Genomic DNA, 70,960 nt, shown 5'->3' with positions numbered 1-70,960 from the left:
TGACTTTGGTCTCCAGTTTCTTTGCTGAAAATGATCCCGACGCCGACTGCCGCTCCTTTTCTCAGCTTCTCTCCGGTGCGGTGACATCTCCTGCCGCGGTTCCTGATGTCAGGCAGAGCTTTACTGCGCATCCGCAGCAGGCTTCGAGAGAGGCCAGAGGTGGGAGTGGTGAATTCAGGTTTCAGCAGAGTAGGCCGGCGGGTTTGGCGGTGTCTCCGATGGCGGAATTCTTTACGATACCTCCAGGTTTGAGCCCCGCGAGCTTGCTTGATTCTCCGGGTTTCTCGTCGTATGCACAGGTACTTCTTTAGGCCTTTGATTTTGGTACAACATTCTTTTATTTAAAAACGATATACGTTTGCTGTGCTTGGCATGAATTTGATTTCAGTTTCGATTTAATAAAGGCTTTTAATTAGTTATTTTATTGGTAAGGGTGGATAGGAGATGAAAAAATCAGAGATAATTTTAGCAAATGATTGAATCTGAAAGGAAAAAACTGAAATAATATACATGGAATGAAGATCTGGAGATTGGTAAATCTTCTTGATGGTTATCTTGTCGCTAAAGACTTGTTTTGACTTTTCTTATGAGCTACAGAAAAATACTGTAAACGCGGGAGCATATTGAATTCATGGAAATTTTTTGTGCCGATGGGTGGAACCAAGTATTTATTTGACAAAATATCGGGAAAGATTTAGTGGAAAAAGTTTCAAGATCAATAGATCTTTTATTGGGTTGTAAGCAATCATTCTTATTATTGAATTACATAAGTTGTGTGGTATATGTCAGAACATGCTTCATTTTCGAAGATGTAACCTTATTGCAATCGTGGCATTGGTGTGCCGTTTGGCACTAGGATATTTGGGAGTTAAGGATTATAAGTGGAGGGATGCAGGAATTTGGTTGCAATTTGTTGAGGGTGCCTGTTATGATCCTGTCCAAAGACTTTTTCTATCTCATTAGATTCTTATGAATTATCTATCAGTCAATGAATCTTTTATCTCCATCGACGCATAGATTGAACGTTTCTTGATGATTCTACTGCCTAGGAGTGATTTATACTTGGGTGTAGATATTGGAATTTGGGGGATGAGGGCGAAATGGGACAAGGGGGTGACTTGGGATTGACTGAATTGAGCCCGAAACTCGTGGTTCAACCCCTCCGGCCTCCTTATAGGTATTTGTTAATAGGACAGTATAATTTGAGTTGTTCTAGGACGATTTTTGATTAGTTTGTCTCTAGTAGGTAGAGCTGGTATTTATGTTGATTTTTTGAGGATGTTATTAAATTGTCTTGCATGGTGATATTTGTTTGTGATTTACTCGAATGCGTCAGGGCCTATTTGGATCATCGCATCAACAAATCATGGCTCAGATTTCGGCTCAATCGCAGATGCACATCCAACCCCCATACCCATCTTTGTCCTCGGCTCCGGCTTCGTCACTTCTGCATTTGCAGCCACCAATTTTGCAGCAACCAATACCTCATATTTCCGATTCTAACCATATAAAGGAGTTGTCTGATGTTTCTCAGTCTGATCAGAAACCTCAGCCTTCAAACATCACCGTCGATAAACCTTCAGATGATGGATACAACTGGCGGAAATATGGACAGAAACAAGTTAAGGGGAGTGAATATCCTCGGAGCTATTATAAATGTACACATACAAATTGTCCGGTCAAGAAGAAAGTCGAACGATCCTTGGATGGCCAAATAACTGAAATCATATACAAAGGCCAACACAACCACGCCCCGCCTAGTAAGCGTGCAAGAGATACTGGAAACCCAAGTTCTGAAACAGGATTCGAGGTTCAAACCGGAAATAACAGGCCTAGGCATGAAGATGAAGTTATTCCAGATCATACATCTGCATCAAGTGACAGTGATGAAACAGGCGAACCTGAAAATAGGTTAGATGGAAGAGATGAAGATGAACCCGAATTCAAAAGAAGGTACACTGTTTTCCAGTGGATTATGATCTTAGACTCGATTGTTCTGCATTTCCCCTGATAAGGATTGTCTGACTACACTCGTGCAGGAACACTGAGGTCCAGACATCGGAGCAATCATCAAACCATCGCACGGTTACAGAGCCTAGAATCGTAGTGCAAACAACTAGCGAAGTTGATCTTTTAGATGATGGTTATAGGTGGCGAAAATATGGCCAGAAGGTTGTTAAAGGGAACCCTTATCCAAGGTGAAATCTTTTTTCGTTCTTTACTTTTAATTTCAAAAACTCTAAATTCTTGTAAGGGGTCGAGCTCAAGAAGCTCACGAGCCCAACATGAAGAAACTCGTGCTTGGGTCCACAAATTAATCTTAAATCCATTAACTGGCTCACAAGCTCGTGAACAACTCAAATCGAGTTCGAGCTTGTCCAATAAACTCTAGCTTAAAGAATCTTAAGCTCGATTGAGCAATGGTGGAACCTGTTCGACTCACCTAACTTGCTTTACGACCAATTGAACCATTTTTTAAATGTGTAGACAATTGACCACCTTTTGCTATGCTTCATCCACTTATACCGTGTTTGCGGCAACTTGATATAGTTTGCTCATATTTGCAGAAGTTACTACAAATGCACTAGTCCCGGATGCAATGTCCGCAAGCATGTTGAAAGAGCTGCAAACGATCCAAAAGCTGTCATAACGGCTTATGAAGGAAAACACACCCACGATGTACCAGCTGCTAAAACAAGCAGCCATAGTACCGCCACCATGGCCTCTCAGTTAAGATCACAGAATGCTCTAATCAATAGAGCAACATCAAACAACAGTATTGAATTCGGGAGCAACGAACAACAACCTGTGGCATGTCTCCAATTTAAAGAAGAACAGATAACGTAGCTTTCTTAAAAAATGATACAAAAAAGGATTGGGGAACATGAAAAAGGTGATGATGCACCAGTGGTTGACTAGAATACTTTCGTGGAGGTCTGTTGTGCAATATTTGAGCTGTGTTTTTTATTCGGTATCGAGCATACAGAAGATACAGAAACTAGGTAATACAAATGGATTACACCACAAGATACAAAAAGCATGAGTTGGATAGGGTTGCTTGTATATTTAATGAATAGGAAACATTGGTGTTTGTGCTCTTGTATGTGCATTCTTTGTGTAAATTACAGATATTTTGTTGTGATATTGTTGCATTTGAAAATTAGTTGTGGGTTTTTTATTACTCTTTGGTTGTAAAGCCATTTACTCTTTTTTTTAGTCTTGGAGAATGTCAATTTTTCTCCTGTGTTTTTGGCATTACTTTTATGTGTTAATCTGAATGAAGTTGAATTACATCTAAAATAACATCTTGTGCGTGCATTTTGTCAGAAATTTGTTCGGTTTAATAAAAAATTGTCGGGACTGTTGCATTTTAATTGGATGGACCAGATTAGTCGAGATCGAAGTAAAATATCACAAGGATGTGTATCTTCACGATCGAATGGACCGATCGTGTCCCTCCGAGTGGAGTACCACATCATGAGGTTGTGATCCCTCACTAACAGATGCAATATGAACCTCCAGATCACGATCAAATGGACTAGGTTCAATAGATTTCAAAAAGTATTTTCGCCAATTACACACTCCAGCCAATCAAAAAACCCATCATTCTACCCGAGCATACAAGTACTTGCTTATGTGTTTACCTGCATATTTCTCCTTTTTTTCCTTTTATAAAGTGTGTTCGAAATTGTTGTATTCTAGTAGACAATTATCAAATCCCAATGTGCCATAAAATTTGCTTGAGATTGAGATTCTGGCGTACAACTTGTCGAAATGCTTTAAGAAACAGTGACTCGAAAGATAACAAATTAAAGAATCTTGAGTCCCTTGGGTATCAAGAAGTCAAGATTTCCTGAAATTCAACTCCTTGCTTTGGCCCAACATATTCCAGATGATTAATCTGTTTACAATTAGCAAACAACCTCTAGTTTCCCTTTCAGCTTTATTCATTACAGAGAGCAGTTGCAAGTGTTGGCATCAGTCCAAGATTTACAAGATCGATCTTGTTTAGTCGAACACAACACATAACTGTCTCAGGCAGTTCCTCGGTCTTTTGTGCCTGCAAGCCATCAATCTTGTTGATGATAACAGATATGCAACTCAAATTTTTTATATCATGCTGCAACAAAAGTATCATGTTTTGATTATTGTGTCACATAGGCAACCAAACAAGATATCTGACAGTCATTACTAGTTACTACCCTACAATTTTCTTCCAATAATTGCCCCAACCTGCATTTGATGTGAATCAAATGCATGACAATATCGGGGTGGACACTTTATGAAGTATAATACAAAGTTATGCAGAATTTAGAGGTTAACAGATCCTTGGAAGATTTATACTCAAAGAATCACCTGAATTGTTAGTCCAAGATCAAATATCCCGTTTTTTAATCTTTCTCTAAATGCTTGAAGTCCTTTCCTACATATATAGCTGAACCGATGTACGTCAAGGTCCATCTCAAAGTAATTAGGTCCCTGCAAAAACAAGAGTCAACCTGATGTTGGACTCGAAGCCAAAAACAAGAACCATTATGATGTTACAATTCAAGCTAAAAATTTAACAATATAATTGCTAGAATCTTTCTTTGACCGTATTCTCTTAAGTTTGAAACGAGGATCTATACCGTTTTAAAAAAAATACCTTGTAGAAAGAATGCTGGGGACGTGAAAGCACCGGTTTATCCTTGTATGCTTGCACAAGCTTCCTTTCTGCAGAACTCAAGCCAAGTTCTTCAGGATTTATGGGATTGACCATTATCTTTATCCTTTCTCTGTAAGGGACTACAGACTCCTTTGGAAATCCCTTCACCACTTCCATTTCATTTTTAACAAGTTTCTGTATTAATTTACCAAGTTAACACAGTCAACAAAATTTTGAAAATGTGCCAAAGATCATTCTCGCGCTAGCATTTCTTAAAAACATTTTAATGAAGGCATAAAACTTGGACAAACCTAAGTGATTAGAGCGATTATCAAAAGAACATAAGGCGAATCATAAATTTTTGTGTAGGAGTTGATCTTTAGTACCTTTATACTTTCCACAAATAAAGGAGAAGTTTCTTTCTCAAAATTTTCCAACAATTTGAAATATATCACAAGGTTTATCCCTTCCCCATCACTATCTCCATACATGGTAGCAGGATATGCAGGAAGCTGGCACAAAAAACATCAGAAGTTGACATGCATTTTCTTTGACTACATGCAAAACTTTCAAAGTCGAAGATATAAATAACTCTTTGCCTGTATGTTAACGATGAGGATTGAAGGTATTTCACATTCTGATCCGAGAAAGGGTAGCTCAATGAGCTGCGCAATGTGATGTATCTTCCGAGGGGAGGCAAATAAATCCATGCCAATAGGAACGTATGGGCTGTGATTGGGAGCAGGATACTTCTTCTTATCTCTGGAGTCAAGAAAGCATGCTCGAATTACTAAGCCATGGAAAGAAAGCTAAAAATCATGATGTTTTCAAAGTTAATTGAAAACACACCTGAAATAATTCTCCCCGCGTAGCTTAAAGGCAGAAGGTGGAACAGGGCACCAGCAGCATTGATTTGGCTTCTCCTCCAATGAGACTGGAATTAGGAAACCTGCTCTAGGATGATCTAAACACCTCTTGGAGGAACCTGTAACTATACTCATATTAATTTAATTCGGTCATCGTATTTGTCATTAAGTATACTGAATAACATTCATGATACTAGTTATTTTACTTTTATGGAGATCTATCTGACCATCTTCATCATTATGCTTCCTCTTTACAGCATTCACCATAAATAATGCCTTCTTTCGTATTGATGTTGATCCTGAAAATGCTGGAGCCCGATTTAAGTCCGACACATTCTCTGAAGAACGAAACTGCGTTAATGAATGGTCTGGTTTGCTTTCTTCGTATTTATCTCCGAAATGCTCTAAATCCACTACCATCCTCTTGCTGCAGGTTTCTTCAGCTTTTGCCAGGCATGAATTATGAACAATTTGTTTCTTGTTAATGTCATATTTTACGTATTCTTCACTACTAGAAAAAACTTCGGTTTTACAGCAATTTCTCTTTTGTTGATTGCATCCATTGTCTGTGAAGCATGAGTTGCTTTCATTTTGAGTCACGGGGCTTTTTGATGTTCTCAAGGTTGCACTGTCTAATAACATGAAACCATCTGCCAGCAAAGTCGAAAAGATTACCAAATAAGAACTCGCTTGGTGGCAAATTGTAAGGGATGCATAAATTTATTCAAAAGAACCTCCATCAACGCTAACAAAATCATCTTCAGCATCAGAATCAAGGACGCTTCTAGAATCGAACCATTCTTCCTCTTGCCGCTTTTCTGCTAAAAGAAATCAATAAATATTCTATCAGCTTAACTTTTAACGGGATTTATGAACTCCATTCATCAAGTAGCAAAAGAAACTTATAACCAAAGTTTTCGACATAATCACAATAAAAGTCATGTATTCCTTGTAATCTCTTATCTGTGCCTCACAGTTCATATCTTTACTCTTGTATTAAGACACCCCAAATTATATAGATGGAAACTTCAAGTGAATGCTAAATGCCCATGATATGCTAGTGTTCATTCAGCGTTAAAGTTTTAATCAAGAAAATCTCAGATATAGGATTGAGTTTAGGTACCATTTGGGCCAACTTCTTTATGGTTCCTCTGCAACCGATCAGGCGGATGGAAACTGCAATTTGGCACCTGAGATCTCCTGAAGCTCGTCGTTTCCCGGTTATCAGTGTCATTCATAACAAAATCTCGGAAAGTAAAGTCACCACTGTAAACTTCCCCATCCATATTGTGGCCTATCGAAGTTGATGGGGCGACCTTCCTGCGAAACTTGCATGACTTATACAAGTACTTTGCCTTGGATTTCAGTTTTTTATGCGGCTTTGATGCACAGCCACCCATGATCGTAACTAAATTTCACAAAGCCAAGTAAATGCTTCCCTCATATCAGTTACTGAATTCAAGAGTTCGGTCGAAACCTTGAACTCCAGGCAACCCTGCCCTGTTAGCAGACATGTAATAGGATTTTTCATTGATGTAAGATGCTAATGAGAATCAAATACAATCTCTATAATTTTATTTTTATCACCGCAAGTCAAAAGAACTGCGAAAATACTATTCTAACAGAAACGTTTACATAGCATGAAAACAGGACAAGAACTGACGTTTACAGCAAAAACATTTATCATATGCAAAACAAATTCACAGGCCTGAACTGATCAAGTTCAACAAGAACTGATTATTTCAAACTTGAATTACCTTAAACATCAAAGATGTAACATAATAAAATCAAGAAAACGGATTCTGCTTCAAAAGAAGTACAAAAGTGCTAGCTTCCCGTAGCCTTGATGCATCAAATATAATATCTGCACAGCACTGTGGGTGGGGGATTGGCTTATGTGAAAGCATGAGTAGCTTGAGAATTTTCTCAATAAAAGGAGCAAGTTCATGAAAAAACACTGCCGAATTTTGACCAAACAACCCACCCATAAGAATGACTCCCCAAGGCAAAAAAGTTGGTGTCACATATAATTGAAGTTTACCAAAAAAATAAAATAAAATACTTGACAAGAATTGAACTTGGCCCTTCTCCTCGTGCATAATGTTAACGAACAGTTGGTGTATCATTTTCAAGAATTATACGTAAAAACTATTAATAAATAATAACATATATGTCGAGGAAAGGAACTTCAAAAATACAAAGAAAGAAAGGAAGGTATTCCAATGATTAAGTTATGTACTGTCGTTATACTAATTTAATTAATACTCCACTACATTTTGTTAACAAAGGTGAAATCAAGAAGCAAAGGATTACTATTGTTTTTTTTTTTTTGTTCTATGCTTAAATTTTTTTTTTCCAAAATAATTATTTTTGAAACTAGTCATAATCAAATATAAATTTGTTATTGCCTTTTTATTTTAGAAGTAATTTAAAACCTCTGTTTCATAATTTTTTTAAAAAATAAAATTAAGTGCCTTTACATCTAACTTCATACCACATAATCAAGAAAAAATAGAATTGTTTATACACCTTTTTGGGCGACTCTTTGGACACGTAAAGTTGTTAAAATGAGTCGGGTTCGCTTCGTACCACATTGCGAGTTGGCCCGTCTCGTTGGTTATTTTGACAGTTCTATACACATGATTTGCTCAGTACGATTTACTTGACTAACGTTGTTTGGAGATTATTGTATTAGCATACATCTTTACTCAGTGCACTTCGAAAGATAACGGTGATAGATTTTCATGTCATAAAAATAAATAAAAGTTTTATACCAGACAATTATATTTAGAAAAATTTGATATTATTTTTCAATGAATTAAGTAATTTAAAGTAGGAAGACCTTGCTAACGTACATACAACAATGTCAACCAAATACCTCAATGACATTTCCAATTTCGTTATGTTTATATATTGAAAATTTGACATGTCCCATCCAACAACCGATATTTAAATAAAATATCGAATTTATATACTTACATTTTTTACTTAATAATGAAATTTTAAATCAAGAAATGCATTATTTTTTATTTAAATTGTTTTTTAAAAAATCACTATTCAAGACACATAAATAAATAGAAAATTAATTTAAGGACCTTAGTTGTCAAATCAGTATTAAACACACAGACACATTAATAAATGGACATTAATTTATGGACCTTAGTTGTCAAATCGACTTAATTTTAATGTCTATTAAGTTAACATGACAGAGATATTTCAAATCAATCATTGTTTAATTTAAATTTTTTTTAATAAATTAATCAATTTCAAACATAATCTGATACAAATTTTTTTAGGAAATTGACCTTCAGTCTCTAGTCGGTGATTTTTTTTTTGTGTTCAGTCCCTGGATACTTTTTTAGTACCATATTTTCACATGAAGTATACCACATTTTGTATGACATAGTACCACAATTTTGTGGGTAAGGAATGAACCCAAAGAAATATTTTGATTAAAGATTTTTCACCAACTTCCCATTTTTTTTAATATCACTTTAATTTTTGTGATCATTAAATTGTTTTTATTATGTTATATTATAATAAATGCTAATAAATGGTATCTGATATTAATATTTCACGATTTTCAAAGTTATCATAATTAATAATGTACAAAATGTGGGGGTCTCTACAAATTTATCATGGGTTTCAAATAATAAATCTATGTCCTAAATATCATCATATGTTATTATTTTATATAGGTAATTACGGTATTGATATTATTTATCTATATCATATGTAATATTTAAGCAATAATATAGACGAAATAAATTCTTAGTGTAATTTTTATAATCACCAATATACATCTCTTTCGTTTTTTTAGTCTCTTATTTCTATTCTTTTTTCTTGGATTGTATATTAATTTTATGAAAAAAAATCAAAAAAACTTATTAGAAATCAAAAAATTCTGAATTTATTTTAAAATTTTCAATTTTTTTAAAAACAAAAGTGCTTATTAAAAAATAGATGGATATCACTAATTACGTCTTTGTATTTCTTTTTTATATCAAGAACAAGCTTTTCATTACTCAATGTAACATAGTAACATTGTCCAGTAACCGATCTTCTAGAAATGATGGTGGCTCATGCCAAATAGATGGATTTAAATGTAAACAACATTTTCTAGCTAGCAGATGAGCTAATTCATTTGCTTGTCTTCAAAACAAAGAAATAGAAAATCGACTCTCTTTGCTTATCAGCTCTCGGCATCTTCCAATTATATCTTCAAACTCCGAAAAGTCATTTGCATACATTTTAACTGCATCAGCGACACCTTTACAATCAGTTTCGAATATGACTCTATGTAAACTCATTTCTGTAACCCAGTTAATAGCTTATAAAAGCCCCATAGCTTCTCCTTCTCGGATACTTGGCAAACCTTCTATGACGGTAGTTCTAACGACCACAAACTGCCCTTTATCATCGCGAATAACCATGCCAAAGCCTATTACTCTCTGATCCTTAAAGAAGGCTACATCAACATTGCACTTTACAAATGTTGGTGGTGGTAATTTCCAGTAAACTTCGTCGTACCATTATGTCTTTGTATTGATCTTTTGAAATCGTAAAACTAATAAGAAATTCAAGGTATGGCACCATATCATACAGCTATTAAACAAAAAATATTTTTCTATTATATATATCTTAAATTGTTATAAATAAAAAAAAATTAAAGAATTTTTTTTATTTAGTGTGACAATATAAAAATATTAAATAGCTGACCACTAACTCTTTGTCCTACTAGCATTTTCTACTTACCTACCAATTGAAGAAAAATTGGTTGAAATTAGGCATAAGAATTAGGTTACGGTTCAAAAATCAATTCAATTAACATTTTATGTATTTTAATTGAATTAATAATACAAAGACAAATTACTCTTCAATTTTAAAAGAGTTCAACGCGTGCACGATATAGTTATAGGCTTTTAGATAGGTTAACCTAATCTTGAAGACAACTCACTACTTCATTTTGTTAACATCAATTTAGGTATCAATTAACAAGTATCTTACAAATTAAGAGTAGACTGAGACGGTATCATAGATTGTCGAGCTGGTTTATATTCAGAGTGAAAAATAATAATTTTTTATGGGTAAGGTCGGATATGAGATATGTTTCATAAAATTGACATGTGAGACGAATTCATATGAGTTTTTGTGATAAATATGTAATCCAATATGGAAACAATAATAATTTCAAGTCCTATTAATACCAGTTGTTGATGTACACAAGTTGTGTGTGTCAATTAATTGTCACATATGATGAGCAAATGAGAACTTTTGGTCGATTGAAAATTGGAAGTTATTTCTTAAGAAAAATGGAAGTTCTTTTTTACTTTTTTTAGTTTTATGTTGTTAAAAATAAAAATTTACGGTAAAAAGTAAAAATCTCAAACTCACAAAATATATCAAACTACACAATTTATAAAATTTTCTCCCTATTCAATTGTGATTTTCTTCACAAATTGAGAATCCTATTTATAGAATTTCTTTAGAAATAAGCCAAAAATAAATACATTATCACACACTAATTTTCAATATTTACAAATTTTATTATCAACATTCAAATATTTCAGCTCTTATTTTTCAACATTCAATAATTCTTTATTTTCAACATATGTTAATTAAAATAGCTATATATGTAAATTTAGTTTCATGTAACCAAGTCAGACAAATTCAATTAAAATCAGAGCCTCGAGTTTTATTAGATAGTATAGTATAGATTAAAGGAAGAATATTTATCAGGATCGACGAACACAATTTCTAAATAACCTTGGTGAATACACTTGAATAAGTCATTTTCTTAAAAAATAGTTGACCAAAGTTAAAAGTTGTAAGGTTTATGTTTAAGAATTCACTAATTATGGCGCATTGTCATTATTAGAACTAATGTTTAACTAACATAATATGATAACTCAAATTATTTTATTGTAACAAAAAAATCAGATAAAAACTTTTTCTTTTTATTTTTTTTCATATAAAAAATAATTCGAAGACTCCCATTTAATAAAGTACTTAAGTTAATTTTGTCTTAGTTGGGCCATAATCAATGAGTTTTCTTTTTCTTTTCTCGATAATAAATGAGTTTTATTGTTCTAGTTTATTGGAAAGTAAATACTTATTTCGATTAAAAAAAATTAATGCTTATTTATTTTATTTGAAGCCTCCCTTTGANTAGAGTATGACTCTTATAAAACGGTCTCAATCATTTATATTCATGAGATGAGTATGTCTGGTTCATATTTGGAGCAAAAATAATAATATTTTGGCATAAAAATAATTATTTTTCACTAGTCGGGTCAGATAAGATATCTGTATTATAAAATTGACTTATAAGACAGTCTCATAAGAGTTTTTATGATTTGTGTAAGCTATAAATTTGCCAAAACAGGTTTAAAGCTAGTAATTTTTTATTAAATGAAAAATATTACTATTTTATTTTGATTGGGATATTTTTGTAAAATTCAACCGATGTCACAAATCCAGACAATTAAGAATATCACATTTTATAAATAATAAACATGCTATAAATTATAAACACAATAAATTTAGTTTTGACGACTGAAAATGAAATTGAATTTCGCATCTGCCTATTGTCAATATTATGGTTTGTTTAGTTTAAATTCAACTCATTAGTTAAAAATATTTGACTTTAGTTAAACTTTGATGACTTTTTAAATGGTTGTTACAAATAAGTAAGTCTTACTATATACCAATATGAGCTAGATGGCCTTTAGGGGTTTCCGAATCGTCAATGATCATGAGTTTGATTTTGCCTACTGATATTTTTTTTGAACGAACAGTCATATCTATTAACAAATAGCCCGACAAACTTCGTGGATACCACCAAAAATATTTAAAATTAGTCGTATAAATATGGGAGAATTCCTCGATTTGAGACCAAATCCAATTAAATAAGACAAAAACTTGTGTGAGACGGTCTCACGGGTCGTATTTGTGAGACGCATCTCTTATTTGGGTCATCCATGAAAAAGTATTACTCTTTATGCTAAGAGTACTACTATTTATTGTGAATATGGATAGGGTTGACCCGTCTCACAGATTAAGATCCGTGAGACAGTCTCACATGAGACCCACTCTATAATACGTTGTGCATTTGTTTTTTTGCCTAATCATGTTATAAATGTGGAGTTCGAGGAGGTTGTTGCACGCCCATTTTTGTCTTTGGTATCATGAACAAGAACAGACATTGTTGTCAACAAAAAACAAACCAATAAGTAACTTTTGTCATGTGTCTTAATTGGTGGAGTAAATGAACTTTTAATCGATGATCTTAGACAGTTTGAATTTAATTAGAAGCGGGTAGGAAGTGTATGTTTATTTGTTTGGGGGATCTTTCATATTAAATTTCACATTTAGTGAAGCTTAAAAAATTTGGGGTTCCAGAACTCAGTGGATGAACCTCATTTTAATGATAATACTTGTTAAATGTTGCAAATTTGTTCGGAAATTTTGATGTTGTTGAAGACTGATTCATTTATTGAATAATATTTTGTCTAATTGAAAAAATTCTTGCATAAATTGCAAGTGGTTGAGAAGATGAATTTGAAATACATGAATTTCGATTATAGTTTTATTTTTTTTATAATAAAACAATAAATATAATCTTAAATCCTCACATTACTTATTTACATATTAGTAACAGAAAGTAGAACAAATTTCAAATTATACTATTATTGAGTGAACTTTAAATCCATCATAATTAACATGAAATAATAGATAAACACGTGATGAGTAGATTTGAAGTTTATGGTCTTACGTCTCTAAATAAAAAAATACATTTGAAAATAAATTTAAAATTCATCAATCTAAATTATAGTGCATTCTAAATTATAGTTATTAGCCACTTTATGTTTTGGCACAATCTTGACCATTGGTAAGGAGGTGAATCCAATATAAGCAAGGTTCACTCCCATTATGTATTAAGCCAAAACCTTCTCATTTCAAATTTTCGAAGGAAAGTTAAAGTCCACCCAATGGTGGCCCAAACCTAACCTACAATGATAATTATTCATTTACTTCATTATATTTAATTTATAATGTTTTACATTATAAATTAATTTGTCATACATGACAAATTATATTATAATAAATACTTTTTGTTTCCTAGAAATCTCTTTACTTCTACTAGGTTTGTCGTATAACGTGTGAGTATTTTTTTAGAGTAACTAATGAAGCGTTTATATGTGTAGATGTTATATAAAAATGTAATTTAAAAAGATGTAAATATTATGAGTATAGTAATTTGTTTTTTTTTTTATATCCGTGTTCATATGCTTAGTATTTTCAATTGGCCCTATGCTCAACAAAGGAAAAAATATGTGAAAAAATTGAGTTTACGAAAGTGATAATAGTTAGCAAAAAAATTGAGTTGGTGTTCAAGGTGAAGAAGTTTAGTAACATGTCTCGAATTGAACACAAAGTATTTGATCATCTTAAAATCTAACGAGGGAACAACTTTATAGATAAGTTATTTTAAATTTGAAAACAGAGTATTCATATTTAAATAATAGTTGTGTTTGTAAAAGTGTCATACCTAATGCTATTTTTTACGCTAATGGATTTATGAAATTGAGAACTTTAACGTAAATAATTACATTCAGTAAGAGCACTTAGAATCTTAACGTAATCAAAGAAAATGAAAACTTTTTAATTATAAATGTCGATAAGATTTCAATAGACATAACATTTGTTTTTTAAAATATAAAAAAAAGTAAAATAGCTCGAATATGTGATCCTATAATTTGTATTTCACTTTTCAAATAAAAAATATGGTAAGAAACGGTGAGTACTTTGAGAATTAGGATATTTATTGTGCTGAATTTGGAATCACATGGCAGAGTATAAATGTTTAATATAGAAGTAAAAGAATACAAAAAAGTTAAGTATTTATTTTATTTTTCTGTATATGAATGTGTATAATATGAATTTATGTTTAAGATATGTACATGTTTATGTAAATAAAAAAGCAACGAACTGTAGTTAGCACACCGTATTTCGCAAAATAAAATAACCACTTCATAATGTACATAATATTTACATTACGTTTTCAAAAGGTTTATACCCAGAAAGTACAAAATGCAATGTCGTGCACCCATCATTACAATCCTAGGTCGACCCTTGTCCCTGAAAAGGCAAGCTGACGATTAGAAAATTAAACGCTAATAAATTATATATAAATGTAAGCAATTGTAAAGAGTAGCATTGACGAAATCCAATTATATTACTTCAAAGCATTGCAAAGCAAATAGCCAATATGAAGAAAGCAATTCATAACATTTAACTTGTTTTCACATTCAATAAACGAGAGTCATTGCGTGTAGCAAACCATTAAATTTCCGTTGATGAAAGATTTATTTCACCTAACGAACAACAGAACATTGGTGGTTCTAGATAAATACGCTATGCATCACAAAACGCACAATTTGGAACAGCAGGAAGTAAATCTGGAGTATTTACTATATGTGTCAATGAGTCAGCAAAAACATTTTCTGTATCAGCTGTGTTCGGCATTGTTATCTGGCCATGCATGCCTCGACTAATATTTCTTGCTAACCTACGATCTTGTAAACAAGCATACTTCTTTTTACGAAGGTTTTTAGTCATGCTGGCTTCTGAGATATGTTTGTTTCTTTTTTGTGTCATTATAAACGAATATATTGAATAAACAGCAAGAAATAGTGAAACATAAGGGTCCGTAAGTTTGCGTGTGCTCAAAACAACATAATAAAGCAAATTTATATGCAGAAATAAGTAGAGTTGGTGATTGTTTATTACTGTCGAATAGGGGAACAGGTGGATCTAGATATGGCTAATTTAGTTTTTTGCGAAACTATGAACTACAACACACAGAAAAACAAAAAGGACCTTAATAGTCTAGTGCATATTAAGTTCAGGTAGAAGACAAACAAATTGAAAACGAAGTTACAAAATATCAAGTAATAATAAAGCTATAATCAGTAGGTCGACCTGTATGGTAGGCGAGTCGAAGGGCTCAACATTTTGTTATTGATATATGCTGCGAAGCTGTAACACGCTCAGCTTGATTTATTGGTACCTAGTTTGCACTAAGGCGAAAGTGGCATAATTAGGCAGGAGATGAAAAATCAGTATCTAGTGCAATGAAGTAAAATTTGAGCCAACATATGTAAAAAAAAATTAGTATGTAGGGATGTTGGATTTGGAATGGTCTTCTTTTCAAATAAGATAAATTTGTGGTCGACGATATGTGCTACACATATGCAAATAAATATGTACATGTGTCGTACTAATAAATTAAAGTGTAAGCACAAACCGTATGGCTTTTGGGCATTCAAAATATATCTCAGGTTTATCCAAAAATAAAGAAACTTTGTTTTGTGCAGTAGGTGTTGGTGGAGTATTTTGTGAGGGTGTTGCAGTTTGTTTTCTTCTTCTGGTGCACTCACTAACAGTTTTCCCTTTTTTGTTTGGTATATAACATATAGTTTTTGCTGATGAACTTTGTTTTTTTATTTCGCACTCTATCGATTGCATAAATAAAAGTGTTGTACCACATTACACAGACTGAAGCAGCGGGAAAAATATTAAATAAATATACGTTTTTGCTGCGTTTAGTGTTTGTGCCGGCTTATGTAATAGATTAATGGCATGCACTATTATCTTATCAAAATATGTTAATTTCTCTATGTTTTATTGTGTATTATTCATCAGTTAATCCAGAACCTAACAGTGAAGAATATTGACTGCACAATAATTTTACATGTGTACCCAAGTGAACGGTTTTGTTCAACTGAGTGCATTGTTTCGTATTGTGGGTCGGGCCATCAGAAGTAGTGTTATGCTGAGAAAATACACCGCCATTGTGCGTTAAACAAAATAGTATTTTGTTAGGTTTTTTCTTTTATTTAATTTATGAGTTTAAATATGTTTTTATATGTAGAGCATAGCATTAGTAGACACCGAAATATGGCTCTTTTTTTTCCCAAAGAAATTTGTGAGCTAATATTTGCAGTTGTCAATATTCGCCTATGTCTTTTTCGATTTAGTGTTGCAAACTGGTTTTTACATGGAGAAAGGTGTAAATTAGTTGCCTATGTAAAATAACAAATTACTAAATATTAGATTATGTGCTTTAATGTAAATTGAAGTTATTCTTTTATCCTCAGTAAGGTGATGCATGAACGTTTTTCTCCCCCTAGTCCAGATAGTTTTTTAGCACTTATGTCAAGGTTTCTGAAATTCCAAAGAAGAACAAGGCAATAAAAGGCGGAAGAAAATCTAAAAGAGCAAGGTAGATGAGGTGGAAACATAACATTCAGGGACAAAAAAAATTTTGAAAAAGGGGGAGACATAGGAAAGCTGTGGGATCTTACCTATGGCGAGAGGGAAGAAAGACAGGAAGTAGAGATAGGAACGCGGAGTGAACAGCTGAAAGAAAAAGAAGACCGCCGCCGACAAACCAGCCAACCCTTTGTCCCTGAAACCTGCGCGCTGCAATGGGGTGAAGACAAAAATCAAGACAAAATAAAAGGAAAAAAGGACAGTGTCAAAGAGATCGAAGCAAATGAACGATAAACAGAACATGGAACTGAGACAACCAAAGGCGGAGTAAATCCATAAAACTGAAAAACAAAACAAGGGAAGAGGAAGAGCAAACCCAAGATTTCAAGAGAAGTTAGTGGGGAAAAAGGGAAAAAAGCAAGCACATTAGAGTCTTACCAGTCTGGACAAGGGGGTAAGCAACGCAGTAAAATCGACGCCGGAAAACTGGAAGGAAAAGGACGGAGAAAACACACTAAGCAAGGATTTTTTTGTTGGGATCTGTCCGCTTCAGTCGGGAGGGAACGAGGGAAAAGCAAAGCAGAACAAAGGAGGACGAAGGAGATTAAGAGACGAGGAAACATCGGTGCAACCGGAAGGTAGGAGTTCGGTGGAGAGAAGAGCACATCACACGTGGTAGTGGCCCTCGGCTGTGTTGTGGCTGCGTGACATGTGTTAAGGGTGTAACCTACAACCGGGAGGAAACTGGTCAATTCTAACTTATTCAAGCTTTAAGTATAGTAGATATTATATTTTATACCATACTAACATTCGTGAAACATGTGATAAGTGTACGAGTTTAATAATATTTCTTGATAGTATGTCTCTTGTCGTCGATCCTGTCTATTTTTACGATAATGAGTAATAATTTTGATATAAAAAGCAACACGTATTTATGGATGACTTATATAGGAGATACGTCTCACAACGGTCAAAAGTGAGTGTGATTTATAAAAAGTGACTATAATATGGGATTTAAATCAATAACCTACAAAAAGGTTCAGAGAGAAAAATAATAACAACTGCTTCTAAAAGAAGCAAAATGCAAAATATGTGAAGCCCATACTCAATTGACACGCAACGAGAAGTTTAACGCTTAAAAATAATTTAATTTTTAAAAAAAATTTCAAAAATAATGTAAAAAAAAAAATTTTCCAAAACTACTGCAATCCGTGCTTATGGAGCACGGACGCCGCTCACGTGAAGCAGCGTCCGCGCTTCGTAAGCACGGACGCTGGTCCACGTAAGCGACGGAATTTTGTATCGACGGTTTTAATAAACCGTCGCTATATTGGAATCAGCGACGGTTAATAAGCCGTCGCTAATTAGCGACGGTTTTTAAACCATCGCTAAATGCTTTTATACACATCACAAATAATCTTGAACTTTCAACGGCTTGCAACTTTGCAGCGTGCAATATACGCTGCGGAAAAAGAATTTGCGCGCTGCGAAAAACCATTTTTGTTATAGTGAAGATAGAGAAAAAAAACAGACAATAAACTCATCAAAAAATAAATTTTTTCATAAACCTCTACTATTCAACCTAGTTTTTTCAGTGATTCAGGGGTGGCTGACTTTGGTTTGTTTGGTCAGCAGGATTTTAAGACTCCGTCTTGGTCGAACATACACAGTTTTACAAATTTGCTTAATGCTGGTCCGCAGCATCTTGTACATGACATTCGACCACAGAATGATGTTGAAGAAAATGAACAACACTCAATTGAGATATCACAGTCTTGATGAATTTCTTGTTTGTTTATTTATCTGTCTTCACTACAACAAAAATGGCTTTTCGTAGCGCATATTGCACGCTGCAAAATTGCAAGCCGTTGAAAGTTCAATATTATCCGCGGCGTACATGTGCACGCTGTTGATACAATGTGGTATTTCCAATTAGCGACGGTTTTTGAACCGTCGCTAATTCCAATACAGCGACAGTTTATAAACCGTCGCTGATTCAATTTTAGCGACGGTTTAATTAGCGACGGTTTTTATATATATTCCGTCGCTTACGTGGACCAGCGTCCGTGCTTACGAAGCGCGGATTGCAGTAATTTTGGAAATGTTTTTTTTTTACATTATTTTTGAATTTTTTTTTAAAATTAAATTATTTTTAAAAAAACCCGTTTAACGCAACATACTCAAAATTTTCAATAAATACTGCCCACATGTCAAAATAAATCAAAACAGATAGACATATATCCAATGTTGTAAATGACAGAAGGCGGTAGTGGGACGGTCACTCGGTCGCTGTACTTAGGCGGTTGAATTTTTTAAGTAAATTTTTTTATATAGATAATCATATATAATCATGCAATATAATCACAAATAGTAATCATTTTTTTATGCAAGATGTGTAATTAAATAATGTTTAAACATAAAGAAGCTTCATGCAATATAATATCATCTAGATAATATGTAAACAAATATATAAACTCCTTATCGGATGTTTTAAGACATGCACCAACTTGTTCTACAATACTCGCAATATGATGTTTAATTCTATAAACTCTTCCTTTATTAAGCCTCTTACACAACTTGCATGTGATCCAATCTTTTTTCTCTTTATTATACAATATCCCATATTCTCAAACAATATCGTTAAACTTTGACTTAAATTTCAACTCTGGTTGTTTATCCTTTTCCGCCATTAATTTTCAACAATAAATCAGTAATAATAAGAAAAAAACAAATTTGATTTTTGAAATCACAAAAAATTAAAGTGGGATGTAATCTAAATAACTAGGATTTTGAGTTTTAAAATTAGTTGACTTTGACTAAGTTTTTAAAATTTGTTGATTACAACTTAAAAATGTTAATTGACTCACTTGGACCGCCTGCTCGTCGTCTAGCCCGCATGCTCGCCGTCGTATAGCTTGAACCGCCTAAAAAAACTGCTTCATGAATAGGCCGGGCGGTCGAGGACCGCCTAGTCTCGACCGTCATTTAAAACATTGCATATATCAAACCAATTATTGTTAAAAGATATACAAAAAAAATTATCTCATTCTTAGTGATCTTACCCTATTAAAAATAGCTGGATCCACAAACCCAGAGAAATCAAAACCCCTTGGCATTTTCTCAACGACTGATGCTAACAAATACATTCTATGAACATGAAATTTTTCTTTCCGACCGCTTACGACATGTAATAGTGGTGCCTTTTATTTTGGTATCAAACCAACACTGTATTATCGTGCGTAGCAAAGTAGACTTGTAAAATTAGACGTGCAAAACGTCACCAATGACACTTGAAGTTGATTCCAATACCACCTCAAGTGAGCATGGCACCACTATTTCTTATTCCTGGGTTAAGCAACTCCATTACTCCATTACAAGTATATTTATACACGAGTATCTACTGCATCACATTCCCAGTTAGATAGAATGAGAATTGGAGCCGAGGATGAGAATGTTCCGCTAGAAATGATCATCCATTCTCATATAGTTGAAGCCAGTTTTTGGATCATCGAAAAGATTAACTGTCGTACTATTGTAAATCATGTTACTTCGTGCCTACCAGAGCTAAATTTAAGTAAAACTGAATCATGAATAACTTGGAACAAATGACATAAAACTCACCCCTATGAATATTAATTTCTTCAAAAGAATAGGGAATCAAGAAATTGTCCATATACTCAATGGAATTGAATCGAACAATGGAGTTCTCAAGAACTCTTTGAAAACTACATTCCAACTAATACTAACCAAAGTTTTCATCTCAATGCTGAAATCAAATGGATGGTACTTCGTCGGGGTTGCAATCTAAAGCAGTGCCATTCATAGTTTGAAAAAGACAAACCCAAGAAAGAATCAAGAGGAATAGATTGTGAATGATCTGAGCCATACGTGAGAACTTTGGTGCTGATAACTTACGATTCTTTAATATGCATTTTCAAAAAAAGATACAACAAATGAACAATACCACATGTAAAATAGAAATAATGAATAAAATATCCACCAAACTCAAATTAAACCCAACAAGAATCAAACTTCCATTAAGAGAAAAAGGCTCAAGGAATTCACATGAAAGGCACAGATTATGGTATGTAATGAATCCCACAACACCAGAAAGATACAGGCAGAAAAAGGAAACCTATTCAAGAATGCAGCCAGAGTCGATCCTGCAGACGCTCTTCTCCGACACCAAACATCTCATCAACTCTTTCACCATCTCTGTAGAAATGAAAGGTGGGCGTGTATCGAATATGTCGAGTAGTTTCCGGACACTCATCTATGTCGGCGTTCACGAACGAAAGCTTTGGAAATTTTCCGCTCAGTTCGCGAAATGTAGGAAGTATCTGACTGCACACTCCACACCTGAAAACACCACACCCCAGTTACCGCAACGAATTAATTATACCATTTCATCGAACACCCGGTACGCATATGTCTCCGTTGCTCTTTAATTCAATTCTAAACACACGAAAACATCGAAATAAAGAAACAAAATGAGTAGTGGTGACAAACCATGATGCACCGTAGTTGATTACTGCCTGCAAAATAGAATTTCCAACACAGAATTCAGCAACAAATTACAGCCAAAATAAAAGAATTGCCTGATTTGTTGCTTACAGGGAATTTTGAAGTTTTGATTTTTCGAAGGATTTCCTTGAGACTATCATCGCTTGTGGCACTAACAAGGTTACGTTGAGAATTTTTGTTCAATTTCAACTCTGAGAAGCTATCTTCTGCGCCTTCCTTTCCCTCTTGTTCTTCGGCAGTTCCACCCAACTCAGCTTCTTTCTTCATATTTGATTGTTTTCTTCTTGACAAGTAATTTTCCGATGAAATTTCGTCAGGAAACTGCATGTTGAGGAGACCACAGAGCAAAATAATTTTAACAAATTGACATTTGCAGATGAATTTGAAAGTCTCACCTTTTTTATTTTTTTTATATTCTGTGGTCTTTTGTTTTTCCAGTATATTTTAAGGTTTGATTGATGGTCGAAATTGGTTGGAATTAGGAACCACATACACCTATTTTCTTTTACTTGTCGTCGACACTACACGAAAAATACAACCTTGTCTGTTCCATACATTTCCACAATCTCCATCATAAATGACCACTCCTTCCTTGCTTGATCCTCCAGTTCTTCCATCGACGGGGCGTAAAACTGAACCTCGTACGACTCCAGTTTCTCCTCCGAAACTTCACCATATGGCAAAACCAAATGATCGAATTTAGTCGATCCGAAAACAAGCTAGTATAAGTACTACCTGGGCAACTGAGGTAGCCAAAGATCGGTAGAGAATTTCCCAAAAGATGTCGTGGACATGGTTAGGACCAACCCTTCCCAACAAAATGAGCCATGGACGAGTTTCCGGAATCTTGACTTGGGAAATGATGAAAATCTTGCTGGAATTGTTCGTGGTACGCTTGTTTTACTTGTGGTGGGCACTTGTCCGATATGTATATGCTCTTTTTGTTTACAGACACACCCTTCTCATCATAAATAGCTGAAGTACCTGCAATTAGTCAAATGCACAAAATGACTTAAAGCTAATTTAATATGTTGCTAGCTAGGGGGAAGTAGCAGACAATGGACATCCAATGCAAACTGTTAGAAGAGTAGATGAAGTGCAAGAAATCATCTGGAAACAATCTGCCATAAAAAAATACAACTAGGTAGGTGTCTTGAGCTCCCGATACCATTCGGGCAAGGCCTGGAAAATGGTGTTGAAATCATTGGTGGGAAGATCATTGAGATGCAGTCTGAATTCGGGTACTTCTCTAGCCGCGGCAGTGGCTGCAGTCCCCACAGCTTCCGATATATCTTTAATGTTTAAGAGAGTGTTATGGCTCGAGGAACATCCGAGATCATCTATACCGAAGCTCTTTCGCCAGCTTGTTGCCACCAGAACTTTCTCTATGGCCTCTACCATCATGTGTTTTAATTTTCTGCATGCACATATGTGTAACATTAGAAAATTGTTGAAACTTATGGTGACAAGATCAGATAATCACAATTGGGAAACCTGCAGTGAAGAATTCTTGGAATAGCTGTTCTCTCCAACCCCTCCATTCATGTGGAAAACTTTCTCTAGATCCATGAGTCTGAGCAAGAAGCAGCTAGTTTTCTTGGATCGGAGTATGTCACTTTTTAAAGACATTAGCATGCATGTTATCAAAGTAAAATATTGAATGATTTGATGCCACAAAGTGGAAGGGTGCGGTTGACTAATTGAAAGTGGGGGGACTTCCCCTATTGTCGGAAGAAAGATGGAAGTGCGGCTTTGCCTTAATCAGGAGCTAAAATGATTCATTTTGTCAACTTCGAGCACTATCGTATACAACCGATTTGAGAATTTTTAACAAATTGATATTTGTTTGATCTTTGTATTTCCTGTTTGTTTGAAGGTTATTTTGGAAATTTTTTTTTAAAGAAAAGTCACAATTAAATTTTTTTTTTATATTTGTCATTTTTCGAACTATTCTTATAAAACTAGGGCGGGCAATCGGGTTGGGTAGTATGGGTCGGGACCCGAACTCGATCGGGTGCATTTTGTTGAGTAGATCGGGTCAATTAATATAATCTGATCGGGTTCGAGTAGAATTGTCATTTTTTGAACTATTCGTATAAAACTAGGATAGGCAACCGGTTCGGGCAATTCGTGTCCCGACCCGAACTCGATCGGGTGCATTTTGTCTTGTAGATCGGGTAATTACTTGGGTTCGGTTCGAATAATTTAATCTGATCCGGTTCAAGTAGAAAAACTCTACCCGAAGAACCTGATCGGGTACCCGATTACCCGATTCATGATTTTTTTTAAAAAAATAAAATATATGGGATTGAGTTGGATTGCACGTTCTATTAGTTATTTAGTTCAATGAACCCTTCTTCCTCAAGAAATCTTAATCAAATATTTTTTCTTAAAAAAAAACCTCCCAAAATGTATTTAAAATATTGAATACATTCAAATTGAAAGTTAATTTCAGCAGAAGGTATACCAAGATTATTCCCCAAAATTTCTTATTTTGGAAAATTTCCCCCTAAATAAGTGATTATCTTCCCAACTTACTTAGGATCCATCAACACACTGCAACTCTCGACCATTTAAATAGTTAACATCTCATCTGGCTTTTCGTCAACTTCATTCCTCTTTAGCTTGTAGGAAGAATGAGGGCCTTTCTATTTCTATTTCTATTTCTATTTCTTTAGTTCAATGCACTGGTCCTTGACAACTGCTGGACAAAGTGCACTATGTTTTTGTACTTAATTTGTCACATGAGCCAATGACAATTTTGGGGAAAAATATATTGGATTTCAACTTGATGAATATTTTGGTGCAGAGATTTTATGGGATGAGTTCATGGAATTAAGGGTAAATCTTGAGCTCGAAAATACCAATGTAAATTGATTGAGCTTTTCTTGTACCGTAAATCTTCGAGTATAATTTTGATCTTTTATGCTTGAATAAATCGCAAGTACACAAGTCAAGTTATAATATAGTTTACAAAGTACGAATATCTTCTTACAAAGAATGCATCACCCAATTATTATTTTCAAAAAATAATATTTAGCAAAGTGTAGACGAAATTTGAATTGTAATTTATCTATTAAATTCAAGACAACAAATAATGCAAGAAGTAAATAAATATAGACAATTTAGGATGAATTTTGTAAAATCAGTTGGAAAAAAATTTGTGGGAATTTCGGTTCACCTACCCTTTACTTCGTTAGATAATCGACTTCGACTTTTGAAAGGATCACGCAGCTTATTAACACTATCTCTCGAGATATGCTAAACTACATCGACACGAAGAAATAATTAAATATCTTTAACTATTTATCAAATGTGAGTTGCATACATGATTCGTGGAATTTCCTAGCTTTCGAAATATTTGACTATAACTATCAACGTGTATTAAGTTTCATATGTCTATGCAAATTGTAAATCCACGGATTGTGTTGCGCTTTTCTATTACGAACTATTTTTTCGACTTCATTCATAATATAAAAATTATTATCAAAATTATTTAGGCTTCAATAATCAAATAAAAACAATAATACAACCAAGCATAATGCAAAAATCGAATATTTAATTATATAAAATAAAGTTTCGGGCTAGGATATCCTTAAATCCCAATAAATAAAAGAGTTTAGCTCCTAAAAATCATTATGAACTGATCAAAATCACAATTGAACAATGTTTCAAAATTAAAGATATAAGAAAAAGAACAAGAACTAGGAGTCGTTGCAAGAAATCTTCACTCCGTGCACGGTTCTTTGACTCCAGATCGTATTCTTCTCTCCTTGTTCTCTTTCGTGGCCGATGAATTCTCCGAAATTCATCCTCTCCCTCAAAAACGTGTGTTAGGGAGTTTTCAAATAGATGACCATGAAGAAAATTGGAAAAAAAATCAAGCAACATATTTTCCTTCCCGATCACGTTGAGCATACAATTTTACCCATCCCAGCACGCTATGCTCGCAAATATGCTCACATATTCTTCATCTGCGCGCTAGGGCGGACAATTTTACTTGCCCTAATGTGCATAGCTTGACTTTTGAATCTATTTTCTTCTTATGTGTGTTGGGTTGGACAAATTCATCCGCCCTAGCACACTTCCTTGACTTTAGCCGCTGCAATCCACCTTTCTTGATCACATTACCTACAATTCAACACAAACACATGAAAAATAAATAATATACATAACATATAATAAAACAACTAAATATAGGCATAACATAAACGAAACATGCAAGAATGAAACTCAAAATGACATAATAAAATACGTAAAGACCACATATAACATAAATCTTGATTCATGTGCACTGTTTTTCGAATGTGTTGATCATCCCAAGATTTTAATGATGTACGGTTTTGAGATTTTATCTGTTCCATATGTGGTCAATTAACAGCATCTATTGTTCAATAAAGTTTACACTTATATTAAGTGTTCAATAAATTTCATAACCCATTAAATTCCGCTAACTTAACATTATTGATGGAAGGGTGTCATAACTCTATAAATGATAGATAGTCTTGGTCTTTATTCCAACAATTTCATTAAGCTCATACACCATCATATAGAAATTGTGAAGGAGTAGAAGTAGAGAAACAATGCGGCAAAAGTAAATGGTGTATATGCTTAATGAAATTGTTGGAATAGAAGTGATGAATATTATGGCAGATACATTGAAGATGGACAAGCACTGGCTCATTTGCTCGGTTTCTTGAAAAAACTATGATTGTTGTCCACACTACAACAAAAATGGCTTTTCGCAGCGCGCAAATTCGCTTTTCGCAGCGCACATTGCACGCTGCAAAGTTGAAAGCTGTTGAAAGTTCAAGATTATCCGCGGCGTGCATAAGCACGCCGTTAATACAAACTATTATTCACGGCGCGCCTATGCACGCTGTTGATAGTTATAGCATAACCGTCGCTAAGTAGCGACGGTTTCAACATTCCGTCGCTAATATTAGCGACGGATTTTATTTAAATTCCGTCGCTACTTAGCGACCGAATATTTAAAACACCGTCGCTATATTGCGACAGTGTTTCAAAATTTCCGTCGCTAATTAGCGACCGAATTAAAATAAAATCCGTCGCTAATCTTGTTCTTACAATAAAAAAAATTACGTTTATAATTTAATAAATCTTAAAAAAACGTACACCATAATAACAATATTCATCTTAACTAACACTTAAAAATTTACAAAAAATTGAAACAAAAATACGTACCTTAAATCGAAATTTAAAAAAAAAAACGTACCTTAAAATGAAATTTAAATTGTTTGAGAGAGAAAAATTTTAAGTGTTATGAAGTGCTGTGGTAGAATGTGGTTTGACTGGTGGTATTTAAAGACAATTTGCGACGGTTTAGGTTTTACCGTCGCTTTTAGCAACGGTTTTGTATTAAACTGTCGCTAATGGCGACGGTTGTGAATTTGTCGCTAATAGCGACGTACTTATTCCGTCGCTATTAGCGACAGTTATAATATAACCGTCGCTAATTTGAATTTTGGGCGACCGCTATATTTAACTGTCGCTAATTTTAGCGACGGCTTTACTAAAACCGTCGCTACTTTAGCGACGAATTTAAAGAAACCGTCGCTAATATAAATATTGCGACGGATTTCAAACAACCGTCGCTAAATATTAACGGCGCACATTTTCATGCACGCTGTCGTTTATATAATTTTTTAACGGCACACATAAACGCACGCTGCGGATATTACTTACCCGCGGCGTGCTTTAAAAGCACGCCGCGGATAAGTAATATCCGCAGCGTGCGTTTTAAGCACGCCGTTAATACTGTCAAGTGCAATAATATCAACAGCGCACATATGAGTGCACGCCGTTAAAAGTAATATTCGCAGCGTGCTTTTAATGCGCGCCGTTGATGACGTGCTGCGGAAAATCATTTTTCTTGTAGTGCCAATACATTATGTCTGGTTCTCTAAACCAAAATAGTGTGGCAGAAAGAAAAAATCGAACATTATTGGACATGGTGCGAAGCATGCTTAGTAGCTTGAAACTTCCTAAGTCGTTGTGGACTGAAGCATTAAAAACAACATCACATATATTAAACCGAGTTCCAATCAAGGATGTCTCAAATATTCCATTTGAGATGTGGAAAGATTGGAGACTGAGTTTTCATCATATACGCGTTTGAGGACGCCCATCTGAAGTAAAGGTATACAATCCATAAGAAAAGAAGTTAGACCTAATGACTATTAGTGGGTATTTCGTTGGATATGCCAAAATGTCTAAGAGATATAGAGTTTATTGTTCATCTCACATCACCAGGTTTGTGGAATCAAGAAATGCAAAATTTATTGAAGATGAATTGATTAGTGAGAATGATAGATCTTGGAATATTATTTCTGAAAAGATCATTCGGACATTTCACATATATCAATTGATAGCTTGACTATTGTACATAACATTCAGCAGTTCAAACAAATGTCGTACAAACTAAAGCTGAAATTCAACAAGTTGTTGAACATGATCAAGTAGATCTTAATGGTCAACATATACTTGAAATTTTTGAACATAAAGATGAGAAACACAATCCTACCTTTGAGGAAAATATCGATTCAACATTAAGAAAATTGACTTGAATAAAGATATCAACAATTCCTACTGAGTATGTTGTATATCTGCAAGAGTCTGACTATAATATTAGAGCTGAAAATGATCCTGAAATGTTTTTACAAGCTATACATTCTAAAGAGTCTAACTTATGGTATAATGATATGAAAGAAGAGACGATATCTATGATATCTAATAGCGTCTGTGATCTTGTTGAGTTCCCTAATGGTGTAAAATTCATTAGACGTAATTGAGTCTTTAATAAAGAAAGATGCATTGGGCAACATTGAAAGATACAAAACAAATTGTTGCTAAAGAATTCACTCAGAAAGAGGGAACTAATTATACAGAAACCTTTTTCTCATGTATCTAAAAAAGATTCTTTTCATGTTATTATAACATTATTCGCTCATTTTAATTTATAATTACACCAAATGAATGTGAAAACAACATTATTAAATGGTGATTTATAGGATATATTTTATATGAAACAACCAGAATGATTCTTCTTTGAGGATGGTGATCATTTGGTTTGCAAGCTAAATAAATCCATATACGAGCTAAAACAAGCCTCTCGTCAGTGGTATTTAAAATTTTAAGATGTTATTGCTTCCTTTGGCTTTGTAAAGAACATTATTGATCAATGTATATACCGGAAGACTAGTGAGAGCAAAAATTGTTTCTTTTTGTTATGTGTGAATGATATTCTACTTGCAACTAATTATATAGGATTGTTACATAAGGTGAAACATTTTCTTTCTACAAACTTTGATATGAAAGATACGAACAGGACATCTTATATTATTAGCATTAAGATCTAAAAGGATAAGGCCAAGGGCATCTTAGGATTGTCTCAAGAAGCTTATATAAACAAAGTTTTGGATATGTTTAACATGTAAAATTGTTCAACAAGTTTAGCACCTATAGTAAAGGGTGATGTATTCAGCATGAACCAGAGCCCGAAAGATAATTTTTGAGTGGGAACAAATGAACAACATATCATATGCTTTAACAATTGGAAGCTTAATTTATGTCCAGGTTTGTACAAAACCTGATATAGCATTTATTGTGAGAATGTTTGGTAGATATCAGAGTAATTCAGGAATTGAGCAGTGGAGATCTACAAAGAAAATGATGAGATATCTTCAAGGCATTAAAAATCGCATACTTATATACAAACGAATTGATAATTTAGATGTCATTGGGTGCTCAGATTCATACTTTGCTGAATGCGTTGATTCCCATAAATCGACATCTGGTTACGTGTTTATGTTGGCTGGTGGGGCTGTATCTTGGAAGAGTGGAAAACAAACCATGGTTGCTAATTCCACTATGAGGTCGGGCTTCTTTTTTTTTTTTAGGCTACTTCGCATGGTGTATGGTTGAAGAGTTTGATTTTCGAGCTTAAAATTGTAGATTCAATTTCTAGGCCAATAAAAATGTTTTGTGACAATTCAGCTGTTGTATTTATGGCTAAAAACAATAAAGCGATAGTAGAAATTAACATATCGACATTAAATATTTATCCACAAGAGAACGAGTTAAAAAAAAGAAGGTGGTCATTGAACACATTAGCATTGAATTTATTATATATGGTCTTTAACTAAAGCGGTGCATCCTAAGGGTTTTAAGGATCATGTAGTTCAAATGGGACTAAGTTGCATAATGTGATTTGATTTGTACTTACAATTATAGTATTAATGAAAATCTTATTCGGCTTCGATTTTTCTCATATTAAGCATATACATTCAGCATTTTTTTATAGAAAAATTCAATTAAGTCGGACTAGGAACAAACACATGGTTTATTCATTAAGTTGAGTTTATTATAAATTGATGTTAAAACATTATAATACACAGAGGATAATATTTGCATAAAGAGGGCATATCACCATGTTTCGTGTCATTGTTCTTAAATAAAGTTTGATATTCTTTGAATGTCATTTGGATTTGATATATTGATCAAGTGGGAGAATGAACGGTTTTGAGGAATCTAACGTAACATTCATGATAGAAGGGTGTCATAACTCTATGAAATGAGAGATAATATCGGTCTATCTCCCAATAATTTCATTAATCATACAAATCATCATATATAAATTGTGAAGGAGTAAAAGACTTAAAACTCATATCTAGAATTTCTAGAACCAAGAAAATGTAAATTCTAGAACCAAGAAAATTTATCGATGGTTGGAGGTAAAATTTTCGATTCTTCCGCTACGCATACTCTGTGATTTCTTACAATTCATACAACAAACTTGATTCATATTTGGTCATTTCCCAGATAACTCATCTCAGTCCCTAGCCCTTGTGTCTAGATTCTTGGTAGATTTTGTTTTTCTTCTTTATAAGGAAAAAATCCACTAATTAATGAATAAAAATATCTCTACAGCTCAATACAAATAGATTATACAATTTTTCATTCAGATTAAACTAAATACAGAGTTTATTTTTGCGTCCTCTATCCTATTGTGTCCAAAGTGCATCGTGCTATACCATATAGGTTTTGGAAGCTGATTTCAAATCATCGGCAGAGTACCACTTCTGAAGACTAAAATGGAAGTGATTTGAATTAGGAAAATTCCGCGATGATGTTGGATCCAGGTGTTCAAACGTCGCTCCCGCAAACCCTAAGATGCATCACGAACAGGGAGTTGGGCACTTCCCCTCGAAAACATTTTGACGCTCAAGTCAATACTACCCAAAACCAGATAAATAAAGCAAGAACTTGAGAGCACAAATGAGAGATCAAACACCTATTTTTATATTTTCTAGGAAGGCAAAATGGGCTTTATTATAATGGGCCCTATCTTGGGCTTACATTAAGGCTTTTGATGATTCTCATATAATAACCCCATTTTAATTTAATGAGTGTTTATTTTGAATTGCTATTACCCATAATCAATGTTATTCGTGTTCACCATGAGGTGACATTCATCTATTGGATTTGATGAATCATATCTAAATTATATTACCAATAGATAAATTTCATCTCGTTACGAGACAAACGGTAATTTTCAGAACTTAGCAAGTTATTTCACAATAATTTCACAAAATGATAAAACAGAATAGTTGACTACGTAACTTTACAATCTGAACAACATATTTCGATTATTGAATTAATGTGGATAATTCTTGTAGTGATAAGAAGTATAATTTAATTACATTTTTGAAAATTATAGGAAAATATAAATACTATTTTTTAAAATTAAAAAAAAAATGTCACATATGATGACGTCATGCCCACGATCAAAACCGAAAAAGCGAGTTGACTGATTGGATGGAGAGAAAAGAATCTCTACTCTACTCTGCAGTGTACGTTGGATGACATCTCCATCACGTACATGGGGCCCGTGATATGACAACCGTTAAATCGGAGGCCCGAGATGGCAACTAACGGACTGGATTGAATACCTCTGCAGTTGATGAGATTAAATAAATGGTGTTTACGGCAAAAGGAACATCTGTTTTCGTGGTTGGATTCTTTTTAACTTTACGAGACCAAGAATCCAACTCTCTCGATTTCAATTGGTGTACAAGATTATAAATTGTTATATGATTTGTATTCGAAATTATCGAACCGATCCAAATTTGAATTCGATTATTTAGTTTGTCTCTTTGTGATTTTTAATTTAATGTGTCATTGATTTTTTTTTTTTATACATAGATATATTTAATTTTATGTGTGTTATCAGACTTAGACATGCTTTGATTTTTTCGAAAGATTATAAGAAATTTTTCATTTTTAATCAGATTCAATAAAATAACCGAATCTCTGTGAACAATGCTTAGTCAGATTTGTCGATTCTTGGATACGAAGATATCAAATGAGTTACATCAAACTCGCATATCCAGTAACTCATGTGTAGTATTTAAACCATCTTCCTAGTTATATTGCGAATCTTTTAGCATAATTTATATGTTTTTCATTTTTTATCTAATAATCGGTCAATTTATATTTTGAATACGCTAATTTATATCTCTGTTGACTTGAAGTTTTTTCATCGAAATGTTGATGTGATACCGAAAAATGATGATATGTCACCGAAAATTATTGAAATGTCTGATGGTCGATAACTAAATAACGATTAAATATCTTGCTAGACGATCTTATATATCTATATATGCGAGACGAGTCAAATAGCTCTATAGTTGAAGTAAAAAAAAATATTTTTCCATGTGTCATGTTGGGATGAAAATCAATATCACAAAATTGACTCACGAGACATTCACATAAGATTTTTGTGACAAATAATTCTTTCATGAATGGAGGATGGTTGAAACACATATTGATAGGGATCACCACACGAAAGATAAGAATGATAAAATAAAAATTTATAAAGACAAATTTATTGGAATCACATAAAAATTGAAAAAAAAAAAATTAAAAATGGTCCTTTTTTCCCGGTGGGGCGAAGCATTGTTCTGCAGATAGAAAAAGGCTGGGAGAAATATTATTGCACGGCAAGCCAACACATGCATGCACAACTCATTTATTATTATTATTATCATCATATTTAAATATAATATAATATAATTTAATAGCCAAAATAAATACACACCAATTAGTTCAAGTTGGCCAATAATAATAATAATNATACCTAAATTTTCAAAAGTTCGAGTCCGCATTTTTGGATTTTTTGTAATTTTAATATTTTTCCTATCGGTTAATACGAAACTATACACGTCAGTCAGCGTTATTTTAAAATTGAAAAAAAAAACAAAAATAACGGATTAAAATTGAAATTTTGACAATATATAATAGTAAAATCCCAAATAGACACTCATAAAAGACCAATAAAATAATTTTCCCAACTTGTTTTAACTTCAACGTAATTTACATAAAGTTTTTTTAAAAAGATAGTTTTNCAACAAGTAAAATAAAAATTATATATAAATATTTTTTTTCGTTTTGAGATTTTAATTTTCTATGTTATTGAATTTCAGTTTTAGTTAAACGTCTTCAGTTTTTTTGTAATTTTAATATTTTTAATCGGAAATACTGATATGATAATCAACATCACGTTAGAAAAAGAAATTAAATTAGCCAAAAAATAGTTGATTAAAACTGAAATTTGATAACATATATGACAAAAACCACAAGACAAAAAAAGTAATTTTCCCAAATATTTTTACCTTAAATATAATTTATAAATAATTTTTTTGAAAAAAAAAAAAGATTCCAGTTTTGTTAGATCAATTCAAATTTGTAGGTGTGGCGGATGTTATGATCATAATATGAAGTGATTTTTATCTTGTGTCTGAAATATAATCGAATTATGTGAGTATCTTATATTTTGCTTGCAATAGCACGAAGAAGGCTTAAATCGGTCCTAAGAAATATAAAACCATATATATCACGTGAGTTGAATTTGAATCTATAGTTAATCATATAAAATGCTAGATTGAGTGATCTTTTACATGGATCTATCTATCTACAGTCTCACGGATCTTTATTCGTAAGACGGATCAATCATACTCATATTTATAGTGTCAAAGATATTACTTTTTCATGTGTGACTCAAATAAAATATCTGTTTCACAAAATTTACGGGAGTTCATGTGAAAAAGAAAATACCAACTTTTGATTGTATCATGGTAAGAGAAATACCCTTTTCTAGAGCATGGAGAAAGGATTAGATTAGTGATGGGAAACCATATAAAACAATGTAGGGGATCATATCTGAGAAGTAAACTCAGAAACACGCTTTTAAGTATTGAGTCAGACGTGTGTTTTGCGATTCCCAATAATGGCCGTAGATTCTGCGCCTCTCTCTGTTCATTCTTAAATTGAGAATGCGACTTTTCGTATTTGTTACAATGACACATTCTCAGGATTCTCTCTCCTTTTTATATGTTACATGACCCTTCATTCTCCCACTGCCAAAGGATGTACTCTTAAATACTTTCCCTCCTTACACAAATCTACACCCCTTATTTCCCTCTTTAATTATCATTAATAATTGGATCGTCAAAACTCGAGATATCATTTCAAACTTAAGAATCTTCGATATCATATAAATACAAGTTCATACGCTTGATTTCTACAGGCATGCTTGCTTTAACTCTATCGACAACATTTTTGGTGTCAAGATCAGTAGTAGCAGCAGTGTCAGTTAAGGCTCCTTCCAAAAGAGATATATATGGAGCGGTTCCAGTCTTAACTTCGAGTTAGTATATACAATTTTTGAACTATATTAAACAAATCATTCTTTGGTTAGATGATGACAAATCAATAATCTTTACACTAAAAATGTCTTTTTATCCTCCATGAAAACCAAAGTCCAAGCTCCATTAATCTCAACTCAATGATGGTAGGTTTGAGTTCCCATCCCAACACTTGATCATCAAGCAGAAAGTGTTGTGTTTCTTCAAGATATGTGTCCAAAACCCCTTTTTTTTCCTACCATATGGGCAACTTAGGATTCAGTACCCAAAGTTTTTAAACTTTGGTTTTACTACCCAATTTCATTATTTTTTCCAAAATACCCCTCAACCTCTTTTTAATTAAATTGATTTTTCTTTTTTAAATTAATGGCACATCATGCTTCCGTAAGATAAATTAAATCTTTTACCTTTTTTACTAGAATGCCACCGGGTTATATCCACCGTATTTTACGGACTGCTCCTCACAATCCAACCACACGATCGCAACCGATGGTTACAGACTCAGATTCCTTCAGCAGCACTTAGCACAACCCTAATTCGTTTCCTACCTTAGGGTGTACAATAAAAGATAAAATTTTAAAAATAATACATGAGAGGGGCTGAGAGCAAAGATCTCTTTATTCAAACACAAACATTTATTATTACATTGAAACCTCCTGTAGAGGAGGAGGAACTTGCTTAGCTACTTATAGTAGCCGAAACTTGAAAACACATAAACTCGAAAGAGAAAATATTACAATTGGTTTTGAAAGAAATGAGGAAAATGTTCGATGATCTTCACTTCTTTCTTTCTGCATTATTTATAGAAGGCTTCTTCGGATTTGAAACTCGGACTTCAAATCTTGATGAGCCTTTACAGCTTGCATATGGACCCTTGAGTGGTTGAGTGGTCCTACTTTTCTTGAAATGTTATTTTCTAGATTATTAATCTAGACATTAACTTTTCGTCGTCTTTTATTTCTCCCAGGTACCAGTCGAGATGGGCTTGGAGGATATCCGCTGAAATCTCGTCTTCTTTTTCTTTATACATCTTTATAATTTTCCTGAGAGCTGCAGCCTCACTCCTCTTATACTTGATTCTTCTTTTTAAAACTTTCAGATATACACGATACGTCTTAAAGTTTTCTTCTGGTGTGTTTAACTGGTTCTTATTTATCCTTTTTTATAGATAAAATTTCGGGACCAGTTTTCTTGTTCTCTTTATTGGATTCCTTTTTTGAATAAAGTATCCAATGTTCTTTTGTCTTTTACCACTCATTATTAGTGGTTCTTATATCATTTTCCACCGATTATTGGTGGTCCTGTTTCTCCACTCACATGGTGGTCCTCTTTTTGTTAGTGGGTTTAGTCACATGTCCCCTTTAATTTTGTCGAGGAATCTTGGGCTTTTTGTATCCTCGAGGAAAATGTGCATGTGGTCCTTCCCCACTTGTCCTTGCTTCGGTAGAATGTTTCCGATCAGATCTCGGTTTGAAACATTTACCGAATTCCGGTTCTTTCTGATTCTGGCATTCAGGACAGATGTTTTCTGACCATTTTCTTATGTGTGCCATGTTACAGAACTTTCGGCTAGTCTCTTTACTTGCCGGCAGCTTGCTATTCCACAAAAGATTTCTTTTCTTCTCGAATAGGTCTTCTGCAAAGCTTGTAGTTTTTCCTATCATAGTGTTTAACAGGAATGATCCATTTAAAGACTTTTGGTAAAACTTAAATGGAAACTTGACTTTGTCCATCTCCGTGAGACAGACCCAGATACCCCATGCTCTCCTGGTCGATATGTCATCTTCATTAAATGAAGAGACTAAGGGGGTTTCATTTGTAGGAGGATCCTTTATAAATTTTTGAGAATTCATGTCTGGCCTCCTTAGCTTGATAAAATGAAAGGCTCCGTGTAAGCCTTTTCCTGCTGGTTCTGGTGCTGTACTGAAAAAATATAGCTCCAAAACATTTCCTCTGGACAAATGATCATTATTTGCCCAAGTCTCATGAACAGCTTCCTGAATCCATTTTGGTAATGCTGATATTTCCGGGAAGCTGGGCGAAGTAGTATAAACTGAGGCAAGAGCCCCAAATTCATACCAGGCTTTGACCTCCTTTGGATATGAATTTTGTTTCATCCATACCCTAGGATATTTTCCTGCAACATCAACTCGAACCATTGCTGGGTTGATGCCAATTCTTGTGTTTAATTTCTCCCAATTCTGTTGGTAAACCTGAAATGGAGAAATTACATTTTCATTAGTACCAACCTTGGTTTTGCCTTTGTCAGTACGAGGCCTAAGGTTGATCTCTCCCTCTTCGATCCCCGAGGTGAAGGGTTGATTTGAGGACTCGAGATAAGGATCTGGAGTCTCAATTTTTGTTTTAGCCGACTCATCTATAGATGATCCCGACTTAACACTTGTGCAAGGGGTATTTGAATCCCCCGCTACAGGTATAGAGTCCTGTACTCGAAAACTCTCCATTTGGGAAACCAATGGTTTCTCAATGCCTTGGAGGATAGGCCTTTGCATTACAGACCATAACTGAGTATATGCCTGTAAACATCCTGTAATTCGATCAGAGACAATTCTCTTATCGGCTTGTTGTAGCCTTCCCGCAACTTCTGCGTTTACGGCCAACTTGTTGAACTCGGTTTGAAGCATTTCAAGGTGTTCCCTCAAATGCCTCTGCATCTTGATAATAGCATCAATGTCAATGCTGTCCATCTCTTGTTAAAAAATCTGCAAGAATGTTTTCATGAGATTTAATTATCATAATATCAAAAATATAATTTTGACATAATGCCTGTCATCTTAATAATCTGGCCTTCTCAGGTTTAGATTCAATTCTATTCCTTAAGAAAGCTTTCACCTGTGTGTTATCAACTTTCAAAGTGAATTTCTTTGCAAGTAAAAATAATGGCCATTTTTCAAAAGCCCTCTTTACTGCATAGAATTCCTTTTCGTTGATATGTCATCTTATGGCTTCTGCATCTGAGAATAACCCACTACAATACCTTCATGGTTGTTCTCCATTTGGTGTGAGCTTTGTTAAAACTGCAGCCCACCAATGATCACTGGCATCAGTATATAATACCAGATCATCTTCATCTTGAGGAATAGCCATTTTTGGAAGATTCTTACAAATCTTCTTTAATTGAACTAATACCTTTGTGTGTTCGTCTGTCCATATAAATCTAGCAGCTTTTTTCAATTATGGACTGAACACTTTTCTATGTCTTGCTAGGTTTTTAATAAACATCCCAGCAAAATCAACAACTCCTAAAAAACTTTGAAGTTGCTTCTTGTCCTTGAGACTTTCTGAAAAATTCTGCACCTTTTCTACTATGTGTTCTTGCAGAATTATTCCTGACTCATCGATTTCAATTCCGAGGAATTTAATCTTCCTTGTTGCAATGACTGCTTTCTTCTCGGATAAGACCAGTCCTTCTTTTTTACAAACATTGGAGAAAATCTCCAAATGCTTAACATGTTCATTCATATCTTTAGATGCTATTAAAACATCATCAATATAAACAAACATAAACTTAAAATAATCTTTAAAAAGATTATCCATTTTTCTTTGAAATATCTGGGGTGAATTAGCCAATCCCATTGGTAATACCTCCCAAATATAATGTCCTTGAGGTGTGGAGAAAGCTGTGAATTTCTTGCTTTCTTCCTGCATCCGAATTTGATAAAATCCGGACTTACAATCAAATTTAGAGAATATCTTGGCATTACGTATGCAACTTATTAGATGTTCTCTACTAGGTATAAAATACCCATCAAACTCCAGAATCTTATTAATTTCCTGATAATTAATAACTAATCTGGGTTTACCTCTTTTTATCTCACCATGATTTCTTACCAGAAAACCTGGACTACTATATGGTGACATTCCTGCTTTGATTAATCCAAGGTCCAAATGTTCCTTGATTATAATCTGCATATCCCTTTGGTCAATGATATTCATTGGGATAGGCTTGCAACGGACAAATTCATACTCTTTGCCTTCCTTGATTTTAAGGCAAGCTTTGAGTTGATTTCTGTCCCACCATGCCAAAGGATCTTCATTGTAATTTTCTTTGATCCTCTTCTTGACATCTTCCAGTAATACCTTAGATTCAAACTCTACTTCATTTTTATGTAGAGCTATCTTAAGGCATTCTATCTCTTCTGGTTGGAGTTCTTTATCTGCTCTTAACTGGAGCATTGTTTCTCCGAACCTTCTGGAATATTTCATTTTTGGGTTCAGGAGTTGTCCTGAATCACCACGCTTGCTGCGAAACTGGATCGGCAATTTTCTATAAAATGCCTCTCTTAGTCTCTGGACTATAATTTTGTGGTTACAAGGAGTTGTAAACACTAATCTTCTAGTCTCATTTTCTTGAGTATAGGATTTGAACATTTGTAGGAAATTGTTTCCTAGTAAAATGTCAGCTCCTGTATCATGAAAATAAATTGGTGGTGTTTTCACCTTGTACCAAGGTGTTTGCCCAGCACCGCCAATCATTATTTCAGTCATCTTAATCCCTTTACATAAGATTAAGATTCTTCTGGAAAAATCTCTTCCAGCAATCTTTGGTAATTCTTCTTCCAAATTATTTGGAAAAACTCCTCGTTTTGCTGTACAAATGCCAGCACCTGAATCAATATAAGCAGCAAAATATTCTGTCTTATATTGTTCATATAACATTCCTACTGGAATGTATATCGAGAATGGGCTTGTGGTCATTGGATTTTCCAAGTCTTATCCTCTGCCATAAACTTCATTCCATACTCTAAACGTTTCCAAGGTTTATGTTCCTCAAGAAACTCTAGTCCAAGAATCAGTTGATCTGATTCTTTTCCTGGAATTCCTGTGATATGAACTTCCAATTCTCCAACTTGGATCATTCCTTAGTAAGTTCCTATCATAGGTTGTTCTAAATAGTAGATGGTATTACAAGGAAATTGATTCCTTTGTTTCGTAATATCAAATACTATTTCGACTTCCTTCCACCCTTCTGGGCATCTAAGCTTTCCTATTGTTGAAAAACTTTTTAGCTCCTGTTGGGTTTCTTGAACAGGGGTTTTTCCCCATCTGTAGCTTGTAATTCTATCTCCCTGAAAAGATAGTCTTCTTGATTCCACTCTAAGACTCTGATTCCTTTGTAGAATCGGTTTGTCTTGTATTTGGATATCTGTTTCCTGTATTACAGAAAATTCAATTCGTTCTGGATAAATTGCCTGATCAACTTTTCCGAATATTTCTGGTATCTCAATAAACTCATTTCTAATAAACAACTCTGAATGATGTGTATTAGATAAAGCATATGAGACTTGATAGGTAATAGAATATGGTCTATTACCTTCCTTCATTAGCCTTTTCTCCTTGAAATTTTGATGTAATGTCAAGGCTCGGCTAAAATCCCGATCTGCCAGGTTATAGGCTATCCTTGGATAGATAACTCCTACAATCTTTCCTGCACAGAGATTTCCTGAGATAGTTCCCAGTACTGAATCTTGAAGGTTCCCCATTCTTTTATCGCATATAGCAATATCAATGGGTGAATCAATACCTTCTTTGAAAGTAGCTTTTATCATAATTTGGATTGCTCCAATATGGATCCAGGACATAGTCCTTGCTACTTCGATCTTGAGTTTTTGTAATTCCTCATTTATTTCCTCAGAAGGAATTAATTGCATCTCCATTCTATTTCCCGTAAGTTCCATTGATATTGCCATTTCCCTTCTAGAAACTTTATAGATTAGATGATGCTTTCTGTTTCTTAGGCCAAGATTTCCTAAGAACTTCTCTACCTGTCCTACAGAGAATCCTTGATATCTCTGTAGACTAGGATTTTCTTTCATGATTCTTTGAACCATGTTATGGGATATTGTTGTCTGGCTAAAGAACCCAGACAAATCTTCATGTGTTTCGTGTCGAAACACCTCGTTTTCAGTCAGATTCCGATTCAATTCCATCGGATTCTTCCTGACTTAGGACTTCTTCTTCTTCATATATACTTTCATCTGAGGCAATGTCCTCAAATCGGTATACCTGAATAAGATCTTGGTAATAAACTGCTTCTTCAATATCCGGAGTTGGATCGAAGCGTTTGATACCTCTTTTTTCATTTTCTGGACAGTTAGTCGAGATATGTCCTCTTGCTCCACATGTCCAGCAATTACAGTCCTTAAAACTTTCATTAGCTCGTGTATGAGCCCTTCGGAAAGTTTTCTTTGTAGGTGTTCTTCCTGTGCTTCGAGATGTACTCGATGCCTGGGAGGATATCCTACTTCTTGATGGTCCGCTTCTTTGTCCAGATTTATAAGATCTGGCTTTTTGTCTAGACCATACTGTTCTTGGTTTCCAAGAACTTCTTCCACTTCTAGCATAAGGATGAGTTCTGAAACTTTTCCTTTTATGCTTTTGTGGTTTACTTCCAATAATTGTTGGAAGATCATTTTCCTTACAACACAAAGTAGTTCTTTTGTTGATACCCCTTAAGCGTTTGTAATTCTTTTGTAATGCTGCCAAATGGCACCATTCTGTCAATTTTCCTTTAAGGAAAGAGGCTCTTCGTGCCAATGTATCTGGATTTATAGGTACATATTCCCTTATGAGCATTTCTCTCCAGGGACTTGGCATTTTTGCGAAGAAAAGCTGCATAGCTATGTCTTCTTCGACTCCCGAATTCCATCTATATTTAGTGAATAACATAATGGATTCATCTACTAAACAGATGTCATTAAATTCAAGACTATACAGAGCTTGAGTATATTTCTTCCTTTTCTCTGTTTCTTGACTGTTAAAATAGTCTACCCCTATAAATTGTGCTTTAAACAGGGTAGCCATTCTTCCTGCAATCTCGCTAAGAGATTCACCTGCTAGGACTGATTCTTTGGTTTCCACCGAAGTCATGTCCCAAGCAATTTTTACTGATCCAATAAGACTCATTTCTAGAAGTTTAATGAATCCTTCTATGTTGAGATCAAGTGTCCCTGCTGCGATTCTCATAGCAGATGTCCAGTCATCTATAAGATCTTCCCTGTTTTTGAAATCTAATACATCAAGGTTAAGCATAACCCCGTAAGGATGTATATGAACTAAAACAGTTTTCCCATATGGGGTTTGGTGCAAGGGAATTTGATTTCTCCTTGTCCTTGTTCCCGCAGGGTGTGAGCCTCCACCAGTATGGAAATCAGTTTGAGATTCTCTCATGTGTATATTTTGAGATCCCACACTTTCCCTTGGTGGTTCCTGTGAAGATGACCAAGTTATAGCAGGTGTTTCATTTCCTGCTACATTCATCTTAAGATCTACAACCTTGAGATTTGCGAAGGATTCCGCAAGCTCTTGTAGATTCTCTAGACCAATCCTTTCTAAAGTTGTCATCAGATTAATTTCTTTTCTGAGATCGACTTAATCAGATTGATCATTTTTTCTCCTTCAGTTAATGGTTTTGAAACCACTCTGGCCTTTCCTTGTTGATGTAACAAGGGTTCAGTACCAAATGATGGTGGTAACCATCCTCCTGAAGATCTTTTACTAGAACCTGGTTGTTGTTCTAGTTTCTGAATTCTTGTTTGAATATCCTTTAATATTCCAAGAATTTCTTCCTGGTTTTCAAGGATTTTTTCAACTCGTTGCGGTATAAAATATAGCATATTGCCATAGTTTTGTACTGTTTTCTGAATTTCTCTAAGATCTAAAGAGAGCTTAGAAGAATCTGGTATAATTTCCATAAACTTATTAGATTGAATCATAAGTTTACCTGAGGATGCTGATGCTTCCCTTTTTGTTTCTGATATCTAACAGTAGTTAGATTCCCTTGTTTATATTACAAAATATTGGAATAATTCTTGTAAATTATTTTTCTCGAACCTAAGTTCGGATTCATAATTTTCGAAATTCTCCTCCTCAAACATTTCGTTTCTTTGTAACAATTAATTTTGTGTTTGAAATAAATTAACCTACGGCTCTGATACCATTTTCGAAAGCGCGGGGATCAATTAAAATCAAAATAGGTTATAAGGGAGATTTTGGTATTTTTAAAGAATTTTTTTCTCTGCAGGTACTAAAACCCAAACTTATTTACAAAAGTTACTAAATCTCAATTAACCCTATAATATAATATATAATTGCATCCAACTGTCACCTGCACGTGTGTACAAAATTTTTATCTCATCATCTGACAAATTTTCATTACACGAGACATGTGACAATTTTACTATGATACCATTGTTCATGTAACCAGTATAAAGATGGACTCATTTTGTATGGATTCGGGATAGACTCATTCTCAAGTTGATAATCTACCAAACGTACAACCTTCACATAAAAATGCATTTACTTATTTAAGAGTATGTCTTTTGTTAGACGGTCTCACATATTTTTATTAGTAAGACGGATCAATCAATATCATATTTACAATAAAAAGAATATTTTTTTTTATTGATGAGACCATCTCATATGAATTTTTGTACTTATTTAGTTAACAAGTTTCATGCCTAGTCTTAAGGGTTCCTGTCATATAATGATTGGGATGTTTTATTTTGTCATTACGCAAGATAATTAATAACTACTCATATTTTTTGTTATATTTATTTATTTATATGAAATAGTGTGTTTGATCCCAAGGTTTAACATGAATGAAGGCAAACCACCTCTGGAAAATTTCTTGTTGTTTGTCACTTTTTGCATTTCTTGAACAGGAATTGAAATCTTGAATCCGCAAAATACATATATTAACTTTAAACGTATGTGGAAAATTTAGAAAAATAACTTTGGTCAAACTAAGTTTTTGAAAATAACTATCCCACATTATATCTGAAAAGGACAAAAAAAAGTTTTGAATATACATATTGAATAGAATACTAAAAAATTCCGGATGAATTCAAAATGAAGAGACTTGTGGTTTGACTGGGCATTAAATGAACTAGTGAATGCACCTTGCAGCTTCTAAATTTAAGGACTCAGTTTGGCCCACACTTACTGCATAAAAACTCTCAAGATTTTTTCTTCCATATCCTCTTTATGCACATTCTACGCCAAAAGAGTTGAATTGAACTGGATTTAACATATGATAGTCCAGAGTAATGCAAATAAGCTTGAAAATTCACCATCTTTTAGTTTAAACTTTAAAGGTATAATAGTGGACTAAAGAAGTGAGAATTTTATATCAGCAGTAAAACATTAACTTCCTAATATTCTCAGCAAGTTTAGGCAAAGGTGTTGTCTTAGCCGGTGATGTCCTAGAAACAGCGGATGTTCGGGTTGAGGCATTTAACTCCGAGTGCTCAAGATATAACCGGCCTCTGTATGCAGCAAGATGAGCATAATATGCAGGAGGGACCAAAGAAATAGGCTTGGTGCACCTCACAAATGTGTAGCAAAGATTGTAAACCAGCTTCTGTATTTCATCGGACGTGAACTCGTTTTCATCACACAAAATATGGTAATGAATAGGCCGACTCGTACCCTTTACACCCCAGTGACTACAGAGGTAGAAGTCAAATGCTTTTGGATGAGTTATCACCGTATCCACCACGGTTCCAGGAGGTACATTTTCATCCGAGAAGTGATTCTCTGTGAAAGATGGATCGGTTTGATCACAAGGGAATAGCCGAGTATGGTGCCGTTTCTGCACTACTGCGAAAGTGATCCGAGGGTTATAATTCGGGAATCTTGAACAAGCATGTCGAATGGCTTCTAATTCCTCGTGCAAAACCTTTTCAAACTGTGTTTCACTTACCCCATCTCGAAAAAAGATGATTCTTTGTGGAAGTTTTGAGAGTTGTTCGTAAAAATCATCTAATATTTCTCCTACCATTGTGCTAAGGTCTTGAATAATCTCTTGTCGATGCGTTTGGGACCTCATTCTTGAAACATACTTGTTTGCCGAAGGCCAATTCACGCTTCCAACAACAGCAGCAACTGAGGGACTATAATCGTCAAACGGATGGGGATGTGTCACATCCGCACCCATAAAGATCACAGGATTGTCTTGCCTGAAGAGCCTTGGGATTTGAGAAGGTAATGAGTTGTAAAGTGCAACAGTGCATCCCCCAACTTTGGCATTGATCTTAAGGGCCAAGTTCGCAAGAAACTGTGTACTTAACTTGCCAATATTCGAGTATAAACAGCACTGGCTAACGATTCCTATACTCGTTTCAGCAATTCGTTTCAAATCTGCATATCCTTTGTGTTTCCTCTCCATAACACAGATAAGCAGTTGAAGATTGTTGAAGGCAGCTTTATGAATTTTCTTGAGTTTAGATTCCAAAAGCCTCGCATTTCCAAGGACGTGCGTGGACTCGAAGATTGGACTGACAAGTGTGTTTTTGTGGAGAAAAATGCCCAGTTTTTCACATCTTTGAGACAGCTGGTTTATGAATTTTGGAATGCAAGACTTTTGATCTGAGGTGCCACCAAAACTTAAAATCACCCACCGATCAACCCGAGTACCCTCAAAGACATGGCTATCGAAAAGATTCCACTGTCGATCATGACGTGAAGGAGTCAGGTTTCTTACATGACCACCATTTCCAAGCCTAAGTTTGGGAGGCTGAAGAATTCTACCGGTCAATCGTGTCATTTCTTTCGAAACTTCGAGTTTAAATTCTTTTCCATGATCACCACTGGAAAAACAAGAAGAACAAATGGATTAATCACAAGCCAAAATACCATCCATAAAAATGTCATAAGTTAGTAATTTTACCTAGTTGGGCCGAATGATCCTTCCATAACACTGGTTATTAATTTCTTGCGTTCTCGAGGTTTTTGACAACCCATTTTAAGTACTTTCACAGTCTGATCATCCGAGAGATTACCAAAAAACTTCTGCCCCTCACAAATTACACAAAGCTCCATAGGTAGATAACATGCTTTCCTCCTACTAATCTGCAAGCAAGGCAAGTTTCGATACCGCACATCATAATCATAGTGATCCTTGAAATAGCCAACAACTTTTAGTTTCGTCCCATCTCTATCAAGAAAAGATAGATTTTCAGTAACTTCTTCGGTTAAGCTACAAACTCGGTATCTTTGAACGGTTTCTCTATGGGAAACAAAGACCCTAATGTTCTTCATTGCTTTCTCCACTTCTTTCCTCTCTTCGTTCGTCAAACTTCTGGCCTTGTTTTGAAAGATATCATGCATAAAATCAAAGCGCTTCTGCAAATAAGGGATCACTCCGATACTTTCATGAAAAGCTGTGACCAAGAAATCTACATTTAGAGCAAGGCCTTGTTGTGTTGGCCTTAAGCTCTGGAAGAATCCCCTAAGTGCAACTGCTCCACCCCCTATTTCTTTTTCTCCAACGATCAAACTCGTGTAAAATGACCTCCCTGCCGCTATACACTTTTCTGTTGGACTCTCCCGCAATACGACATCCAATGCATGGATATACTCTTGGGGAAGGGGAGTGATGCCATCTCCTTTATTTAAATAGCCACTTAAGGATTCACCATCAAACTTTGAGACGAGCTTCATACTAACTCGAAAAATCTTATGTTGCATATTTTCTTGCGGATTCATCGATTCTACACACATTAAAACCGGTTTACCATCAGCTATAGGGAGGCTAATATAAAACTCAAGCCTGTCATGTTGGAATTCTACAGGGCTATAGATAGTCCTTCTACCATCATAGACCGGGAGAGCACCGGATAGTCTCGCTGAATTCTGCTCGACGAGTTTACGCTTGATCATTCGAGAAATTTCCTTCGAGGGATTCGGAGAAATTTCGACATCGTAATGAAAAATTCGTTGTGATGGATCGAATTGGACTAAGAAATGATTGGCAAGGAGGCTAACAGCCCTCCCTTCCACCCCGCCGGAGTCAGGCCTTCTTGCAACAGCCAATACTTTTGGTTTAGCATCCGCAGTTTTTCTTCCATTTCTCTTATCAAAGGGCAGACTAATTTTCTTCTGGATCTCAATTTCAGCTGCAAACTTCATGGAATTAGCGAAGCAACTTAAACATCACTGACTCAATTTTTTATCAATACAACCTCAGCAGAAAGCATAAACTTGACCAATAGCCTTAAAAACAGTTAAAAAAAGTCACACTTTTGACCGCAAAAACACCTTTTCCGTTATCCACTCTTCGAACATTATTACGCATGATTGCAATACACTCTCATTTGATTGAAGTCCAGCACACAAAAGAGAATAAACAAAAAAAAAATCAATAAACACAAGAGAAAAGGGCATTCAACATCACGAAATTACCCTGAGAAACCGAGAAATGTCGAACATGGGAATCAGAAGAAGTCGCGGTACGAGGATTATTTTTCTCCAACGAGGATTTCCGGAATTGGGTTTTTGATTCAAAGCTGTGGTTTTGAAGAAAAGGTGGGCTTAGCGTGAGATGAAGAGGTAGACAAGGAGGCAGAGGAAGCAAAGCTGGGTAAGTTTGGTGCAGATTCTGATAACCATAACCATAGCCATAAGCAAGCCTGTTGGAACTCTGCAACAACTGTTGGTGATAATGGTAGGCATGAGCACTTCGATTCCCCGTAAAACTCCTTGTCTTTGAGGCGCATTTTTTGGCGGTATTGGACTCCTCGTCTTCCATAACTCAGCTCGAGAGATGAAACAGCAAGAGTCAGCAAAAGGGACTGTTTGCATGAAAGAGAAAGGGAACTTATTCAACCAGAAATTACAGTCAATGCCCCCACACAGAGAGAGAGAGAGGTTCTTGGCTTTGTAGGTTGATTTCCCTTTGGGAAAAACAGCAACAGCTTCTGTTCTTTGTGGAGAGCTTTGTTCTATTTGTTCACTCGAATTCTGTGTTTCTTGGTAAATATGCCATATGTTATGATATATCTGATTCTCAAATTATATATTTGTGGAGATCGAGGGCTTGGTCTAATGATCTCATCGGAATTTCTCATGACTCAAGTTGGAGTCTTCCCCACCTTCTAAATTAAGATATTAAAAAAAATTTATATTTGTGTGAATACAGAATATTGGTTTGAATATAATTTAATTTGAAATCTTTACTTTTAAAATTTTGAAGGAATATTTTACAAAGCTTATTGGTAGAGGAAGCTCAGTTTTGGATAATTGGGAGGTTAGAGGTGAGTATTTCAAGAAAAAATTATTTATTCAGTCAAAAATAAACTTCAAATATTTTAGAAGTCATTTAGGTTGAGTTCATGTTAATGTAATGATATTATCTAACGTAAAATTCAACAGTTCAAAATTGATTTGAACATGTGAAATCTATAAAAATATAAAGACAAATTAAAATTGAAACCTTACTTTCAAACTATTATTGCTCCGGTAATAAATTTTAACAAAATGAGTAACTTCTTTTAATAAAAGAGTATGTCTCTTGTGAGACGTTCTCACTAATATTTATATATGAGACGGATCAACCCTACTGATATTCAGAATAACAAGTAATACTCTTAGCATAAAAAGTAATATTTTTTCATGGATGACCCAAATAAGATATCCTTCTCACAAAATACGACCCGTGAGACCGTCTCACACAAGTTTTTGACTTAATAAAAATATCGATATTTCATACTGATTCTTTTTCTAATTCAATAACTAGATATACATTTGGTATATGACATATTGTGGTAGTGAACTAATTAAAATGGGATAAAAACATATGCAATATAATAATATATAACCAATATCGGATTTAAAAAAAATCGAGTAATAAATTTGTAAGAAAAAAGGATAAATTAATTAAGTAAATAAATATTTGAAGAGTGATATTCTCTTTTACATTGTTTGACTCCAACATTGAGAAGAGATTATAGCCGAGGATTTTGTCTCTTTTGTCCGGGGATGACAATTATTCTTACGGGTTTGGGATCTCGTGGAGAAAACTCAAAACAGAGATAGAGATCTCTGATTTTTCCAGGTTTAGGTTTGGATTCGGATATTTTTTAAAATCCTCTAAATAATTAAATAATTTGAGACGGGTATGTGATTATTTTCTTCATCTCTGTCTAGAAAGTAATATCAATAATAAAATAATATTATTATTAGTATTAATAATATAATAATATTATTATTTTTAAAATATTAATAATATTATTATTAATAATAATATTATCACTAATAATAATAGATTATAATAAATTTTTGTTTGATAAAATTTCAAAACCCGTTCTCGCCTTGTCTCATTAATATTTTTGAAACGGAGATGGGGACGATGATGAGAAGTTGATCCTCGCAGTTTCGGATTCGGATCGCAATTTCGACTTCAGCTCTGAACCCGAAACTGCGGAGATCGGGACGGATATGAGGGTGGAGATGGAATTCGGAGACGAGAATAGAGATGGCAAACCCGTAATGACCCGTCCCCGTCCCGCCTTATTACCATCCGTACCTTTGTCTAAAAGAAAATGGGAAAGGCCTTGTTGTATTGTTTAAAGATACTTAATTTTTTTAAGAGTGAGTCTCTTGTGAGATGGTCTCATGAATTTTTATCTATGAGACGGGTCAACCCTACCGATATTCACAATAAAAAGTAATACTCTTAGCATAAAAAGTAATACTTTTTTCATGGACGACCCAAATAAAATATTCGACCCATGAAATTGATCCGTGAGACTGTCTCACAAGATTTTTTGTGCTTTTTAAATGACTTATAACAATAGAAGTTGGATTTCGATAACCGTGGAGTCATAAAACATTGATGTTAGAATGTTTACAAAATTAGACATTGGTTTGAATTTAGCAGAGGCGAAGGAGTAGGCGGATTCTAAAATAATATATTAAATAATTACATTTAATAAATTGATTTGAAAAACAAATCAAATTTACTAGAAACATAATTTCTGACATTCTTTTTTTCAAAGAGTCTCGATCTTATGTATTATAATTGGAATTCGAACTTGAGATCTCATTTCAAAATTCCTGAAAACCATATTTTAAATTTTTCATAAATCATTTTTTTAAAATGTTTTAGAGGAAATGTCATAATGAAGTCATATCCATTGACCATTGCCAATTAAGCCGCCCAATGATCTTCAAAGAGCCACAAATTTTTCGGTTGCTATTATTAACTTTAATTTGGTCATTGACTTGCTTTATTGCTTGAAATTGGGCTTTCTTTGAGGTTCCCTCAAATATTTAAATTGCAATTTAAGAAAAATTTTTAAAAAAAAACATAAAAAGTCCAAGAATTACGTGAAATTATAACAAAAATTAAAGAAAATAACACCAATACCATTGTTCTAATTTTTAATTATAGAGTGTTATATCCAACTTCAAAAATTAATTTCAAGATTTTTTATATACATTTTCCTTATCATATTGAAATTAAAGTAGTGCTTGATAGTAAATAGTGTCTTATAAATTGGGAGGGAGTCATTTAAAATCTACCAAAAATAATACAATATTTTATATAGTCATTCAAAAAATCTATTCTCACTTTTTAGAATAACAAAAAAAATTATCATGTTTTTATTTACATACTGGAAATATAAACAATATTTTAAACATTTACTTATATAAATACTCAGTAACATAAAATAATCGTAATTGTTGTCCCAATCCATCCTTCCTTATAGCTAATATTATATAATTTCACTTACCCTTTTAGCAACCCTTCTGCCTCAACTTTTGTCAACATGTTGTGTGGTGGTGGATTACCGAAGGGTGTGTTACATTGACTGGAAAATTGGGTTCCTTCTCGTTTTGAAAAATATAAATTTATACGATTTTACGGATCTTTGTTCGTGACAAGAGTCAACACTATCCATATTTATAATAACAAGTAATAATTTTGGTATAAAAAGTAATATTTTTTCATATGTGACCCAAATAAGATATATGTATCACAAAATTGACTGTTGAGATTGTCTCACAAAAATTTTTTGTGATTTCTATTGCGGAGGGAATTTTCGTTGAGGTTTTTGGGGTAAATAATACATTTTATGATTCTAATACATTTTATGATCCATCATTGTAAGATTTTAAAATAAACTACGAATATTAATTAAATCATGTAAATAAATTTATTTTACTTTTTTTTCACTTCGTTTGATATATAAATTATATTCGTGTTGTTGTGGAGTGTTGCTTCTTTCTCGCAATCAATAAGACATGAAAATTGCGCCACGTGACCAATTCTGAAAAAATAACTTCATTATCACTATAATTTAGATGTGACAAATCAATTTGAGCTAACAATAGAGTTTTTTTAAAGTAGTTTTTACCCCCAATTTTTTTTTGTATGTAATAACCATGTACTATCTCGATCTTGGGCTTTCTCTCACGGACTTTTCATATGCGTCATTACTCACAGAACTCTCCATCTCTAGCAGTGGAGTACGTGTCTCCTCAGCTTTCGATCACAAGACCTCCAAGATAAGTACTTGGATCCTTGAAACCTGGTATCAATTGAACTAAAATATCTTAATAATGTCATTACTTCAAACTCCAGAAATTTGTTCATTTATTTACGTGATGTATGAATCGATTAATTTAATTTGACCGAGAGAATTTGATTTGAGGATGAATTTAAAGTTTATATTTCAAATGACATTAAACTTGAAGATAGTTGAAATCCATTCAATTGTTTTGAAAATTGCTCAATTTTATGTAGACTATATTTTAAATTCACTTAGCATTAACTCGAAGAGATGAATTTCATTCATGTGTTTGTATTGAAAATTGCAGATTTTAGGCCTAACATCATGTAATCTGATTATAATTTTATTGTTTAAATGAAACAATAATTAAATCTTAAGTTCATAATTTTTTTTACATATTAGTAGTACAAATTAAAATGAATTTCAAATGATATTAGTGTTAACTGAAATTAAAATTTATCAAACCCAAACGTTATCTTGAATTTTATTTATCCAAACAATTAAAATTCAGTCATTCATTCAACCGCATGCATACGTGATTTTACCAGAACTCAATGGGATAACAAAAAATTGATTTTCAAACCACTTTCATAAAATCAAGTGCTTTGTCTTAATTGATTCCATAACAAGAAAAATCTCCGAGTAAATATAAACAAAAATAATAAAAACTCGATATTAAGCCGCACTCTCTTTCTTAAGCTTCGCAAGCTCTTGCCTTACAACTCCTGCTCTCTGTAGTTTCACAATAACAACAGTTAGACTCCAATGCCAGATAAATAACCTTTATGCTAAATACAAATATTTCGAATCGAAACAGCTAAAAAATCATCAAAAAAAAGAGCAAACACCAAGGCGTCCAATATTTAAGTGGTGACTATCCCTTTCGGATAATTTCGGTTTAACTTTTGTGGGGTGAGTGTTATTCAATTCATATTCCTTTTCTTACTCATTTCACTTTACATGGCATACATGAATGATATCAAGAAAAAGCTATGGTAGCACACTAGCACAAACATTGTGTACCTTGATTTTGGCCAACATCAATTTGAATCTATCAAAATCATTCAAGGATGCCCTTCTCTTTTGCACGATCAACTTCCTCCCCCAGGAACTCTTTTCCCACTTTCCCTTGACATCTGCGAGAAACGACACCACACTTCAATTAAAATCAATGAAATTAAGTACCGCGAGTGCTATGTTTGCTTGTGTTTTCTGGAATTGTTATGACTTCTGTTAAATACAAACATATCCATATATTTTATTTTTCTTTCACAAAAATACATTTTCATCACATCACATACATCACTCATAAACCAATTTTAAGATACATACTTATTTCTAACAACCTAAAAAAGACCCAATGTGTCCTAGCTCCATATCTAGAATAGAAAATGTCTTTTTTTAAAAGCATCACCAAACATACATCAAATCCCTGAATTCAAATTCTGTAAACGCGTTAAAGAAAATATTTTCTAAAAAATATTAGAAAATAGAAACACTACCAAGCACTACCAAGGTTTTATAATTCAAGTAATACCCACCAGCAGCTTCCATAGCAGCAATAAGTGTCTTCTTCTTCGGCACTCTTTTGATGTCAATCTTGATGTCAGTAAGCGAAAGCCTCTTGAAGTTCATTTGGCTACGTACCATGTCGGGTGAATCCACTAGAGCCTGTCATTGGATAAACTCATCCGGATAAAAAATTAAAATTGATCGATCTTAAACGATATTATCTAACAAATAAGAATCATGCCACTAAATTCAATCCCTTCTGAACCACGAGTGTAGAATGTAGCTGAAATGCGAGTGCCCTTTGATAAATAGATCAAGCAAAACAAGAAAAATAGTTTACTGTTTTCTACATTTTAAATTGATCAATGCACTTATGAACGCCAAAGCAATGACGATGCCTCGTAATCTCATCGAAATTCAACAAATGCTAATTCTTGATCATGCGAAAAGATAAGTAACTAGAGCTGCTAATTCAGCTCGACTGATTTAAAATCTACATCAACCTGCAGAAAGCAAAGAAAAAAATATCCGTAGCATAAATCCGACCTAAAATCTTAATCCAAATCCAATATTTAGCAAATACAACTTGGCAGTAATCCGAAGCATCCCGGAAATGGAAACACGAAATCGTATGGCAGTAGAAAATAAGTAAACAGAATATACATACTCGGTTCTGGTCGATGACGTCGACTATGACGACAAGCTTCCCGTAGTCCTTCCCGTAGTTGACTAATGCCACCCTCCCGATCTCCACGTACCTTTTGAACGGCTACACATTACACTCGAAAAAATCAGGTATGCTGAATTCAAAAGGAAATTATACCAAAAAAATCACCGTACGAACTGCAGCCTCCGGCGGAGGAGGCTTTTGGGGAACTCACCATTTTTCGGCGATCACTCGTGGAGGCGTTGTACGAGGGAGGGGGAAATACAGACTAGGGTAAGATCGGAGTTGGTACCGATTTCTGGGCTTGCAGGCGTTCTGGGCTGGGCTTACTCTTGGGCTAAATTAAATTTGATCCAGATTGTTGTGATGGATTATTGTACAGTTTTTAAAGTTTGTTTTACGAAATTCAACTCTCAAATTTTGTTTGGTTAAATTTTTTTTATCGAGCTTATAAATTGTTAAAATAAGTTGTTGATCGTTCATATATTTTTTTTAAAAAAGTTGGTAGTTCTTATATTTTCGGTCAACGTTTAACTCGAAACCCGACAAGATTCACTAATTTTTTAATCAAACACCACTTACTTCTGATTTCAGTTGTTCACTTATGTTTTTAAACATTACTCACTTCTTATTGTTCATAATCTATAAATTCAAAGATAATATTTTCCAAAAAATTAATTAATAATATTGATTAAATTCCGGATAGCTTAATCGAGTGCATCTATGGTGTAATTAGGGGTGTCAAAATGCAACACGACTCGTCAACCCTACACGAAAAAAATCAGGTTCGGGTTGGGTGGGTTAGGGTTAGTGCTGAGTTCGACGGGTTTCGGGTTGGGTCGCGGGTTGACCCAAATTTTTTTTTTTTGAAAATATTACCTATATTTTTATATATTGTATGTTTGAACAAAATTTATTGTATATTATTTGATATTTATTTTGTATATTTTTTATTTTTTTAACAATTGTTTATTTGATTTAGTAAATATACTTTTAATTTTCTACAGTTAAACTTTCAAATTTAAATCGAAAATTTTGTTATTATTTATTTAAATTAAAATATTATTATAATTTTTTTTTCGAAATTTTTTCATTTATTTTTTTTAAAAAAAATAAAATAAATAAATATATTTCGGGTTAGACGGGTTGATTCGGGTTAGACGGGTTCGTGATCGGGTTGGGGGTTTTCGGGTTGCTTCGGGTTCGGGTTGGGTCCAGGTTGAAAAAAATTCGCGGGTTGACCCAAAACCCGACCCACCCGACCCGATTGACACTCCTAGGTGTAATGCAATTGAATTTCGATATTAAAAATAATTCACCCAACGATGAAGGCAAATATATTGTAAAATATATTTATTTTATGGTTATTTGATTTATTGGCCTTGTTAATATATTTTTTTATTATAGCCAAATTAGCAATATAATTGATGTTGGATTTTAAATAGATTTAATTGTGAATAATAGCTATGATGGTTGACACTTATTTTTTTAAAAAATAATAATAATAATAAAGAAACATCACTTGATTTGGCGTAACACTTGCAATATATAAATAAAAACAAGGAGATAGATTGGACCAAAACTTCTTGAAAAATACAACTAGGTCAACTTATTTTTTATGATATTATTTGTAGGTTATTGACTAAAATGTTATTATATTTTTAAAATGATTTGGTCGTCAAATAAAGTTTATGTTCTATTCCCACTATGATGAATATTTATAATTGTGCCCTTGACTAGAAATACAAGCAATCAAATTCATTGATATTATGTTTTACTTTGCCATATTTCTTATCAAACTCATATATTACGAATTCGACATTTATCAAATCAGAAAACTCTCTCTCAATATAAACAATCAAATAATTTGAAAGAAAATCATTGTCTATCTTATTACGAAATGTTATCTTCATAAGATTCCTTACCGAAAATGTTCTATATGTGGTTGGTGCTGAAACTGGAAGTGTCAACACTAAAAAGATCAATCTATCAACCAAAAAAAAGTTATCTGATCTTCTAGTTTCAACTAATAGTTGACATAACTGAGGAAAAAAATCAACATTCTGAAAATTTGATTGACGGGAAAATGCATACTCATAATGCTCCAATTGTCTTCTCAAAACATCTAACTGAGTTCAAGTAAAATCTCTTATGACAGAATTTTTTAGAAAGAGTAAATATTATCAATGCTGAAAGATTTGAAACCACCAATAGGATTCAAAGCTAAGTTGAGAGTTAAGAGCTTCATTCTTTGTTCAATAATATGTTAATCAATTTGATCAATGAAAAATCTTTCACGACATTGAATATGTTATTGTGGTAACAATGTTCAATGTGATATCATTCTTCTCTTGACAAGAACGTCTTATTCTTTTCAAATATTCTTCGTGAAATTAGATAGTCTTGTAGAAGTTTTTATGTTATTAATAAGGTTGCGAGAAAAAATAGGAGCTTCTTAAAATCCTTTATACATGCCATTGCAAAAAATAATTCAATCAAAATTTGTGTATCGCATCATGCCTTATGGGCTAAAGCTGCATAATCTTCCAACACTAAACACTTTTATCAAAACCTCTTGACATATATTCTACACATAATATGAAGATAAGAGAGGATAAATGAAAATGGTAAATAATTAATATGACGTTATATATATAAAATAATGATTCTACCTTTAACGTCTCATAATAATATAACTAATACTACTTTAAAATTTGTGAAAAATAAATTTTTTATTTAAATAGTAAACAACTGCCTTCTGAATTTAAATAAAACNATATTTTTATATATTGTATGTTTGAACAAAATTTATTGTATATTATTTAATATTTATTTTGTATATTTTTTATTTTTTTAACAATTGTTTATTTGATTTAGTAAATATACTTTTAATTTTCTACAGTTAAACTTTCAAATTTAAATCGAAAATTTTGTTATTATTTATTTAAATTAAAATATTATTATAATTTTTTTTTCGAAATTTTTTCATTTATTTTTTTTAAAAAAAATAAAATAAATAAATATATTTCGGGTTAGACGGGTTGATTCGGGTTAGACGGGTTCGTGATCGGGTTGGGGGTTTTCGGGTTGCTTCGGGTTCGGGTTGGGTCCAGGTTGAAAAAAATTCGCGGGTTGACCCAAAACCCGACCCACCCGACCCGATTGACACTCCTAGGTGTAATGCAATTGAATTTCGATATTAAAAATAATTCACCCAACGATGAAGGCAAATATATTGTAAAATATATTTATTTTATGGTTATTTGATTTATTGGCCTTGTTAATATATTTTTTTATTATAGCCAAATTAGCAATATAATTGATGTTGGATTTTAAATAGATTTAATTGTGAATAATAGCTATGATGGTTGACACTTATTTTTTTAAAAAATAATAATAATAATAAAGAAACATCACTTGATTTGGCGTAACACTTGCAATATATAAATAAAAACAAGGAGATAGATTGGACCAAAACTTCTTGAAAAATACAACTAGGTCAACTTATTTTTTATGATATTATTTGTAGGTTATTGACTAAAATGTTATTATATTTTTAAAATGATTTGGTCGTCAAATAAAGTTTATGTTCTATTCCCACTATGATGAATATTTATAATTGTGCCCTTGACTAGAAATACAAGCAATCAAATTCATTGATATTATGTTTTACTTTGCCATATTTCTTATCAAACTCATATATTACGAATTCGACATTTATCAAATCAGAAAACTCTCTCTCAATATAAACAATCAAATAATTTGAAAGAAAATCATTGTCTATCTTATTACGAAATGTTATCTTCATAAGATTCCTTACCGAAAATGTTCTATATGTGGTTGGTGCTGAAACTGGAAGTGTCAACACTAAAAAGATCAATCTATCAACCAAAAAAAAGTTATCTGATCTTCTAGTTTCAACTAATAGTTGACATAACTGAGGAAAAAAATCAACATTCTGAAAATTTGATTGACGGGAAAATGCATACTCATAATGCTCCAATTGTCTTCTCAAAACATCTAACTGAGTTCAAGTAAAATCTCTTATGACAGAATTTTTTAGAAAGAGTAAATATTATCAATGCTGAAAGATTTGAAACCACCAATAGGATTCAAAGCTAAGTTGAGAGTTAAGAGCTTCATTCTTTGTTCAATAATATGTTAATCAATTTGATCAATGAAAAATCTTTCACGACATTGAATATGTTATTGTGGTAACAATGTTCAATGTGATATCATTCTTCTCTTGACAAGAACGTCTTATTCTTTTCAAATATTCTTCGTGAAATTAGATAGTCTTGTAGAAGTTTTTATGTTATTAATAAGGTTGCGAGAAAAAATAGGAGCTTCTTAAAATCCTTTATACATGCCATTGCAAAAAATAATTCAATCAAAATTTGTGTATCGCATCATGCCTTATGGGCTAAAGCTGCATAATCTTCCAACACTAAACACTTTTATCAAAACCTCTTGACATATATTCTACACATAATATGAAGATAAGAGAGGATAAATGAAAATGGTAAATAATTAATATGACGTTATATATATAAAATAATGATTCTACCTTTAACGTCTCATAATAATATAACTAATACTACTTTAAAATTTGTGAAAAATAAATTTTTTATTTAAATAGTAAACAACTGCCTTCTGAATTTAAATAAAACGATCGACTAAATTTTTGAAAATAATCCAAATACAAAATATTTCCATGATATAAAAAATATCATTAATCACTACTGTAAAAATGTTATCCAAAACGGACATTTGAAAATACTTGTTTGCCAACAAAATTTTGAATAAATAAAAATCAGAGTAAAAAGTTTAACGTGCATAAAATCATTTCATAACAATAGCGGTCATCGGGTTTGCACTGCAAACAGTCTGAGCAAGCTCACTGGTCAGCACCTTCTATCTCTTCAAAAGCATCAAAATGCGCATCGATCAAGTCTTGTGAGCCTAAAGACTCAACACGCATAAACCATAAAAAGCAAATAGTACTTAATAAAATCACATGCATTTGAAAGTAACGTGTACGAAATAACAGCTGAACATACATAAACATAGACGTGTCATAACTGCGTAAACATTTTCATAAAAGTGCTTCACACACCGCTTGTGCAGAATAACTAATATATATAATGAAATCAATGTGATTGTTTAAAAAATAAAAATAAATAAATGAAATTTTAAAAAATAGTTGAGATGATCTGTCTATTGCAAATCAACGATCAGATTTTAAATTTTTTAAAATATTTGAAAATCTGAATTTTTAAAAAGAATTGCATGTAAGATTTTAAATTTTATTTATATGTATCTTTAATTAGTTATAATTATGTTCAATTTCATTTTGTTATTTTAAGTTACGTGTAATTTTTTAAATTTTAATTTTTTTTATTCCGTTCAATTTTTTAATTAGTTGTAATTTTTAAAATTTTATTTATTGGTCTTGCTTATGGGGTCAAATCGATACGTGAAATTTTAATTGTTTTTATTCGTTTATAATTTATTTTATTTATATATAAATTATTAAAAAATTAACTTTTCAACATCATTTATGCAATATCATCTCACTACTTAGAATCATAAAATAAAGTTATCAAAACTGAAATCAACAAAATATGAAATTATCAATTTTATCACACTAACTGCCTCACACCATTGTCACACAATTGTACGTGGATATTTATGTCATTTAGAAATATTAAAATAATATTTTAAAAATAGTAAAAATGATCCAATTTTTCTTCAGATATATATTATAAAGGTACCAAATAATTTATTTTTCTTCATATGAATTCTTTTAGACTGTGTTTCATTTGATGAATCGAAATGCTGCATTCCAAATTCACCATTTCATTATTTTCAGTTTGTTCGGATGAAAAAAATTCAAGTGGATTTCAGATACATCCAAACAATTATAATTCGAAATACATTCATTATATCATTCTCAAATCAAATTTCTTTCTTCTGATCAAATTTATCGATTCAAACAGTAAAATTTTATACCAGAAAACTGTATAGAAAACAAAAGATCTCATATAGTTTGGTAGTATATATTAAGGTGTTTATAATCTTAGCCAGAAAATTAAAAAAACTTTTAGTATAATATTTCACTAAATTTATGTTTGAAACCATTGACCCATAAAAATGTATAGTTTTAAAATATTTAGAAAAAAATATTTTTTGGCAAGAGAGAATCTAACAATCTCTTATTACCATTCCCATTTGACAATCTTTATTGGTCAGCATGTAATTACTAATATTTTCCAAAACATTGTCGCAGAATCGGCATCGGCGAATTTTTCTTTGTGAAAATTTTCCGTGATATTCTTGAAGGCGAGTTAAAAGGTTCGATTTTTAAATTTAAATGCGTACGATTTCAGTGTCTATTTTACCATGATCTGACGTGCGTGGCACGATTTTGTCATAAATTTGGGGGAGGAAATTTTTGTTTCCATTCAAGAAATTGTGCTGGATCCCAATTTATTAAGTTACCAAACGAGGTCATCATTGAATAATATCTATCTGATTGTGGGTTGTGCAGAGTGTTGAATTTCTTGAGTCTATTATAAGTAAATTGTGAAATACATGGGGAACTCCATGTGCATTATGTGCAAGAAAGATGGGTAGGCACTGGTTGATTCTTTTTGTTTCGTTTTCATGTTTCTTGATTTCAACAATGTGTGCGAGTGATTGCTTGTAATTTTGGATGCTCGTTGTTTGTGGCAGGATGTTTTTTAGCTCAGCTGTTGAGGAGCTGGATGCATACTATCCTATTAGACCTGAATGTCAAGCTGATGCTCCCCGGACCAAATTTAAGGCGCGGGTATGGACAAATGTTATGCTTGGATTTCCACATTTTTGTAATTTGATTAGTAATTGAGCAACCTGTGTCGGACATTGGATATGATCTCTTTGTGCTGGATGTAGGAAGATGTTTTAGTTCTTTATGTTTTTAGTGTAGCTTCTTCTTCTTTTTTCTCATATAGTTCAATTTATATTAGCTTTGTCGTGGTAATTAAGGAATACAGTTTACTTCATGGCTTGTGATGGACGATATCATAATACATGATCTGTTTGAGAATATGAATGTCTCCTAAATTTCAAATTTGATATTTTGTCGTTGTTATGGTCATATTCACCTATCCAAAATCATTTGTAAAATCTTATAAGAAATGTAATTTGTGGAACCATACCCAAGTCTTCAGTAATTCATGGTATCTAAGGGTCATGCAGTTGGTCTTCTGAGTCAACAAATTTTCTAATGAGAATCCTTTAATTATTTTTTTTGTTCCCAGAATCAATAAATGATGATTACATATGACGGGGAGATCATAACCACTGTAGATATATTGTATTTTTTGTTTAAACCCAGCATATAAATAGAAAATACTCATTATGCTCTTTAATTAGAGGTGCACACACTATCATATGCATTAAAAGCCAAACTACCAAACATTAGAAAATTACTGGTCGATGGGTTCAACATTATATAACAATCCACAAAATATGTAATGATTCACGTATGAATGCTCAGATTCTTTATTTCTTGTTCATCCTTGTCGGGGGCATGGTAAGCATACCTGTCTATTTCATTTCGTTATATTATATGATGATATGACTTATTTTTTCCTAATATTATCCATTTATGGGGACCACACTTTTTTATACCCTTCTCTCATGCCATATTTACAGGTAGGCAAGACTCTCGGTCCAAGAAGATGGAATGCAGCATTTTCTCAAGATGGTCATTTGGATATAGCAGGTGTCCTTAGAAGAATTCAAAGAGGGGTAAGTTGAATTTTGTGTGGCTATACCTTGTTATTGCTCATTGTAAGTTTTGGATGCCTTCTTGGCAATTAACTGGCATTTCCGAATAACTTATATCAAGTTGAATTCAGAATTCACTCCTGCATATTTTCATGGCCTAAACCAAAAGGCAACAAAGATAATATTTTTATACAATTGTTGGCATGTTGCACAACTAGGAATTGCTGATTTTGTTTTTCCTTTTTTGGTTAGGGCATTCATCCGTTGATTAAAGGAGAAGTCTGGGAGTTCTTGTTGGGTTGTTTTGATCCTAACAGCACATTGGATGCCAGAAATGTTGTCCGACAACAGAGAAGGTATGAAAGTCAATTTGTTTTATGACTTAGTTCTAGAACAGCTGCATATAATTGACTGAGTTGAATTGATCTACATCACATCCAAAATTCCTTTTCTGTCTATCCTACATTATAAAAGTAGAACCAATTTCTCTGGAGAATTCATCTTCAGTGAATTCAAACATCAGTTGTATCTGTTTATACTCTCAGGGAACAGTATGCGGCTTGGAAATCCGAATGCCAACAGCTGGTGCCTGTAATCGGCAGCGGAAATCTTCTCACAACGCCTATAATTAATGATGATGGCCACCAAATACAAGATCCTTCAGTTAGCATTAACGACCAAGACAACGGTTCTCTGTCAAATGGTGGCTCTTTAGATCAAAGCATGATCCAGTGGAAGCTTGGATTACCTCAAATCGGTCTGTATTTAGACATAGCTTAATTGACACATTTAGTTTTTGCTGAAGCTTATTTTTATATGGTCTCGTGTTGTGTCGACCATTTTTCCGACATTCTCATGCATATTCAGTTATCTTTTACAAAGAATTGAAGCACTTATATGTTGTGATCTGCATGCTCTGATGGAAAAAATTAGTTGCAGTATTGTGTTGCCTACAGCAATGTGGTGTTATAAATGAGTTTCTGTGACGACTGGCCAAAAATAAGGTCTATATTGACACGAGGATCTCTAGATGATTGAACCATATGGTTGGGATTTTATACATTTACGTCAGAATATTGTTGAACAATGGGCACTAAACCATTTAAGCTTTTAGAAGAAGTGACTAACCTTATAGGTATCACGTGGTAGGCTAATGTTGAACAACTATGGTTCTTGGTCTGGTTCCCAAACTTCCATACTTTAACTGCATGTATGGAGCGTAATGACAATAATCCTTCAAAGGTAATGAAGAGAGGATATTGAAAGTGAAAGATTGACACAAAAGGCAGCCTATGCACCCATACAATATATGCACATTTTAGCCACAAATAGTGATGGTCTTGGTGCAGACATGCGCCTCTACTCTACTCCCTTATTATCATGTAGAATTCGGAATTCCCACTTTCTTCCCTGCCCATCTGAAGTTTTTGTCAAAAATGATTTTAAAGTATGCCTATTTATTTCTGATTCTCAAGTCTAACATAAATTATGCTCTAGGTTTGGATGTTGTGCGGACAGATCGTGCTCTTGTTTTTTATGAGAATGAAACTAATCGGGCAAAGCTCTGGGATATACTTGCTGTCTATTCTTGGCTGGATAAAGATATTGGATATGTTCAAGGTGATATTTCATGTACCACAACTGTTATTGAAGCATCAACTATCTAGCCGTTATTTTATTTATTTTATTCCCTTGATCAGGAATGAATGATATATGCTCTCCGATGGTTATTCTTCTCGAAGATGAAGCGGATGCCTTCTGGTGCTTCGAGCGTGCAATGCGTAGGATGGTAGACTCCCTTAGTCTTAGAAATGTTCTCATTTATATTATATTGAATCTGATATAATTTCAAATGATTTACCATAAAGTCTGGTCTCATATTAATTGATGAATATCAATTTATATTAAGATGATAGTAATCATGGAACTGTGTCTTCATCCTTCTGATCGGATCGAAGTTGACTAGATTTTTGTTAATCTGCTACTGTTAATTTTTTAATTGACTTCTGCTTTATTGGTCATGCAAAATACATAGCATTTGGGTAGATGTTAGAAAAGCAATGATATCTAGAGCATTAGCACTGTTTTCTGTTTTTGCCCTGTGATACACTGGGATTAGGATCTTGATTCTATACGATATGAATATTCGCAGGTGTATTCTTCCTCATCTAAAAATAGCTTAGCTCATTTAGTGACGATAACCAAGAACACGATTAGGACGTAAACTGGCTGGGTTGGCAATTCACTGTTTTTAAACCCCCAGTATGAAGTAAAAGCCATCTCTTCCTTTCTGTACATGGTAAGCTAATAAGTGGGATAACCATGTGAGAGGAATGACTTCTCAGTTCTCGAGTTACAGGTCCCTTACTAATAAATAACTTTTACGGTTTAGGAAAGTTATTGTCTCACATAAGCCAGTAGATAAAAAGAGAACATGGAGTTCCTTTAGAGCATTCTACCGTGGCTAGAGGCTTTCATTTGTTATAGGTCTAGGCTTGTTCATTTGGGCTATGTTTTTTATTCCTTCAAAATTATAGATATTTGTGAGTATTTATTTAGCTTGTGAGAACATGGAGTTCCTTTAGAGCATTCTACAGAGGCTAGAGGCTTTCATTTTTTATAGGTCTAGGCTTGTTCATTTGCGCTATGTTTTTTATTCCTTCAAAATTATAGATATTTGAGAGTATTTATTTAACTTGTGGTCTTGCTTTGATTCAAGTGCTATTATGAGACTTGGCTGTGGAAATTCATAAATCCCCGGCATGTTTTTTCCATGGATCACAGCTCCACGCCAAACAATTCCTATTTTGGGAGTGCCTACCTAGAATCAGCTGGACTGTTTTACTGTCCTATGGATTGCTGCTAAATTTTACTTAATGCTCTCAGTCATTTATCTATAAAAATCTGTTTTCTTTATTTGTTTTAATAAATCTAGATTAATAATTATATCTCTCTTGCTTTTAAAACACGTTTTCCATCATGTTTTTAAAGAGGGAAAACTTCCGTTGCACTACAAGTTCCATGGGGGTGCAATCCCAACTAAGTACTCTTGGACAAATTATTAAAGCTATTGACCCGAAGCTCCATCAGCACCTTGGTAAGTCTGGTTTTGTTGTTAGAAGTTCTTTCTGAAGCTCCACCTTTAACTTTTTCATCTCTTCCGAAATGGCACTGGTAAAATATTGTTAATCACCTCATATCAAGTACTTTACAAGCTTCTTATTTGCCACCATTAACAATACTTATTGGATATAGCCTTTAATATTGCCTTCTAGTTTTATTATGTGTTTCAATTTCATCCCGTTAACATTTCCAGTCTGATGTTTATCTTCCTGAATCCCTTTCTTAAGAATTAAGATATATCCTCATGATTATTCCCTCTCTCAGATTGGGGAACAAAGATGCTACAAAAGATACAGACTTTGGAATAGAGTTTTTTGTACCAAAACCTCATGTGAAATATTGAAAATGTATACTTCACCTTCATGAAAAAATTAAATAGGCGTTCATTCCTTGATTTTTTTTATTAAAATTGCAATGATTTAGCCATGCTAGCACGATTTTTTAAACATGCGTCCATGTTGTAGCTAAAAAACCAATTTTCGAATAATATTATTTCAAATGTACAAAAATAATCTTTTATTGATCTATAATAATTTTCAGATCCACATAATATCTCCTTCGGAATATAGTTTTATAAATCCACACAACAAGGTTGAGCAAAGAAACCGTGGAATCTTCGAGCAAGAAACCATGGTTTCATGTAAGTGGAAATTTCTACTCAATGTTGGGCTTCACATTGGTTTCTTAGCCGCAGCACGGATGTGTTTTCGAAAAAACACGTTAGCAAGGGTAGATCGTGTAATTTTTATAAAAGTCAAGGGCTTGGACGTCTATTTAATTTTCATGAGGGTGAAATATGCATTTCCGACACTTCAGAGGGGGTTTTGGTGCAAAAAACTCCTTTGAAACGTGAACTAAGAATCTGCAAGATATAATCTAGAACTAGTCTCTGGCCTCTCTCTCTCAAAGCACACATTCAACTTCTCTGATCTTATGCCACATTTTTCTTTGACAGAGGAGCTGGATGGTGGGGAGTACTTATTTGCAATTCGTATGCTCATGGTTCTTTTTCGCAGAGAGTTTTCATTTATTGATGGCCTGTATCTCTGGGAGGTAAACAAAGTCACACACCTTCTTTTGTTCAAATACTTCATCAAACCTACAGAAATCACTGATTCTTACTCGTTTTTTCATTGTTTTACTACCCAGAGTTTGGGTACCAAACTAGATTTTGTCGTATTCATTATTCATTTTGTTTTCGTTAGGCTCATCGGCCCTTTTTACCTCTACTTGTGTGGGATATTCTGTCGTATGAATTTCTGATTGTGGCGAAAAATTTGTAATTCAGGTCATGTGGGCCATGGAATACAATCCAAGCATATATTCATCATACGAGTCAAGTGACTTAATTTCTTCTCAAGCTCATCAAACCGAAGAAATTAAAGCAGATAACAAGCTGCTGAAGCAGTGTGGAAAATTCGAGAAGAAGAACGTGAAAACAGGATTGACGGACCAGAGGGGCGCTCTCGCTGTTTTCCTAGCTGCTAGTGTACTTGAAACAAAACATAAACAACTTCTTAAAGAGGCTCAAGGCATGGATGATGTCGCTCAGGTACTTCTTCTACTTATAGTATTCACTTTAATTTATTTAATCAGCCTCTTTTAATATCTGCCAATATGAATTTTTGTGATACCATTACAGATTTTGGGTGAAATCACTGGAAATTTGGATGCTAAAAAGTCATTGAACGCGGCACTGAAAATTCACAAGAAGTATTTGAGAAAGGCAAACTATATTTTCTTGCAACATCATCTCCATATTGTCTACCTGCTAATATCCAGCATATATACCTTTAATATATTTTCCTAGATTTCTTATTTTTCGCTGTTAAATGCAGGCCAAGAAATCTTACTATCCGTAGTGGCAGCATGGAACCAAGTCATTGAATCAACAAACTTGTCGTTTCGGATTTTATCATTTTATTCAATAATATCCCTATTCTTTCAAGCGCTTCAGGTAATCGCTCATTGCGCTGGTTCACTCTTTACAAATAGTTGTACATAAGATTCTGGTTATGAGTTCTTCACTGTAAAGAAAAGAAGCTCAAATTCCCTGATATTTTTATTTGCGTACCGTTAATATTCACTTCCCTCACATCAATGGCGAGGGAATTGTTTTGGGATAGGAATTATTTATATTAGCCAAACCGGGCAATTGGTTCAGGTTTGGCGAATGCTTTGGTTTCTTCTATTGTAAAATTTCCTGATCGTGTGGTAAATTACCCGTTACTGCTCTGTGTTTGTTGAATATTATGCCAAACTAATCATGATCAATTTAGTCGTTGTTGTCGCCTCTTAAATTCAAACCACCGTTATAGTCAATCCAAATCTTATGTAAACTGATGTACTAGAGCACATGTAATGATATAACTTTGTCCTTGGGACAGTTTTTGTGGCATGATGGACATGTTACGCGGTTTCTATGCCAAATAGATACGGCTACACTAGGTGTGGCATAGACCATCTGATATCAAGGGTTCTACATGAGTTAATGTGGGTTTCTTATTAGTTTTGGGATCCAATTTGTCCCTCCACCAAAATTATCATTCTCAGTGAAGTATAGGAGTATAGTGTGCCTCAAAACATGAACATGATAAGAATAAGATTCGCATTAATCTTCAAAGTCTCCAAGTACTAGATTTCCCTTATGCAGGTTCCAAATGTCCCAAATCACTTGGGGTGATGAGGTTCGCATGTTTCTACATAACCCTACCTGAATTGAATGAAAATCACTCAGATACAGTATATCATTTTCTTTGTAAAGATCATCAATTAAGTGAATGATTTTTCTTTTAGTCATTCTCTTATCGATATACAGTTATCTCTAAACCGATGTATCTAAGTGTATGTTTGATTAAACCAAAACTCGTGTCGTGTCTCGGAACCAACAATGATTTGGTATATTTGGAATTTTGTTGTCATATAATAAGATGAGCTTGTAAAAGGGCTGGCATGGAATTCAGAGTACCAAACATGTAGTACACATATATAGGAATACAACTGTAGGGTCATCTCCAACGTCACACCTTTATTTTTTGGCAGAGTTCCTTCAATAATAGCCTCGATCTTACGTATATTTCTACCATTTTTGTATGTATTGAACTTGTCATGCATTATATACCATTTTCTTGAAATTACAAGGTATAAATATCCCGGATCAATTATCTTTTTGGGCATGCATTTTATTTATTTTATGTCAACACTTTGTCACCATTATTTGTTATGGCATCAGGATTTCAAGGACAGATTGATGTAAAGATGAATATGTCAAGTCCCCTTCAATCCATAAATAGCTGGATTATTAGGCACTAGCAATAACTATTTTCCATGCATGCCATCATAAGGGCTGTCCCAAAAAACCAAGATTCTATCCAAGATTGCCAAATTATTGCCAGTGTTTTGATTTCAAGTTATTTGCTTTACAATAATAATAAGTAGCATGATGCAAGAAATGGATGGCTATGAAGAAAATTGAACATGAAGTACCATAAATAGATCTCTAACTACATAATTTCCCTTCTCCCCCAACATTTGTAACACTTGAATCTAACAAGATTTCCTATTCAAAATTCAATTTGTTGTAGGCAAATTTGTACAGATTTCTACCCCAACCCTTGTTTTTTCCCCCTACCAAAAACAAGAAAACACAAACCCTAGGGATATCAAGGCATAAGAGCTATGTCTCCTTGGATAAAAATTGTCAAAGAGAAGGGCAGTTTGGGGAATATTTGGCTGTCTGCACACTTTCAGATGCCCCAGCACACCACTGAACTTAGCAGACCTCAATCCCTCGTCAATACAAAGGTCCGAATTGCCCTCCAACTTCAACTTTTTCCCAAGTTTGGACACAAGGTCAGCAGAAAATGGAACCCTTCCAGTCAAGTTATTGTTCTCCAAATTCAACTCTGTAACAAATTCCAAAGCCCCAAATTCCTCAGGCACTATCCCTTCAAGCATATTGTTATCAAGCCCTAAATAGCACACTTTTTTCAGAGTCACCCCCATTGATTTTGGGATATTCCCAAAAAGTCCTACCCCCGATAGCCCAATCCCAAGAATGCCCCCAAAATTTCCCCATTTCTCCGGAATCTGCCCTCCAAGAAAGTTCCCACTCAAATACACTTCCTTCAAGCTTGTCAGCTTGGACAAGAACAGTGGCACTCCGAAGTTGCCAAAACGATTGAAACTCAGATCAAGAAACTCCAAACTGTTCAAGTTCTTGAACATTTCTGGGATTCTTCCTGAAAACTCGTTGTAGCTTAAATCAAGCTTCAACAAATCAGTCAAGTTTCCAATGGATTCTGGCACGCTTCCTTTGAACCCGTTTTCACTCAAATCAAGAACCCTCAGTTTCTGCAAGTTCTGAAAAATATTCGCAGAAATCTTACCTTCAAACTTGTTCCTCGAAAGCGTGAGCTGTTCCATATTTATCAACTCGCCAAACCCTCGTGGGATTTCGCCTGAAACACTTGTTCCTGTCAAAACCAACCTCCTCAAACCGCTGAAATTACCGATCCTGCCATCCAGAGACCCGGATAAACCTGGGTTTTCGACAAAAACCAGCTCCTCTAAAGAGGAAGCTTGAGAGGAAGATAACAATGGTGAGAAATCCGGAAATGGAATTTCTTTTTCGGTGAAGCATTTATAGAAGAAGAGCTTCTTGAGGTGAAGGATCGGGGTTAAAAGAGAAGGCTGGAAGGTGGAGTAGGAACCGCAAGGAGGGTTGGGAGAATAGTCGGAGACGTATCCAAAGCTCAGCTCCGTCACATGGGCCGTGACGGCGGAGGTGTCGTAGAAGTAGTCGCAGACGATTCCGTGTGGGGCGGAGGAGCACATGTCATCTGGGAAAAGCGTGCGCCAGGGAATACCCGAATTGATGGATTCAAGAACTCGGTACACCGCTTCTTGCTCCGCCGCGCCGAGCGGTGGCTGTGAAGTTACTGAAAGGAGCATGAAGGAGACCGATGCGAGCAAGAAGAGCAGCGGGGAAGTGAGGGTAACTTGTGCCATTGGAGGAATCAAAAAGCTTGGAGTGCTGTTCAAAGAATATGGTTAGCAACGTAGAGAGAATTTATATTGAGAGAGAGGGAGAGGGGTGGGAGTGGGAGTGGGAGTGGGGGTGGGGGTGGGGGGGTTAGATATATATATAATATATATATGCTGCACACCTACCTTACAGACCTATGTGAGCACCAATGAAGTGTTACTCACTCATTGGATGCGATGAAATATAAAAAAATTATGTATCCAATGGGTGAGCGACATCTCATCGGTGCTCACATAGGTGTGCAGCAAGNTATATCTTGAAATATGAAAATGAAGATTTTAAAAGGAAATTTCTGTCAAATCCATTGCGAATCATTGAATGTACAATTGTGACCTAATTGTTGTTTGCTTATGATATTGGACCATTTGGCTTATTTGTAAAGTTATGTTTGTTGGGACTTGGGAGGGGGTTTGGATGAATAACAAGGGCAAAATTGTCTTTACGGTTTGGAAGGTGAACTTAAATTTTCTAATCTAATATTGCGATTTCCATGTTTCACACGACAATATTGCTAAAAAAATTTTCCCATTTTTGTGAAAATAATTTCTTAATAAGGGCAAAGTTGTCTTTACAGTTTTGTATCATTCAAAACAAACTTCTTTGTTTGTTATATGAGAGAAATGAACATTCAATTTCAGATGCTAAAGATAATTAGAAAATCTGAAAATTTTAAATTTATTTGTTAATATTAATGTGGAACTATTTATTTTATGAATATTGTTAAAAGGTACATTCATATGTTAACTATTGTTATATCACGAGATTTTAAAAGAATATTTCTTTCTTGTTTTCAATTTGAATAAAATAAATTTTTCCTCTGAAAATTAAATTTCATAAATATTAGTTTCGAATTTGTTTATATTGTCTGTTATGCTCCAAAATAGAAAATGAAATAAACTGACGTAGATTGACATTTCATGATGCATGAGTTCATTTCTTTCTGTATAACATTTTGTATAAATTATATTCTCATATTTCACTTGAAAGATGGAGTATGTCTCTTGTGAGATGGTCTCACGAATTTTTATCTGTGAGACGGATTAACCCTACCGATATTCACAATAAAAAGTAATACTCTTAGCATAAAAATTAATACTTTTCATGGATAACGCAAATAAGATATTCGTCTCACAAAATACGACCCGTGAAACCATCTCACACAAGTTTTTGCCTGAAAGATGAATGAACGTTTTTGTCTTCTGGAACTTAGATGAATTGGTGAAAATGTGAAAAAAATACATGTGAATTAATGTTGAGATTCAGATGAATTGGTGATAATGGGAAAAATATTTATTCATAAAAAACTTTTAAAATATTTATTTTTATAAAAACATATTATTAATATTTCTCAAAACAATTTATTTTTCCGATTAAACTTTGTGGATAATTCTTTCTGCATTTAATAACAATAAAATCAACGGATTCACTTTTCCAGTAAAAATAAAGAGAAGGAAGCAGTGGCACATACCGTAGACATGCGGCAAGCGCAGCGGCGGAGCTGACAGTGACACAGCGGCAGCCACCGACATGTCGCGGCGATCCTGTTCTTTTGTCCCTATTCACGACTGTGAAAGCGACTGATAACTGTATTCTTCCACGTGGCGGATCTTGAGTGGCCAGGCTCAGGGGTGTACGGAGGATCATGGAACAGTGCATGCGAATTCCATTTCCAGTCTCTCATTCCGCAGATCCTCGCTGTCCCGTGGGCCCCTTGTCCTTTTTCGGACCCGTTTTAAACTCTGGGTTTTTTACCCATTTACCTCCCTTTCAACCCAAATTTGTGTTGGTACGCCCGGATCAACTGAATTTTGGTTAAATCAAAATGACCGATATTTGGTTAATCTATAGATTTTGACTTTTCTAAATTTTTATTTAAATTGATGCGATTTGATTTTCGATTATTTCTTCAAAATATAAATTAGTCGAAGTTATCGATTTTTTAGATGGACTTGCATTTCTTTATCATATCGATTTGGGTTTATATCTTGGATATCTGACCGACTTGACTTACTTATAGAAAATATAACTTTATTTTTTATGTTCAAAATATTATTTTTTCTTTGCAAAAGTATCAGTTTTTTTAGTTATATAACGAAGATATATTGTGCAGCATATGCTGATTTGAATGGAAAGTATTCTATCTACGAAAAATATTATTTTTTATATCAAAAGTATTATTTTTTTATAACAAAAATATCATTTTTTTAGTTATGTTATGAAGAAATATTATGTAATATACACTGATTCAAGTGAAAAATATATTATGTAGTACATGATGATTTGACTGAAAATTATTAAACTTTACGTCAAAATTATTACTTTTCAACGTAAGTGTAAACTAAGTCGATTATATTCAACGAGATAAATATATGAGACTGTTTCATAGAATACCTACTCATGAGTTAATGTTTAGCTTTCATTTACAAGTTTATTTTGTATGTATCTTGATTTTAAGTCTTTTTTTTAAAAAAAAATCAGTTAA

At 33.8% G+C, this 70,960-nt stretch overlaps 7 protein-coding genes, 1 long non-coding RNA gene and 1 pseudogene across 14 annotated transcripts in view; 2 read left to right on the top strand and 7 right to left on the bottom strand.

Moving 5' to 3' along the window:
- The window catches only part of LOC140979685 (probable WRKY transcription factor 3), a 3,456-nt gene extending 275 nt beyond the window's left edge, over positions 1-3,181 (top strand). Inside the window, exons 1-4 of the mRNA XM_073445195.1 lie at positions 1-299; positions 1,337-1,953; positions 2,040-2,198; positions 2,568-3,181. The exon at positions 1-299 is cut by the window's left edge and continues 275 nt beyond it. Of these exons, the coding sequence (XP_073301296.1) occupies positions 1-299; positions 1,337-1,953; positions 2,040-2,198; positions 2,568-2,847 (1,355 nt within the window). The 3' untranslated portion in view covers positions 2,848-3,181. The remainder of the gene's footprint in view (positions 300-1,336; positions 1,954-2,039; positions 2,199-2,567) is intronic.
- Positions 3,182-3,705: 524 nt separating this feature from the next.
- On the bottom strand, positions 3,706-7,558 carry LOC140978051 (uncharacterized). 6 transcript variants are annotated; one of them, XM_073442802.1, is made up of 10 exons: positions 7,269-7,558; positions 6,635-7,011; positions 6,246-6,332; positions 5,718-6,161; positions 5,495-5,636; positions 5,245-5,407; positions 5,032-5,157; positions 4,646-4,840; positions 4,357-4,479; positions 3,706-4,060 (listed from the first exon to the last, which is right to left on the bottom strand). In XM_073442802.1, exons 2-10 carry the CDS (start codon positions 6,909-6,911, stop codon positions 3,944-3,946), a joined length of 1,674 nt encoding a protein of 557 aa, XP_073298903.1. In that variant the 5' UTR covers positions 6,912-7,011; positions 7,269-7,558; the 3' UTR covers positions 3,706-3,943. The 6 variants fall into 6 exon arrangements, with proteins under 6 accessions (XP_073298903.1, XP_073298904.1, XP_073298902.1 ...); XM_073442803.1 differs by having other exon boundaries at positions 6,246-6,329; positions 6,635-7,006; XM_073442801.1 differs by having other exon boundaries at positions 6,635-7,006; positions 7,269-7,557.
- A 6,858-nt stretch (positions 7,559-14,416) lies between these two features.
- LOC140978890 (uncharacterized) lies at positions 14,417-17,570 on the bottom strand. The gene is made up of 4 exons (XR_012175658.1): positions 17,227-17,570; positions 16,881-16,998; positions 15,496-15,593; positions 14,417-14,652 (listed from the first exon to the last, which is right to left on the bottom strand). It is a non-coding gene; the product is annotated as an uncharacterized lncRNA (long non-coding RNA).
- Positions 17,571-20,758: 3,188 nt separating this feature from the next.
- Positions 20,759-21,718, bottom strand: LOC140978813 (thioredoxin-like 3-3). Its single transcript, XM_073444041.1, has 3 exons — positions 21,403-21,718; positions 21,298-21,323; positions 20,759-21,147 (listed from the first exon to the last, which is right to left on the bottom strand). The coding sequence occupies exons 1-3, from the start codon at positions 21,637-21,639 to the stop codon at positions 20,928-20,930; spliced, it is 483 nt and encodes a 160-aa protein (XP_073300142.1). The 5' UTR covers positions 21,640-21,718; the 3' UTR covers positions 20,759-20,927.
- A 115-nt stretch (positions 21,719-21,833) lies between these two features.
- On the bottom strand, positions 21,834-23,106 carry LOC140979124 (probable methyltransferase TCM_000336; annotated as a pseudogene).
- Positions 23,107-43,101: 19,995 nt separating this feature from the next.
- On the bottom strand, positions 43,102-46,804 carry LOC140978743 (protein argonaute 7-like). The gene is made up of 3 exons (XM_073443958.1): positions 46,242-46,804; positions 44,728-45,955; positions 43,102-44,647 (listed from the first exon to the last, which is right to left on the bottom strand). Exons 1-3 carry the CDS (start codon positions 46,585-46,587, stop codon positions 43,189-43,191), a joined length of 3,033 nt encoding a protein of 1,010 aa, XP_073300059.1. The 5' UTR covers positions 46,588-46,804; the 3' UTR covers positions 43,102-43,188.
- A 4,104-nt stretch (positions 46,805-50,908) lies between these two features.
- Positions 50,909-52,873, bottom strand: LOC140979288 (large ribosomal subunit protein eL14z-like). Its single transcript, XM_073444632.1, has 5 exons — positions 52,747-52,873; positions 52,533-52,634; positions 51,895-52,024; positions 51,377-51,489; positions 50,909-51,085 (listed from the first exon to the last, which is right to left on the bottom strand). Exons 1-5 carry the CDS (start codon positions 52,747-52,749, stop codon positions 51,029-51,031), a joined length of 405 nt encoding a protein of 134 aa, XP_073300733.1. The 5' UTR covers positions 52,750-52,873; the 3' UTR covers positions 50,909-51,028.
- A 5,853-nt stretch (positions 52,874-58,726) lies between these two features.
- LOC140978635 (rab GTPase-activating protein 22-like) lies at positions 58,727-65,665 on the top strand. 2 transcript variants are annotated; one of them, XM_073443829.1, is made up of 12 exons: positions 58,727-58,886; positions 59,268-59,364; positions 60,234-60,329; positions 60,561-60,664; positions 60,854-61,065; positions 61,806-61,928; positions 62,009-62,097; positions 63,300-63,405; positions 64,387-64,484; positions 64,720-64,983; positions 65,074-65,157; positions 65,270-65,665. In XM_073443829.1, exons 2-12 carry the CDS (start codon positions 59,269-59,271, stop codon positions 65,291-65,293), a joined length of 1,296 nt encoding a protein of 431 aa, XP_073299930.1. In that variant the 5' UTR covers positions 58,727-58,886; position 59,268; the 3' UTR covers positions 65,294-65,665. The 2 variants fall into 2 exon arrangements, with proteins under 2 accessions (XP_073299930.1, XP_073299929.1); XM_073443828.1 differs by lacking the exon at positions 58,727-58,886 and adding an exon at positions 59,013-59,164.
- Positions 65,666-66,848: 1,183 nt separating this feature from the next.
- On the bottom strand, positions 66,849-68,514 carry LOC140979327 (uncharacterized). The gene has a single exon (XM_073444679.1). The coding sequence runs from the start codon at positions 68,439-68,441 to the stop codon at positions 67,059-67,061; it is 1,383 nt and encodes a 460-aa protein (XP_073300780.1). The 5' UTR covers positions 68,442-68,514; the 3' UTR covers positions 66,849-67,058.
- Positions 68,515-70,960: the final 2,446 nt, after the last annotated feature.

The sequence above is a fragment of the Primulina huaijiensis genome, chromosome 6 (assembly GCF_012295235.1).
Source record: "Primulina huaijiensis isolate GDHJ02 chromosome 6, ASM1229523v2, whole genome shotgun sequence".
Lineage (NCBI taxonomy): Eukaryota > Viridiplantae > Streptophyta > Magnoliopsida > Lamiales > Gesneriaceae > Primulina > Primulina huaijiensis.
This window is presented reverse-complemented; position numbering and strand designations above follow the sequence as displayed.

What these genes read in the sequence shown, in the direction of transcription:
- LOC140978051 (XM_073442802.1), bottom strand. Translation starts at nt 6,911, where the DNA reads ATGGGTGGCTGTGCATCAAAGCCGCATAAAAAACTGAAATCCAAGGCA. An exon ending in TCCTCATCGTTAACATACAG is followed by an intron (nt 5,158 to 5,244) that starts GCAAAGAGTTAT and finishes TTTTTGTGCCAG; the next exon opens with CTTCCTGCATATCCTGCTAC. An exon ending in TATTTGTGGAAAGTATAAAG is followed by an intron (nt 4,841 to 5,031) that starts GTACTAAAGATC and finishes AAATTAATACAG; the next exon opens with AAACTTGTTAAAAATGAAAT.
- LOC140978743 (XM_073443958.1), bottom strand. Translation starts at nt 46,587, where the DNA reads ATGGAAGACGAGGAGTCCAATACCGCCAAAAAATGCGCCTCAAAGACA. An exon ending in ACATTTCTCGGTTTCTCAGG is followed by an intron (nt 45,956 to 46,241) that starts GTAATTTCGTGA and finishes TGAAGTTTGCAG; the next exon opens with CTGAAATTGAGATCCAGAAG. An exon ending in GGATCATTCGGCCCAACTAG is followed by an intron (nt 44,648 to 44,727) that starts GTAAAATTACTA and finishes TTGTTTTTCCAG; the next exon opens with TGGTGATCATGGAAAAGAAT.
- LOC140979327 (XM_073444679.1), bottom strand. Translation starts at nt 68,441, where the DNA reads ATGGCACAAGTTACCCTCACTTCCCCGCTGCTCTTCTTGCTCGCATCG.
- LOC140979288 (XM_073444632.1), bottom strand. An exon ending in ACGTCATCGACCAGAACCGA is followed by an intron (nt 52,025 to 52,532) that starts GTATGTATATTC and finishes ATCCAATGACAG; the next exon opens with GCTCTAGTGGATTCACCCGA. An exon ending in TGCTGCTATGGAAGCTGCTG is followed by an intron (nt 51,490 to 51,894) that starts GTGGGTATTACT and finishes CGTTTCTCGCAG; the next exon opens with ATGTCAAGGGAAAGTGGGAA.
- LOC140978813 (XM_073444041.1), bottom strand. Translation starts at nt 21,639, where the DNA reads ATGCAGTTTCCTGACGAAATTTCATCGGAAAATTACTTGTCAAGAAGA. An exon ending in TCAAAACTTCAAAATTCCCT is followed by an intron (nt 21,324 to 21,402) that starts GTAAGCAACAAA and finishes TCTATTTTGCAG; the next exon opens with GCAGTAATCAACTACGGTGC. An exon ending in ATCAACTACGGTGCATCATG is followed by an intron (nt 21,148 to 21,297) that starts GTTTGTCACCAC and finishes TGGTGTTTTCAG; the next exon opens with GTGTGGAGTGTGCAGTCAGA.
- LOC140978635 (XM_073443828.1), top strand. Translation starts at nt 59,127, where the DNA reads ATGGGGAACTCCATGTGCATTATGTGCAAGAAAGATGG. An exon ending in GGACCAAATTTAAGGCGCGG is followed by an intron (nt 59,365 to 60,233) that starts GTATGGACAAAT and finishes CCATATTTACAG; the next exon opens with GTAGGCAAGACTCTCGGTCC. An exon ending in AGATATTGGATATGTTCAAG is followed by an intron (nt 61,929 to 62,008) that starts GTGATATTTCAT and finishes TCCCTTGATCAG; the next exon opens with GAATGAATGATATATGCTCT.